Source organism: Protopterus annectens, chromosome 4.part0, assembly GCF_019279795.1.
Source record: "Protopterus annectens isolate FY-2018-M chromosome 4.part0, PAN1.0, whole genome shotgun sequence".
NCBI classification, from domain to species: domain Eukaryota; kingdom Metazoa; phylum Chordata; order Ceratodontiformes; family Protopteridae; genus Protopterus; species Protopterus annectens.
The window spans coordinates 357,928,511-358,000,599 of NC_056733.1; positions in this window are offsets into that span (position 1 = coordinate 357,928,511).

Genomic DNA, 72,089 nt, shown 5'->3' on the forward strand with positions numbered 1-72,089 from the left:
TGCTCAAACCAGAAATATCATAGAGTATGTGTTTGGGCTGCTGAATCACAGTTCTGCTGCCTAGATACATCTCAGGAAGCCCTGCAGTACAATCCATGTACATGTACTGAAATCTTCACCATGTGTGCCATGCTTCACAATATACTGAAAATTCAGTTTCAGCAAGATTAACAAGGAGAAGGGGCACACATTTCACTACCACTGGCAAGGTCACCACAGCCACACACAGGTGAGGAGTCAGAGGGGGAACCATCAGCTGCTGTGAGTGTAGACAGATGTAGGTGTGCTCAATATACCCTCAGATTAGCTATGAGGCAACACACGGCACACTCACCACCTAAGGGGCTAAAACCTTCATCCTACACACATAGATATAGTAACATTGATGTCAGGCAATGCTCACAACCTTTACCTAGCCATGTAATGGCTGTCTACTCCTACCATCAGAGAGACTCAGCTCTGAACTAAAACTGTAGCAACTTCTGGATTTATAAGGCAAGTGTTGAACCTGGAGTATTAAAATGGAATTGTGTAATATTACAAATGAATGGCATATCCTTGCATATTGTCACTTGATAATGTAAGTAAATAAAAGTTGGTTGATTTATACAGCAATGACTTTAACATGTGACAGTAGAGACTTATGTGAACACATGTCCTCTATCAAGTAATAGGCCTCAGGCATCAAAGATTCACAAATTCATACCTCACAAAGGTACTGATAGTTACCAAATAGCCTCAGTTTGACCTTATACTTTTGTATTGGAAAATCATTTAAGGGGGAAGTTAGAAAGTAATGAGACAAATTTCAGTTTCAGACTTCATAACCCTCAGAAGATTCTTAAAAATACTGATGCAGAAAACTGTTCTGATTCTATCAACTATCTAACTTTGTAAGACCAAAATATATCAGAGGTAAAGTTCGCAAAACATCACAAACACAAATATATTAAGCACTAAGTCAGTTACACACCCTGAGCATCAGACAGAAAACTTACGTATCTCTGAATCCAAAAGATAGAAAACAATGATATGGCACAATTATCATCACATCATATGAGTAAGAAAGCAAAGCAGGGAGACATTTGGATAAAGTAACAAATGGCCACTGAGACAGAATAAGCTTTAAGCCTCATGGCTGAACCATGTAACTGTTTGCGTGTGACTGTATGTGCCCTCCAGGTGAAACTCATGTGTGACTGTCTGCAAGAACACAGACCAGGTCTGTGCTAGCTGTACATCTTAATATGTTGGACAGGTGTGAGCCATGCATGGTAGAGGTGGCATTTCATTGTTGTCGTACCCGACCACGTGAACTGGCTCTGCCAGGAGTTACACTGGCATATTCATACCCATGGTCAGATGCACTGCTGCTATTTGAATGTGACTAATGTCTACTGGACAAGCTCTCCTCATGAGGATGCCCAGGACCATGACTCCATGGTCTGCCATGTCTGGGCACCTCAACCACTGACAGAGCAGTGGAAGTAGTATCACTATGGGAGCATGATCAGGCACAGCCATGTTGACTAACATCAGATGATGTGGCTGACCTACACCCACGTGGATGCCATCCCTCTCCCAGCAGACGTTCCATCACAGACACTGCCTATTCCAATGTATCATTCATCTGATCCATTGACTCAGCAACACAGTGGAGGCAGTCACACATGTCAGCTTGTGCCACATCTACAACCCTATGTATATCTCTGGAGGACCTAATGGAATGTGCCTGTGGCTCCATGATAGCCCTAAGCATAAATTGATTGACATGTGAAGAGATACCTGGATCAGGTGGAGGATGAACCGCAGGCCTCCTCCGAGCACCCCTAACAGCCCTCCAGTGTGGCACATCACCCACACCTTGGCTACAGCCAGAGACAACAGGCAATGAAGCCACAATAACCACACTACCCTGATCGAGTGTCTCACCCTCCACCTGTCCAATATCTGACGGCTCACTGGAATGGGTTGATGTAGGCCTACTGGTTGTGTCTGATGGGATTACAATGGATGTCTGAATGTCAACCTCAGTGTCAGATTCAACCTCTGCACCACCCTCCACAGCGCCTCATTTTGGCCACCATCATCATCAGAGTCTGATGATACTCTGACATCAGGTGATAGGAGCCCTACACTTCCACTGTCAGGATTACCTGTGATAATAAGCAACAAACACAGGAAATAAACTAATACCTACATTTCTATAGTCCAATATATGCTAACAAACTAACAGTGGTGCCACTATTACAGATAGTGCAGCAATACACAAAACAGTCCTGACGCCCACATCACACATATGGATAGAATAAATATTTCTTTGAACTCCTCATCAGTAGTGACATAAAAATGCTTGGCTTTACTTGTACAGATGATTGTAGGCTCCCTATGGAGGGTCTATATCACCACATCGAATAGTGATAAGTTTGAACTCCCTTTGTTCGAACCTAAAAGTCTGAAAACCCTAAACCGCAAAGTCATGGAACATCAATTTTTTTTCCTAGGGAAAAAAATCGGTGGGCCATCTTCAGGGATTTGCTATTTCCTCCACTGTAGTGCAATCTCGGAGTTGGTATATTTAAGTAAGGGGGGTGTGGGGGGTAAAGCCCCCCTCTTCGGTTTGTTTTAAAGTTGTGATTTTTTTTTTCATGGAGCAGCAACTTTTTTCCCTAGGAAAAAAAAAAATCACTGTTCCATGAGTTTGTGTTTAAGGTTTTCAGACTTTTAGGTTCGAACAAAGGATGTTTGAACTTATCACCATTCGATGTGGTGATATAGAACCCACTATGGAGGATGGTTTGGAAGAAGTTAAACAAAAGGTAAGACACCATCATCATAATTAACAGTAACACAGAGGGATTAAACATTTTTGCCATTTATATGTCCAGTAACAATACTTTTAACAAGAACTTGGATGACACATCCACCACAAGCCCAGGTGTAATCAACCAGAATGTATGGTTAACTGTATCAATCTGCAATTATTCCCCACCCCCCAAAAAAGAATTATGTTAAACAGAACTTAAGTACTGGTGTCAATATTTTACTATACAAGTAGTATTTAACAATTGAAATAGGCAAGCCTACTTGGAAGCTCCTCCTGGGACATACTTGTCCTCCCTGAAACAGCAGCACCAACATCAATGACATGCTGTTGTGTACGTTCCAGTCTGGATCCCTGACAGTGGACAGGAATTCTTCATCTGGTGTCAGTGGGAGATCTGTAGCAGTCCACCCCTCCAGTAACCATCTGTTCAGGGGCCACTGCAGCTGCTCTCCTGCAGGCTAATAAAATCATGTCAGTGGCCGTATGGCACACCAGATCATATATCCTGGTCTGGCCACCTACTGCATTCGCATCAGCCACTATCTGATACCAAATTTGCATTCTGCCAGACATCCTTTCATGTCCCTTTTCAAGCAGAAAGGCATCATGTCACCTAAATGCTTCCACTATGACTTCAATCTCAGGGTCACTGAAGGGAGGTTTGTTTGGATTGGAATGCCTGGGTGCCAAAAGAAAAAATAATACATACAAGTATCACGTAAATAAAAGTCCTGCTTAGATAACAGATAAAAGGTGCAGTATTTCAATATTACCTACTGGAGAAACATAAAACAGTCAAGATTTTCAAATATAAAAAGGGAATTATGTGGCTGTAACATATTACAATTACACACAAAGCAAGGCTGGATCCAAAACAAGATAGTAACAATAGCAATTTTTTGTGCCAACACAAAGAAGTAAAAATTGGGTCCCCCAGCCCTCAAAACAACTAGCAAATGACAAATTTGCATTATCGCTACTTATTTAAAAGTATCACATACACCTGGATTCAGACCCCATATCATCTGGGCTCCAAAAGAAATACATCAATGCACTTACACCTGCAACCATAGAGTCAGTTAAGCAGCAGCTGTGTTTCATACCCTCAGTGCTGAGAACTCTTAGAATTTAAGCAATGAGGCTCATGTTTATGCACTGCTTAAATATGTGCAAACAGGGAAAGCAGTAGAAATCTGTATCTTGCACGCATAAACAGTTTGCCAAATATTGGGCAAACCCACTGCTCAGTGTTGCCCTATGCAAAGTGGACAATAGCATGCATTACTTCTGTTTACTGTCTGTTTAATGTTCATGACATTAAACTACATATGGAAACCCAAACAAAAGTAAGGCACTTTCTAAAAAACTACCCACATGCACTGCAACCTAGGTATCTCAGTACTTGTCACAAAAATATCAACTATACTACATAAATAAATACAAAAAATTGTTTAGAATGACAATATATATTCAGATTTTCCAACACTTATAGTAATGTTGACACCTGTCTCTTAAAGTACACCTGCACATTGAAAACACAACCACCAAATACTAAACAGTGCACACTTGTCAATCTGATAACATTAAGAACTTTTATAGCTTTACAGTTGGACATGGCTAGGTATCCATTTCATGCTGCCCTCCCAACATCTTCTCTCCAACATCCACTGTTGATGTCATCCACTATAAGTTGTAGTGCAGCCGTGCAAAAGTTTTACTTGTGCTGTAGTGCTTGCATAAAATACAGAGTTCTGTAGTCTGTGTACTTAGATAGGTACTATGAAACCATGAAACAAACTAGGAAAATAACAAAAAAGTATGAACACGACCTGGATACATTCCAAAAAGAATTATTTATTCTCAAATAATGTAAGCGCTTTTGTACAGGATAGTACCTGCATTTCTTAAGACAAGACAGTACTGAATGCAAGACCTTATATACACTCTCGCAGAATGTAAATCTAATGAGCTCTATCACATGGTCAATTAAACATTAATTACATTAATTAAAAGAGCTAGCTTGGAATAATATAAGAAAATCATTAGAAAATACATTGAAAAATACATTTCAAAATACTTCAGAAGTGTACATTAGAAGTATGTTGGAAAAGTAGCAACTAACACCTGGTAAAATGTTAAATAACACTTATCAGACTGAAAAATAAATAAATATTAATAAATTATATAAGAAATATATAAAAATGGATAGAAATGACTGTTAACAATTGTATGCACCATAAGGATGTTAAAAATTCATCTATTTGAATATAAATACATTGTAAAAATTGTAAGATAGATGGATGCACAAAATAAACAATTTAAACTATCTAAAATTCTGAAAAAATATATATGTACACCAAGGAAAATGAAGGCCTTTATGTTATAAGGCTCCTCAGTTTAAGTATGCAAGCTATGGAGCACATTTCATTAATCCCTGGGTGCCTAACTGCATCACATCGTAGCTGCCACAACAATTCACATTTCTCCAATCTGAGAGAGGTAGGACCACCTCTAATATTTGTGTCAACTGTATCAATAACTCTGAATTCAAAAACATGTTCTGGTGAATTTATAATGTGTTTAGCCAATGCATTCTCCATCCTTTTGTTCCTGATAACAAAAAGGTGTTCATACATTCTGTCTCTTAGTCTTCTGTCAGATTTTCCTATGTAGAAGACAGGACACATTTTGCAGTGGGCCAGGTATGTAATGCTAAAAGTGTTGCAATTGTATCTACCCTTGCATGAAAATCTCATATTCCTGATTTCAAAAGAGGGTCCTGTGCTCACATCTTTACAGTAGGGGCAGTTTTTACATTTGAACATTCCTTTGATCCTAGGATTTTCTGTTCTCCTCTGCTCCAACATGGCTTTTAGATTAATACCCTTCTTGAATATGATTCTAGGTTTACTTGATAAACTAACTCTTAAGTTTGTATCAGCTACTATTAAGTCTCAATTCTAGTGTATTATACGTTTAATAATGTATGCTTCATTACTATATGGGGTCACATATGTGATGGAAAAATCCGTAAATGGATCTATGGAGGAATGTGCAATGAGTCTATTATTATGTATTCTGAAAGAGCTATGGTCATTCCCATTCATAAGTAAGGAATAATTTAAAATGGCTTTATAAAACTCTGTTGCTCTCTTAGATGTGACCTCCTTTATGATGTCCTCTAATAGGGGCTGTGAGTAACCACGCTTAAGAAACATCTCTTTAAGGAACTGGTATTCATTTAAAAAGGATACTTGGATATCATTCTGGCTGCTCTAACTAGCTGTCTTTTAACCACTGACTTCTAGTGGTCAGGATGAACGCTAGCATAATGTAGAAAGGAATTAGAATATGTTTCCTTTCTGAAGATAGTGGTCACGTAGCATTGATTGACATTATCTTTACTCAAATTGATATCCAAGTGAGATATGGTTTCCCTGTGGAACTCACTAGTGAATTTAAAATGTCTGTAGTGGTGTAAATGAAAATCATGAATTCTGTGAAAATAGATGCGCTGCCCTTGAAAATTATAAAAATATCATCAAAGTAATGTGTGCAGTAATGAATATATTCCTTGAAAGGGTTGCTCTTGAAAATATATTCTTTTTCCCAATACACCATGACCAGATTAGAGAAACTGGCCCCACATGGTGACCCCATGGTGACACCCTTGTTCTGCAAGTAATAAGATTTTTCAAACAAAAAGAAATTGTCATAATTAGATCTAAAAATTATTGTATTAAGCACAGATCATCATCAATGATGCCTTTCTGGACTAACAGCTGGCTAATCCAGTCAATACCTAGTTCATGAGGGATCACCGAGTATAAGTCCTTGACATCCACTGTAAAAAATAATGTAATCCTCAGTATAATCCAACCCATTGATGTTAGCCACAAAGGACCAAAAGTCCTTGTAGACTTGTATTTCATCTGTTAAAAATTCTTAAGAAAATTATCCACAAATTTGGCCATGGGGTAAGTAATTGAATTATGTCCATTAACAATAGGGTGCAATAAAGATTTTGAAGATTTTTATGAATCTTAAGTGTTCCAAATATAATTGGAATCTATGGTGCTGGGACTGTGAGGTAGTTATACATCTCAAAGGTAATATGTGTTTCTATGAATATATCATTAAGGAATGTTCTGATCTTCCTATATGCCCCATTAAGCTCATTCAAAAATACTAGTTTATAACTATCTGTTTCTAACATGCATTGCATTTTCATTTTATAGATGTCATAATCAAAAATCACAATGCAGCCACTCTTATCTGGTTGAGAGATTCTTAAACCACTTGTAGTTAAATTGGTTGTAAGGTTTCTTTTATAAGCATTCAAATTTTAACAGTTAGTTGTGCTCATGGAAGATCTAAACATTTTAATATTCCATAAATCAAACTCACAAATTTGTTCAAAAGCTGCTAAGGTGGGATTAAGAACAGGATTATAAGTACTATACACATGAAATTCATTGTTACAATTAACATTGTGTGTACCCAAAAGAAGTTTTAAATTCAGCTTTCTTACAAAAAGTTTCAAGTCAATAATGCTGTTTGGTAGATCCAAACTTCTGGAGGGTACAAAAGTCATCCCTTTAGCAAAAATGTCTGCTAAATTACTGTCCACAGGGAAGGAAGAAAAGTTAAATACTTTAAAGTCACCCATTGTATTATGAATTATGTTCATTTGTCTCTCCTCGGGGTACGTTAAAGTAAGATTATCCTCCAAGGGAGGGGAAACAGGTTCACTTATGTAAAGTAAATTGCTGTCTCTCATGCAGTCATTGGTGATGTGTACAGAATCTGATTCAAACCCCAAATTAGGAACATAGTTACTATTATACCTGGGAGAAAGAGAAATAGACTCACCAGTAGTAGATAAACTGATGTCAATTATCTCTGAAACTGTCATTTGCTCCTGCGGCTCCTTTTTCTGTTGTTTCTGTACTTCAGGTTCCCCTGTACAGAGTTCTGGTTCCCCTGAAAATTTTGATCATTAATGCTGTTATTTCACTGTAATCCATTTGTAGAATTCTGTCCATTATTGTGAATTCTTTGGTTTTGGATCCATTCACTACATCTGGGTGCTTCAGCTGGTTGTAAAGCAGCATCTTCTTCCTCTGGCATGTTAAAATGTGTGATGTCATTGTCACTCATTATTCTAGGCATCTGATTGGACGGACAATATGTCAATCCCCATTGTTGAGACTCATGGGGGCGGGGACATGCACTTCTCTTGCTGTATTCATTTTCATCCCTGTTAAGCATTTGTGCATCTATACTAGTAAAGATGTGGTTGTAATCAAACTTATATGTGTGAAAATCACTGTTATTTTTAATAGTTTCATCCAAGACACATATACTCTCTTCTAAAGATTTAATCTGTTCATTGTAGTCCCTAATAAAGCATTCCATCAACTGGATGCCTTGCTTATTGAATAACTGTATGAGCTCTAAATGAAAAGGAGAATCAGGAATTAACCCAGTAGAATAGCACCATGTTCTTAAGCCTTTCGACAAAATACCTCTACTAATGCATTCATGGAAGTATAATACTTCCAGTTGTAGTTTTTTTAATTTAAATGAATAAGTGTCCAAAGTCCTAAGGTTGGTGCTAATATCAGGTGGTGTATTAGAGACAGAAATGTTAGCTGGGTTGGTAGTGTTGAAGATGAAATGGGGCATAGGCTGCAACCATCTAGACAAACTGTCCACAGTATCAGAGTAGGAATGAGAAGCTACATTTGCGTTGGAAGTCAATGAGAGCAGGCGTGAAGCAGAAACATTATCAGTAACATTACCATTCAGGTTAGCAGTCCCATGGGTAGTAGGTACGTTGAAATGCTGTGATGTCCCTTGCATGTCGGAATTCTCCTCTCCGTGCCTAGAGATATTAGAAGTCCTGGGACCAGGCATAGAAGCAGCTGTAGGTGAGGGCAAACAACCCTCCCTGAGACTGGGAGATGTGGCTGATTTGTTAGAGTTGTTAACCACCATACTGGCCAAATCATCCACCTTCTTATTCAAGGCATGTATCAGACAGGTTAAGGCACCAATATCTTGGGTAGTATTCACCTCCATGGATTCGTCAGGAAATAAAGAAGGAGTGCCAAGTCCAAGGTCAGTATCCATTCTGAAGCACAAACTGGATACTATGGAACCATGAAACAAACTAGGAAAATAACAAAAAAGTATGAACATGACCTGGATACACTCCAAAATGAATTATTTATTCACAAATAAAGTAAGCGCTTTCGTACAGGATAGTATCTGTACTTCTTCAGACAAGACAGTACTGAATGCAAGTCCTTATTTACTCTCCCAGAATATAAATCTAATGAGCTCTATCACATGGTCAATTAAACATTAATTACATTAAATAAAAGAGCTAGTTTGGAATAATATAAGAAAATCATTAGAAAATACATTGAAAAATACATTTCAAAATACTTCAGAAGTGTACGTTAGAAGTATGGTGGAAAAGTAGCCACTAACACTTGGTAAAATGTTAAATAACGTTTATCAGACTGAAAAATAAATAAATATTAATAAATTAGATAAGAAATACATAAAAAATGGGTAAAAATTACTGTTAAAAACAATCTCATGCACCATAAGGATGTTAACAATTCATTTGTTTCAATATAAATACCTTGTAAAAATGGTAACATAGATGGATGCACAACATAAACATTTTAAACTATCTAAAATTCTGAAAAAAAAAAAAAAAAAATATATATATATATATATATATATATATATATATATATATATATATATATATATATATATACACCAAGGAAAATGAAGGCCTTTATCTTATAAGGTTCCTCAGTTTAAGTATGCAAGCTATGGAGCACATTTCATTAATCCCTGGGTGCCTAAATGCATCACATCTTATCTGCCACAACAATTCACATTTCTCCAATCTCAGAGAGGTAGGACCACCTTTAATGTTTGTGTCAACTGTATCAATAACTCTGAATTCAAAAAAATGTTCTAGTGAATTGATAATGTGTTTAGCCAATGCATTCTCCATCCTTTTGTTTCTGATAGCATAAAGGTGTTCATGCATTCCGTCTCTTAGTCTTCTGTCAGATTTTCCTATGTAGAAGACAGGACACATTTTGTACTGGACCAGGTATTTAATGCTATGAGTGTTGTATTTGTATTAATGAAATGTGCTCCATAGCTTGCATACTTAAACTGAGGAGCCTTATAACATAAAGGCCTTCATTTTCCTTGGTGTGTGTATGTATATATATATATATATATATATATATATATATATATATATATATATTTTAATATTTTTTCAGAATTTTAGATTGTTTATTTTGTGCATCCATCTATATTACCATTTTTACAAGGTATTTATATTCAAATAGATGAATTTTTAATATCCTTATGGTGCATAAGATTGTTATTAACAGTCATTTTTATCCATGTTTTATGCATTTCTTATCTAATTTATTAATATTTATTTATTTTTTGTCTGATTAAGTGCTATTTAACATTTTACCTGGTGTTAGTGGCTACTTTTCCAACATACTTCTAACGTACACTTCTGAAGTATTTTGAAATGTATTTTTCAATGTATTTTCTAATGATTTTCTTATATTCTTCCAAGCTAGCTTTTTATTTGATGTAATTGATGTTTAATTGACCATGTGATAGAGCTCATTAGATTTACATTCTGGGGGAGTATATATAAGGTCTTGCATTCAGTACTGTCTTGTCTTGTCTGAAGAAGTACAGGTACTATCCTGTACGAAAGCGCTTACTTTATTTGTGAATAAATAATTCTTTTTGGAGTATATCCAGGTCGTGTTTATACTTTTTTGATATTTATTTAGATAGGGGTTCTGCTCTCACTGCAATCAACTGAAAAGTGCGTGTGTGTCTATCTAGTCAGTAAAGCACAAGTGAGTATCCTGCAGTTACCACTCCAATTGCATGGATTGCCAGTATTTAAAAAAGAAATAGAGTGTAAGAAACTTCTTTGTGTGGAAGTTTTTTCAATTCCTGTATGTCTAGTCAATTGCTATATATTAAAAAGCAGAGAAAATTAGAAAATAGTAGAACTTATTTTGAAATATTATTAATATTATACAGAATTATTAACTCTAGTAGATATTCAGAAGTAATCCAAGCAGGGTAGACATCCTGTTTCCAGTCAAAAATCATTTATTAAGCAGAAAGACAAGTGATCCAAATAAAACAAAAATAAACAGAATGACAGTTTCATCCCAAACTTTCAGACTATATACCTGTTATCAGGTTTGGGGGCGGTTTATTTTGTTGTAACACAAAGTGTATAGGTATACATGTTAACAAATTCAAATCCATTCCCCCATCCTTATCAGTGTGATATTTAGCTGGTGCTGCCTACTTATTAAAAATCCTAATAATTTAAACCTGATGCACTTTGAATAAAATTAACAAAATTAATAATGATGTGGCGCTTCTTATTAAACAGATTATTAAACAAAGTTTGTGAATTTATCAAAGACATTATAATACATGGTTGGAAATACTATACACCATTTGTCAATTAAAAAAAAATATATATATTTTGACATCCATAAAAAATACATTATTAAAAACATAATCTATTTCCATAAATTATTGTTAACAAAGATGACTTTCATCCCTCTAGACTTTTCCTAGTCTGTGTACAAGAACTCTTAAAATGTATAACTACAAAAAAATCTTACTAAAACCAATATTTTGGCACTTGCTCATGCCTACACATCTGTTTTATGTGGGCTTCCCAACATCTTCTCTCCAACGTCCACTCCTGATGTCATCTACTTTAAGTTGTTCTACATCCTAAGAAAAGTCAGATTTGTACCATTGTGCTTGTGTAAAATACAGAGTTCTCTAGTTTGCAGCCTTATAAAAGTCAGACGTGTGCTGTGGTACTTGCATAAAATACAAAGTTCTCTAGTCTGTGTATTTAGAAAGGTAGGGGTTCTGATCTAACTGCAGTAAACTGGGAGGTGTGTTTGTGTGTGTGTGTGTGTGTGTGTGTGTGTGTGTGCGTGTGTGTGTGTGTGTGTGTGTGTGTGTGTATCTAGACAGAGGAACATAAGTGTGTATGTATCTTGCAGTTAACACTCCAATCCCATCGATTGCCAGTATATCTACAAAAAATCTTACTAAAATCAGTATTGTGACACTTGCACATGTCTACACATCCATTTCATGCAGGCTTCCCAGTATCTTCTCTTCAACATCCACTTCTGATGTCATTCACTATAAGTTATCCTGCAGTCTTATAAAAGTCAGACTTGTGCTATGGTACTTGTGTAATATGCTGAGTTTTCTAGTCTGTGTATTTAGATAGACAGGAGTTCTAATCTCACTGCAGTCAACTGATGTGTGTTTGTCTACTGGCTTGACATTAGAGAGAGCATTTTACGCGAGCATGTGGAACACCGCTATTACCATCTTCTCCTCACCAGACACTGCTGATGTCATCACCTATAAAGCATTGTCTGACACTCTCCAAGTCAGATGTGCACTGTGGCACTTGCCTTAAATACAAAGTTCTGTAGTCTGTATACTTAGGTAGGTCTGCTCTCACTGCAGTCAACTGGGGGTGTGTGTCTGTCTATTGAGCCAGAGGAGCATAAGTGTGCATCCTGCAGTTGCCACTCAAATCCCATGGGGTTGCCAATATTTTGACACTTCTACATATCTACACATCTATTTCATGCAGGCCTCCCAACATCTTCTCTCCAACATCCACTGATGATGTCATCCACTATGTTATCTTGCAGCCTTGTAAAAGTCAGACGTGCGCTGTGGAACTTGTGTAAAATACTGACTCTTCTAGTGTGTTCTTGGATAGGTAGGGGTTCTAATCTCATTGCAGTCAACTGGAGTGTGTGTGTGTGTGTGTGTGTGTGTGTGTGTGTGTGTGTGTGTGTGTTTGCGCTCTTGCATGACATTAGAGAGAGCATTTTATACTAGCAGGTGGGAAACTGCTATTACCATCTTCTCCACACCAGACACTGTTGATGTCATCACCCATAAAATGCTGTCTGACACTCTTCAAGTCAGACTTGAGCTGTGGCACTTGCTTTAAATACAGCACTCTCTAATCAGTGTACTTAGGTAGGTAAAGTTTCTGTTCTTACTGCAGTCAACTTGTGTGTTTGTGTTTCTGCATTTGCTTGACATTACAGAGAACATTTTACACCAGCATGTGAGACACTGGTATTACCATCTTCTCCTCACCAGACACTGCTGATGTCATCACCTATAAACTATTGTCTGATACTCGCCAAGCCAGTCTTGAGCTGTGGCATTTGCCTTAGATACAGTGTTCTCTAGTAGGTGTACTTAGGCAGGGGTTCTGTTTTCACTGCAGTCAGCTGCTGTGTGTGTGTGTGTGTGTGTGTGTGTGTGTGTGTGTGTGTGTGTGTGTGTGTGTGTGTGTGTGCACACACTTGCTTGACATCAGAGAAAGCATTTTACAGCAGCATGTGGGATGCTGCTATTACCATCTTCCTCTCATCAGACTCTGCTAATGTCATCAGCTATAGCTGATGTGCAATATTCCCATCAGGGCAGGGTCAGAGACTGGGCTGTAGGCCAGGCAAAAGTCACCTCAGCCTGTAAATACAGATTACAGTGACAGACCTTTCAGTCTATCCCCAAACATTATGACATGGTCTGTAGGCCTTGTGTTTTCTTGGTGAAAAAACCCTGTGGTCTCTCCAGCTGATGCAGGTGTCTGGTGAGGTAAATGCAAAAGGGAGCATTATACTCTATTAGTGTTCTGGTGAGGTTTGGGTACAGTACTGTTATATCATCCTCAGATCAGTATACAGTGTCCTGACTTATGAGGTGCACAACATAGCCTTTCCAAACCACTGTGGACACTTGGAGGTCGAAGTTCAGATTGCTATCTATATGTGTTCCCAGATCTTGCACCACTGGGTTTAATCAAAGGGGGAGTGTTGTCAATGGTATAATTAGTGGGGAATCCAACTTTTTAGAAGGCAAAAATAATGACACATTTTTGCATTTATTTGTAGACCATATGGCTTTGGCACCAATCATTTGTTTGTGTTAACTCCTCCTGTAGTATGTTAACATCATTGATGAACTCAGTGATTGCACCCAATATGCAATAATCAGCAAATTAGGTAAGCCAAAGGCCATATACTTTAGCCTGGACTGTTGAGAAATAGATTCCAATCAGTAAAGGGCCCAGCACAGATCCTTGGGGTATGCCAATGGTGACAGTTATACTGGTAGACATTGATTCATAAACTTTCACAGTATGTGTTCTGTTGGTGAGCCAGTTGGTTAACCATCTAGTGAAGTAAGGGTTAATCCCCAGCTGGGTGAGTTTCTCAATGATACCTGAGTGGGGACTGTGTCTAAACCCTAAGCCAGATAAAGACAGATAGTATGCACTGTCTTACCTTGATCCAGGCCTATCACCCAGTATCAATGGGCTGTGACATCACAGATTACCTATAGTGTGACTTAGAAAAAAAAATGACCTGACACACCCTCCAGATGGAATATATTCCCGTAGAAGGGTGTACGTCAATATGCATCCATCTGAGTGGGGGGGTGTAGCACGTGATACATGCTGTACAGACACATCCTGACTCTTCTCATCTGTGAGGTAGACCAACATGTAATCATGGACCTTTTCTAAATGGAGACAATTAATATCCCAGCTGTGTGCAACAGACGTGTGAGTTAATGCTTCATCCATGTCTGTTACATCTGTTAGATGTCCTCAAAGAGGTCATCAAGGGTATGCATGATGGCAACACTATCATTCTGTGGAACTTGACCAGGCCAAGGCATTTGTCACAAATCCACACTCAGGTATTCACTCAACACTGTCAGATGTGCCCATAAAAACTTATATTAGCAAGTGGGTAGACCACTGGATCACATATGTGGCATCTAAATATGTTGAAATATGTGAACTGACCTATATCTTCAGTCCAATGATCAGGTCCATACATTGTGGTTGTTTGCTAGGCCTTTTCCTGTCCATTATTTAAGTCACAGACATCAACAATGACATACACATCCTGTGTCCAGTTGTCTGTGGGCAATCATTCACTCCAGCTGTGATATTAGCATAATACAAACAGTATCAACACACACCAAAGATTGCTGCCACAACCATGACAACACATGAGATGAAGCAAAAACATGGGGGGGGGTTGTTACATTATGAAAACAAATGCCAAAGCACAAGAATAATGTGAGCATCACACCCTATAAGCAGACCAAGTGATATGTGACCTGTGTCCTGGGGTAGATGGTATGTGGAAGGTCCACTAGCATGTGGCCACAGTGATGACTAGTCTCTTGTATGTAACACAACTACTGAGTATGTGCAGGACATCCACAACAAAGGCCATAATACCACCATAGGTCACATCCTTCATCACACCAATAACTGAGTACAATGCACTCTTCTTCATGTACCACCCTATACATCTTCCAGTGATGTGAAACTGAAGTGTAACAGCTATGCACAGTGAGCTGTCACACAGCTTATTGGCATTACCTAGATATTCTTTTTGTTGCATAAACATTGCTGTCTGATGGTGCAGAACCCCCATCAAGGTGTTATACCAGATGCATGTGTGATACCTGTTCTGCTGATGCACACAGTACATACTTAGCTGTATGACAACAGTAATGGCATGGGTTACAGTTGTGACAGTGTGGATCCCGGCATATATTCCATGCACATCGGTCAACTAGCCTGTTTTGGTCATAATGTCACATACAGGTATAGCAGTGTCCCTCCTAACACCTCCAGCAGAAGTTACAGTGTCAGGACGGTGAGCTTGATTATCCTCATAGATTGCTGACATGTCATAATAGTTGTACAAGTGTGTTTGTGCAGAACCATCTATGATCACTCAGAATCACATATGTTTTGTCAGAGACATGGGATTGATGGTGGTAGTAGTCTGATATTGTCCATGATGACAATGTGAGGATTTACAAGAATGTTCAGTGAGTAATATCATTGTAGAGTATGTCTTCATAACAAACCAAGAATCAAACTTGCCTGCAGATTATTAAAAGGTTGTAAATAGTCTGGGCCATCCATGCCTTCAGAGATGCTGAACAATCTCATATTTTCTGTTGGATACAATTTTAATCCAACTGAGCAGAAAGCAAAATGTCCTTACTGAAATCACTTTTGCAGTATTCTAAACATATGTTTTTTTTGTCCACTAACATCAGGTCAGGGTACCAAAGCTTTACCTTCGCAAAGGGAGTATGTCCAATGTGTGACGTCAGCTTGTATGCATTGGGGTATATAGGTAGATGTACGTATGTCTTCCCCAGACTATCTCATTGTCAGCCTGAATGCAGGTCATGTATCCATCAGACTGATCTTCATTGGGTCATTGGTACCATTGCTTCTCTTGTTCATTTTTCATTTAAGTGCCTTGTGGGGATACTTCCTTTTTTGTATTTTGATCTGTGTTTAAAATTTTCCCTTACTTGGACAACCTACTGATCCAAGCTGTCTCCATGGACATCCTCCTTGAGCATGTACATTTCACAGTACATTTAACAATACTGGGCTTAACAATCAGTTTCAAAAAATTCCATCTCACACTGACTCAAGAACTACTTTTTCTGGGTTACAGACTAGACACACGCAAAATGCATGCCTTTCTTCCTCAGAACAAAGTTCACAGTCTGGTCCACTTCTTCCAACACCTCTACTCAGTGTAACAATACACAGCAGGGGAGATCCTTAGAGCACTGGGTTTTATGGCAGCTACCATCCCAGTGCTTACTTTGGCCAGACTACGCATGGCAAAAATTCAGTGGTACCGTAAATCTGTGTGGTCCCAACATTTACACCCCCTGGATACCCTGATCCCTCTCCTTTCTTTCCTCAAAAAGAAGCTGCTCTAGTAGGAGAAATAAGTCACGTTCAACTCAGGCCTTCCTTTCTTCCCATCCCCACCCAACCAAGTTCTTCACGCAGATGCAGGGGGGAATGTACAGGACTTAAGCTTTCCTCATGCTCTCAAGGGAAATTACCTTCTCCTGTCTGGAAGGGATCTCACATGAAGATTGTGACAACTCTAAACAAAACAGAGATTCTCAGGGACAACCCAACAGGCAACAACAACATACAAGGTCAGCTGTGCCATGCAAAACACAAAACAGGGAGGCATTCTACATACCCACAGAAGCACAGGAGATTGTGAGAATGACTAAACACCAGAGACCTGCAACTGTCTCAGCTAAGACATGGACCAGACATGAAGTCCCTACAGGATGATCTGACCCTGTAACAATGGAGACTTTTCCAGACAGACAGAGTGAGACCCCAGATAGGCATGTCTAAGAAGCAGATTCAAATAGATATGTTCAAGTGCCAACATTCCTTTTTGGTTGGCTACTGTCCCTCCCCTCCTATCCCCTGACATCCCTCCCTCTCGCCTCCAGGACACCTCTCTCCCCTTTCCAGTTCCTGCAGCTTACCTGTCCTCTCTTCTCCTTCCCACTTCCTGGCTAACTTCTTTCCCCAATCCTTCTTCCATTCCTTAACTGGCACTTCATAAATTCTTCTCAAGGCACAATCAGTAGACCTTTCTTTTCTACCAGTCATCAAAATACTTCCATGATCTCCTAGCCTATAGATTCTGTCTGCTTCTCCATCTCAGTCTAGCCTCTCCCATTCTCACTCTGTGGATGATAGGAGTCTGAATCCTAACTCTGGGTTCCTGCCTTCTGAATCTTCTCTCAGCCAAAGAAAGAGGTTTTACAGGAAGCCAGGAAGCCTACTTTCAGAAATGGTCAGCTTCTAAGTTTGGATGTCTACTTTTTTTGACATTTAACTTTTTCATTTGAAGAACATTTATTTAGTTTTTTTTTTTTTATTTTGTAAATAAAATGACTTATCTCATCTTTCATTACATCTGTTCATTTGCTCAAATTGCATGGCATCATAGTCATTTTCCAATTCATGGCTCTCACATCATATATACTTTACATATATGCTGTTTTTGAAGCTAAAGGAGGATATTTTACAAGGAATACCAAAAAAATGCTGTGGGGGAAATTCTATGGAGGGAAGCAGAAGGGAGATGAGATGGGGAAAGGGATAAAAGGAGCAGAGATACAAGCCAGATCTTTCATCAAGCCTCATCAATGGTAACCATCATAATTTGGCCAAACTAACAGGGTAGCAACAACAGGGTAGCAACTGATGACTGGAAAACATCTTTGTTCTTCATCTTGTATGGTTAGTGATGTAGTAGAACCAGTCCAGTTAGACAGATTACATTCACAGGGAATGTGATAGAGAGAAACTAACATGGAGATTTAAGTACTTTGTAAAGACTGTAAGCTTTAGGAAAACTTTAGGAAAACAAATCACTACGCAAAAGAATCCATCAGTCCACCCTTCACCTTCTCTTTTTCTAATTATTTATTGGGATAGCAACAGAACTTTGAAGTAATCTTGGTTTGGTTTAGTGAAAGCTTTGCAAAGGTGCATTAGTGATTGGATTTAATGCCAAGGTCAGAGAGGAGACAGGATTTTTCAAAGGCTTTCAAAAAACTACATCTACTAAAAAAAAAAAAAAAAAAAAAAAAAGAAAATAGAAATTCAAAAAAAGAAAAAACAGGAGGGAATGCCTGAGATGAGAAAAACTCAGAAGGTGGTTGTAGGCTTGCAGAGTCAAGAGAAGTAACTAATGTAACTGGGATTTGAAAGAGCTAAGTCACCACCATGGGACCCATCCTTTGAGGGTAATGAGTTTAACTTAAATTTTTTTGATGAAAAAGATGAATATAAGGGATATAAGCACTTTGTAGGAATAATAATAAGGATACATATACAAGGGCTAGGGGATGCTAAGTCTGAACACACAGTGACTTAAAAGAACCCCAGAAGTAATCATAACATTGGCCTTGGATCATCAATCAAGAACAAGAGGTGAGTTCAACAAAAATAACTAGCAGGTTGTCGGTTGTGATGCTGTATGGTGTAGAGTATATATAGGACTGCTGGGCTTACTTATTACTCTTCTGTTCACTCTGAGTTGAGCTAGAATATAGTATGCTATGCTGAATGCTGAAGATTCTGAAGAAAATGATGTATAATATATATAAAATTCAGTTTACTAGGACCAAAGTGTGAAAGTGAGGAGATAGTACTATTAGTGACCAATGGAAGTGAAGTTATATGCACTGATAATTTTGACAGTGGTTAGGAAGTATCAACTGGGTGGAATGGAGCTGATAGCAGCAGAGCAGGAAAAGAACTCCAGAACCAAAAAAGTAACATTTCCACTCTACTGGGCCATAATCTGGTCTCACGTTTGAGTGCTATGTGTACAACTGAAGATCATACAAGAAGATAGGCATGAGAATATTGGAATCAGTCCAGAGACATGACCAGTAGGGTGCATGGGAAGGAGCGATAATGATATGTTCAAAGAGTAGAAGACCTAGAGCCCTTGTCACTAGAGACTAGACAAGATAGGGAAGATGTAATACAGGTATAGACATGTTAAGAATATGTGAAGTGGTTATCCTGAAAAGAAAGGGCAGAGTGGGGAGTGCAGAGCTAGGGCAACAGACCGATGTCAAAAGTACTCATGTAGAAGATTATGAACCCAGGGAATTGACACCCATAATGGTTGGTGAAGATGGAATACACAGAGGTATTCAAGAATGCATGGGTCAGGTGAAGAAAAGGAAGGGGAGAAGGAGGGGAAGTAGAGGTAAAATGTTAAGTGCACTTTAAGGTAGACAAGATAAGCTTAGTGTCTGCATCTGACATCAAGCATACAATACTAAATGGGAAATGTGAAAAGGAAGAACTGGGGCTCAAGGATAGAAATGAGAAGAATATTGAACAAATGCAGCTGCAGGAGACTCATTTTAATCTTAACCTGATAAAGTACCTGCCTGCAAAGAGATTTATAGGCCATTGTTTCAGGTTACCTCTATGGCAGATATCTAATAGGACCTTTAAAGAGGCATGAAGAAGCTGGAAGGGGCTGGACAAATCCAGAATGGATAAAGCAGTAGCAGCATGTTTGATACCTGGACAGACTACACAGACAAACTGTCTAGATCTGATATCACATTATGTAATGTAATTCTGAAACACTGTATTTTGGCAAATCATTTTGTATTACTTTCTGGATAAAACTTGTCTGCCTGCAAATAAACAATTCCTTGCACAATTCCTTCCACAATCTCAGCATATACTGAAAAATGAAGTATGTCTCTCAGCGTAAAGTATTTCAGCCTGTTATGTATCTCCTGCAATATTACCCATTTCTATATATGAAGGCTATAACAAGTAGCAACCATGATTAGACTCAAGGCTAGGAAATTGGAACAATGGGGTTCAAATTGTGCCATGCTTTTTTGTTTGCAATGGAATCCAGAAAACTCCAAACATAAGAAAGGGCAGCTGCAGGTTTACCTCTGTTAGTTATGATACCTAGTATGATTTGTAATTCAAAAATAAAAGAGACATCATTTCGTAAAATAATTATCATGTATATTGTGTCTTTACATAGTATTTCCAATTTATCAAAAATAACAATCAGCTATTTCTACTTTCATGGTGTTAAATTTTATTGCTGAATAGCAAGAAAATAATTCCATGCTTTATTATCTTTATACTATAGTATTATGCTATATTCATTACCATCAGATATTTTGCTAGTATCACTCACATGCATTAAGAGATCTTGTGTGTGAAAGGGAAATGTTGGGAGCATTATCACTATTACTAAAGTAATAATAAGTATGTGTGGTATAGCGGTATGACAGCATTACTGCCTCATAGTTTATTTCTCATCTGGAGTGATTTCTGCACAAAGATACCATATCATCCCTGTATCTAAATGGGTTTTATTGGGTGTTGTGGTTTCTTCCCAAGTTCCTAAGAGATGCTGTAGGTGAATTGATGAGCCCTCAGATTGCCCAAAGGTGGATATACAGTTACTGGCATGCTTTTTGCTTGGTTAGATTCCAGCTCCCCTGCAACAATGATTTTGATGATGTAGGAGTCAGAGACTGAGTGAACTAATGGGTTTTATTTATTTATTTCTGTTTGCTAGTAAGGATCGTGTAATGATCTGCAAAAAAGACTGGTTAAGTAACTTCCTTAGAGTCACATGGTAGAAAAATGGAGGCTGAGGGAATTAAAACTTCAGCTACAGGATACAGCTTGTAAACATTTCATAGGCTTAATCTGCTTAACTATTTGCCTGAATGATGATAACTTCTACATTAAAGACATAAAATATAAACAAACATACATAGACATGCTGTGTGTGTGTGTGTGTGTGTGTGTGTGTGTGTGTGTGTGTGTGTGTGTGTGTGTGTGTGTGTGTGTGTGTGTATTTAACATTTATGTCACACTAAATAATGTATATAGTACACACATACTTTAATAGTTCAGTATATTGCTTTGGCTCATTTAGAATAAAATGGATATAATAAAATAATTCTGAAAACATTATAATGAACCTGGATAACGTTGTTTCTTTCAGTAACTATAAGAAGATAATATTGCTTCTTAAAAGCTTTAGAGGGAAATGTTTAATGGATCTCCTTTTGTCCATTAGCCTGTGTTAATGATATAATATCATGGCCTGCTGGTGCATATATAGTTCCTTCATGCTTTGAAATACAAACAGTAGCAGTCACTAACAAAAGAAAATCAATCTAAGTAAAATGAGGCACAACAAAAGCCTGATCTTGCGGGTATCATGCAGATGAAGAAAGCTATGTGTACACTAATCAAGGTTATGTTAAAATCATCTATGGCTCTGGGAAGTGAAGAACAGGGAAGAAATGCAGAAACATAAACTCTAGTTTCATATCTTGGGTACCTTAGAGGCATCTCTTGTTCAAAGTGATCAAAAATCGATGTGGAGAATTTCTTTGTACCTTGAAAAATGATTCATCTCTCCCAGAACCCCACAGGTGGTCAAATGCCCTGCAGTTTGAATTGCTTAAGTGTGTGATGCTAAAGAACAGAATGATATGCTCCAGTATGATGTTGACTAATATTGTCTTCTGTTTACATTTAACATCTGTCCCCATCTAGTCTATTTGTCTGTGTGTGTGTGTGTGTGTGTGTGTGTGTGTGTGTGTGTGTGTGTGTGTGTGTGTGTGTGTGTGTGTGTGTATATATATATATATATATATATATATATATATATATATATATATATTTAACTATCTCTGAAATCTGAATTAACTTTATTATATGCTTACAATTTAGTAAGTGGTACAAATCTGCAAGAAATACAAACAGAAGCATTGGCACTAATTTATGTGAGGTAGTCAGTCATTTTAAATGTATGAAATAATGATTTTTGAAACACCAGATTTGTCAGGACTCAGTTTAATTGTTAGCATTTATTTGAGAATCTGCACTACCCTTAACCTCAATTTTGTTTGAGACTGAATTTTGTTATTATATGTTCATGATTATGGATTTGCTGCCAGCAAAGCAATCTGACTCCTTAATTTAGTCTTTACTGTCTATAAAAACAAATGTACTTGTTAAGAGATGTCAATTATCTTTCACTGCAGAAAAGGCATACTTATACAGCATGCCTCAGTAGACTACATAGCATAATTAAGAACTCACAATGACTTACACTATAAATCCTTGAAAACACATCAAGTACCCTTCTGCCCCAAAAGTGGACATCCCATATAGGTTCTGGGATCGCTGGGCAGGTACTGTAACTGTTGTTTAACTCAGGTCTCATTTCTTGAGATTTCCAATTAATATATTATTGAAACTCACCTACAATGTAAGATGCTTCATAAAACTGACAGATCTATTCATTACTAGACACTAGCTACAATTATATATTATATGTGTCAGTATTTTTGGCATCTTAAAAAAATGAACAATCACAGGAATCTGTCACAAGTGTTGAAGAGAAAATCAAGAAAAAAAAAACAGAGAAACTAGTGGTCTTAAAACTTCGTTGATGAGCTCGGTCACAATAATTTCTAAAAATCATGAAACCCAGGTAGTGTTCCAAAGCAGCAAGCCTTTATTCATCACAGACAAGACAAGTGACCTCGGTAACAAAAAGTCAGAAATATTTTAACAATGTTAAACATAAAAATCAGAAATATTTTAACAATGTTAAACTTATCAGCTCTTATACACTTATAAGTAGGTGTGGAAAATACACGTATTGTTTAATTTTAAACCAGCCTATTCTTGGCAAACAATATAAACAGGGCTGTAAAAGTGCATTTTAGAAATTAGAAACAAGTACCAACCCTGACACATTACTACTGATTAGATCAAACTAAATCCTATCTATCTATTTGCAACCAATATTTCAAGATCAGGTGTTAAGAAAAGCATAACATATACATAAAAAGATACACATAAAAATACTTTTACCTAAAATCGCTTTCAGCTAACTAATGCAATAAAGCCTTCATCAGGTCTGTGACAAGAACTAAAATCCAAGAAAAAAAACACATAGCTATTTAACCATAAACATGAGCAAAACTAAAAGACTACAAATATAACAAAGACATTTTTGCTAACAAAAGGAAGATCTTTAACTAAAAGTTTTGGTGTTTTTTTTATTTTTGCATTTTTCACTTTCTCAAGATTTGTACACTGTTGTGCTTAAAATGTCACTGTTTTCACAGTTTTCATTCATAATTCAAAAATTCTTTCAGGCCTGACTTCCATTCATGGCCTGTGTTGCATTTTATATGCTTTAGCCATGTGAGACTGGGTTTTCTTTGGGTACCTGATTTCTTTCTACCCCCAAACCATATTATTTGGCTTGCTATGCAGTCCATGTATATTATATTTATCCTTCCTCTTTCAGCCTGTGTCCTGGTGTCATTTACTCTGTTGTCCTATAAATAAAATAAAAATAGATGAACCTTTTGGTGAATCACTCAAAAAGTATAGATATGGCTATTAAGAAAGTAATTCACAAGGGTGAATCACAGAATCCTGAAAATTAGCAACTAAGGCTGTATTTTCTTGAAACTGCCCCTGTAAAATAGACCCCATCCTCAGGTGCTGTACCCTTGCTATCGTTCTAATAAATGTAGTTATTAAGAGGGAGGCATCCTCATACAGGGAATTTAGTTTTAATGTCGACATATTTTTAATTTATATTTTCCTTGCTGTAGTCTCCCTCTTACATTCATTATTTCCCCAGGCTATACTACTGGCCTGTTCAATCCCTATGCATAATGAGTATGGCTAAATCATTGTCCTAGGGCAAAGGGTGACTCATTCTAGGTGAGGTACCACTACACATTCAAATGATTATGTTGTTTCCCTCTTTAGCCTTGACATTTTCCAGTGCATGGTCAGTAGTGCCTCTGTGTAGGTTAGCAGTGGGCATTATAAGGAACTATCATCCATTTCCATAGGTCATTTACTCCTGCAGCCCCTTACCCCCCACTCTTAGCTTGAGACAAATGCCTCTACTGGCTCTGTGTTCTCAACTGAGGAAGTATAGTAGATAACATATCCCTGTATGCCTGTTATTTCCCACCATTAAGAAAGGCAAGTGGGTATAGCTGCTCCATTTGTCTTATAAACCCCACCAGCTCCTCCAATGCAGAGGCTGCATCATGCGTGGCATGCGCATAGCTTTATCCAGCTATTTGATCGAGGTGAGTAAGTGAATTTTAATATTTCAAGAAAATGCAATTTCAGTTTTTTGTTTTTTCAAATATTGTAATTCAGTTCTCTGTAAGACATATACATATTTGGTAATATGAAGGCTTTCCCATTCTGACAACATATCCCTTAGCAGACTGCAGAACGTGACCATAGCTAATAAGGGCCACTGATATACGTATAATTCTAGCTGCATAATATGTGTTTCTTTCTCTGTCCATCTCACTGGTTACCATGAGGACATGTAACCTTAACTTATAATGGTACTATTCCATTTTTCTTCTGCTGTCATGAAAAACTATTTGCTTTTTATATAACATAATCCCTGGTTCTAAGATCAGTGTGTACAAGAAGGTCAGATAATAAGGCTTACATCACCTCACTCAGGCATTTAGCTAATTTGAAGTGAAATATGAAAAAAAATAACTTTCAAGCACTGGCTTGACAGTTTTTTGGAAGAAAAAAAAATAAAACTAACAAACATGTTAACACAGCCTAGTGGTTTGAGTAAACAGTAATGCATGTGCTAGATATAATGAATGTACTAGATATACACACCATAACTTGGTTTAACTCCCCACATTATCGGTTAAAACTTTAATAAGCTATTTTTGTTCATCAACAGAAACAGTTACAGGGGGCAGACTCTGATGGCCAACTGAGAGCAGTAAATTTTGAGAGCTCCATAAACTAGTATAGTAATATAGGAAAATGTTATTATTTTCAAGTTTAAATGTCAGAAATCTATAGTTAAACTACTAAACTACATAAATATCAATTTTGGTGGAGATATACAAAAATTTTACTGTCAAGTAACTTGGAAATTTATTGAGTCACTGAATATGAACAACTCAAGGAATTCTCATCCAGATGCTGCTTTGAAAAAAAGAACTGCAATTGATGATATTTACCTTACATGAACTATCTTTGCAGATGGATGGCTTTAAAAATGACTTAGAAAACCTCAGATTAAATTCTCAAAAGCAGACTTATACTCTTAAGGAACTATTACAGCAACACCGTACAAAAATAACAAATATAGAGACTTCTCTAAATGACATTGAAGGGAGACGCAAAGAGGAAGAATTCCAAAAAGAATTTGTGCTTAAAGAAAATACATGGCTGCTTAACAAAGCAGATGACTTAGAAAACAGGGAAAGGAGAAACAATGTAAGGATCTTTGGTCTGCCTGAAAACACTGAAGGTGAAGACATTATTTCATTCTCAACAACCTGCATTCCTGAATTTTTAGACTTGAAAGAGGAACTTTAATTTGGAATTGAAAGGGTGTATAGAGCACTGAGGAAACCTGCTTCTAACTCAACAAATACTCCACTTAGATTCATAGTTATAACATTTCTTTCATTTCTGGACAAGGAACTAATATTAAAATCTGCTTGGAGAAAATCTCCCTTAAGATTCAATCACAGCCTGATAAGGTTTGACACTGATTATTCTTCAAGAATACTAGAACAAAGGAAAAAAGTCTGGCCAGTAATAAAACTGTTGAAACAAAACAACATTATAGCACAGCTGGCCTTTCCAGCCAAGATAAAAATACTTTTTGCCAATGAGATGAGAACCTTTAATTACTTAGAAGAAGCTACTATATTCATCAAAAACAACATAGTGTCTAGTCTAGAAGAAATGGAGTGGATGGCCCCTACTCTTAAAAGAATAAAAGAAACAAATCCTTGTACTGATGCTAGAAAGAAGAAACAAAAAACTGATTCCAAGATAGCTGTCCCAAAAAATAACTCTTACAACTACATCTCTCAAAGTATCAACTGATATGGCACATCAATTGTCATCAGTTATTATTTATAAAAAGGAGGGTTTCTTAAACAACTGATAAATAGTAATGATTTATTCAGAATGTTCAAAAAGTCCAATAATTCTTGACAAACAAAGGTAGGTTAAAATAGGTTACTATTTACATTATATATAAGCAAGCAAAACAACATATAATAGAAACATAGAAGTTTCCATTCCCCTACTTGAACTCAATGGATACTTATCTTGTTAATTTTTAATTGATTTTACTTATAATAATTTAAGTAATTAATTAACTTATTCAACAAGGTACCGTTCATCAGAGTTCAGACTCAAATGTAACAAATTAACATCATGTATAATAGCAGTAACAGTAGAGTGTTTTGAAAAAAAAATGCTGTCATGGGGACTAATGCCTACTTCAGTTAAAGTAGGATTTAGAAATGTCATGTATAGCCTGGTTAAATAATAGTAGCAAGCTCTTAGTACAAATGTCATCATTATTCTGTCTAAATATAGTTAATATCAGTTATGGCAGGTATCACAGCTACAAGTCTTGTTTGATCAATCGTGATATGGTGTGCATGGATGCAGCTGTGTCTGGCAGCTAGTACAAATGTCATTATTATTCTGTCTAAACATAGTTAATATCAATTATGGCAAGTATCATAGATTCAAGTGCTGTTTGATTAAGCCTGACATGGTGTTTATGGATGCAACTGTGTCTGGCAGCTGTTGTATGTTGCCGTTTTCATCTCTGGGAAGCTGTGGATTGCACTTGTGATTAAAGTTTACTGATGCTTGTGTATTAGGAAGAGACATTTGGTATTTTAGCCAGGATCCAGGGGAAGAGGGTGGATAAAACTGTGATTTGGGATATTTTGGACGAGAATAGTTTGTTTTTACATCTGCTGTGTGAGAGGTGGGAAGGCTGGAATAATGTGTTATCTCTTGTTGTGGTGGCTTGTTGGGAGGTTTTTTTTTATCTGTTTGCTCTCCATTCTTTTTCTAGCTGCTGCCTCACTGAAAGGGAGGGAATTTAGGCTTGAAGTTGCAGTGAAGTGAAGCTTTGCTTCAGGTGCATTGCGAGCCTCTGGTATGCAGTACACAGACACATTAACAGAAACAGATGTTCCCAGGTTTCTATAGTAATGGATACAGAGTGACAATAATGCTTAAAGGCTCTGAGGAGCCTTGGAGATGATACTCAGCAATGAAGTTTGTAGTTTTAAAAACAAAAAATATATAAAAAGGGCTGTTTTAAACCACATGTACACATATTGATGGTCTCCAAACACTTCATTTAGCTCATTAAGTTAATTCTTGATTAAAATAAAAATAATAATAATAATAATAAGCGCAATTTTATATTTAAAATGTATTTTGGTCCAAACACATTAAGAACTTACATAAGAATAGAAGTCTGAGTTATTGCGAAAGGCTAAGAGCACTTGGTCTTATGCAGTACCCTTTGCAGTGGTCTGGGAGGTGAGCTTGCTCAGATGTGTTGGGCATATGGGGATAGCTGATTCTAGGGGTGTTTGGGGTTGCCGCAAAGTGCTAGAGAGTCATCAGATTTCCTTCATGGAAATATCTGTGGAAATGGAAGGTGTGTTGAGTAGTTCACTGGCAGAGTGGCCACTGCATGGAACAGGCTGGCAAAATGGAACAGGACAAATATTAGTTTGGATATTTTAAGAACAGCCTGGAAACACACCAGATGAACTAGTTAATTATATTATGTCAAAACTGGATGGGCATTGTTGCCGTGTTTGAAGTACTGGTATGTATGTATGTATGTAAGGATGGAAATATACTTATAACAAATAAGAAACGAGAAGGGTCTCATAATTCAAAGTCTATGGACTGTATAAAATTGTTTGGAAGGAGATAATAATAAGAATAAGCATTACAGCTTGTGGTCTCTCAAATGACTAAGCAACAGCCAAAAAAAAAAAAAAAAAAAAAAAAAAACACACACACAATAGTTATGTAATGCATGATTTTAGTAAATCTAGACATAAAATATATAATATTCATATAAGATGAAGCACTCTGCTGAATTTAGATATTAAAGGCAGGGTTTAATAACATGGGCTTATGTATAATAACACTACTGTCTTAACTTGTCATAAATGACATACACTACACTGAGCATTAAGGGGAAGCATGATGATTTTCTTATATAAGTAAATATGCATAACAAGTCATGTAATTCCTTTAAATTGAATTGTAGTTTTTGGAACCCGTTTTGACCATATATAATACTTAAGCAGTTACCAAGGTAACTAATGCTTTATACATGACATCAAACTGACACCTGAACCTGAAATGCTACAGAATGTAACAATCATATCCTGAACAAATAGTATTAAATTGTCAATAAACACTCAGTTTAATAACATGGGCTTGTGTATAATAACACTACTGTTTTAACTTGTTATAAATGGCATACACTATATTAAATCAAGGGTAAGCATAATGATTTTCTCATATAAGTAAATGTGCATAACAAGTCATATAATTGCTTTAACATGAACTGTGGTTTTGAAATCCATCTTGACCATACATAATACTTAAGCTGTTACCAAGATAACTAATGTTTTATACATGACATCAAACTGACAAAGTTGTTCAAGGGAAACAATAGAATTCTGAACTAGGAATGTCACATAATGTAACAATCACATTCTGAACAAATAGTATTAAATTGACAATAATCACTCAGTTTAACCTTTGCTGATTATACAAAATAGAATGTTGCCATTTAAATCGAAAAACTTTCAGTATATGCCATAAAACGGCAATTTATCAATATGGAAAGGGAATTTGTAATCATTAATCACAATAAGTGACTTTTTTGTTTTTAACCAATAATTTCACTCATTTTATAATAAGAAATGACAAATATGAAAATCCTTAAGTATAGGAAATGGGGGGAAGAGGGATGCACTGATAATTAAAATGCACTAACTTTCATCAATGTTCACATAAAACAAACTTGATGCTTTAAGTGAGTTAAAAACAAACAAAGTGATTACTTAAGTGCTGGCAAACAATGAACTATAACTTCTGATAAATACAATAAGATACATTGTATTATAAACATTAGGTATAAATATTATTACCATCTATTTATATTAAGTATTACGTTTTGAAAGACTTCATTAATAAGGGTGAATATGTTAAATAACTGTGTGCTACAATCTTTTACTGAGGTTTTATATATGATACATCCTACTTTACTATGATTGAATTGCTTGTCATCTATCTTTCATGTAAATATTAATTGCTTATATGATAAGTAGACATTTATATTGTATTAGAATTTTGTCTAATCTACAATAGTACAATATATGTTCAAAATAATATAAATATTGCTTATTCCTATTACAAATATTCTCCACATGATAATTCAATTTATAGAGCTCAGATGATCTGGATTGTCAAGGTATGAGTGATAATCTGATGGACTTAGTTTTATCCATCAGATTAGGAAAGATTTTCATTCCATGGCTAATGTGGTTCTTAGTTTTTTAACATTTATTAATTTAAATTTATTTCACAAACACATTTTAGTATGCCTGACCAAAACATTACTTTACTGCTAAACACTAAATTATAAAATGGATAGTTTTCTTTAAAAGCTCAAACATATACTTCATGGTTATCAGAGGAAATATTGAATAGTCACAATAAAACAAAAAAATGCATAGTCTAAATAACCTAAGATGGATTTAACTTTATTATCTTTAAATACCCATGGCTTAAACAATCTTAGCAAGAGATCAAATCTACTGAAATATTTAAAACTGAACAAAGCACAAATTGTCTTCCTTCAAGAAACTCATTTCAAAACAAATGACAATAACAAATAGAATCCTAAGGAATATATGGTATTGGAGCAATCCACTTCTAAGACAAAGACAAAATGGGTAACAATTTTATGGAAAGCAAATGTGATTAACCTAGAAATCATTTATAAGTATGAAGATAAAGAAGGCCTTATGGCATTAATAATAGTTAAACATAATAACAGAATATGGAACCTAGCCAATATATACTGGTTCCCAGGCATTGGAACAGGAACTTTAAAAAAAACAGTTTGATTTCATTTCCAATAATTATAAAGGCAACTTAATATTAGGAGGAGATTTTAACAGTATATTTGATATTTCTGAAACTACAAATAAAAGACTGCTGCATACAAATGCTGTATCAAAAGCTTTAAACAAGTGGGTAGGATCATGTCATCTTGTAGATACTTTCAAATTTAAAGAAGAAAAATCTTTGTTGTTTCCCCATCAAGATTACAGATTTGGTACCCAAACTAGAAGAGATAAAATATTTGCTTCCCATGACTTACACTCTAAAATCATGAATTTCTCAGTCACTCCCTTCCCCTTTTCAGACCACAATTCATTGATACTAAAACTTCAAAATGGGTACAAACCATTAATCTTCAACTCCAGAATTCCAACATATATAACCAAAATTAAAGAGTTCAAGCCCTGGTTATTATCTGAATTACAGTTTTTCTTAGATATTAATTACACCACAGGGATAAATAAAATAATGATATGGGACAGATTAAAAGCTTACATATAAAAAAAAACAGAGAATGGGATTCTGAATTATTAGATCTACAATCCAAACTTTTGTCAGTAAAAGCTGAAAAAAATTTGGAGAGGAAAAAGAAAGTAGAAGTATTAAAAAATAAATACAATGAAATTCTAATACATAAAACTAATTTAGCTTTCGAAAAACTAAAAATTAATACATTGGTCACTTCTCTACAATATCTACAAAATTTATCCACAAGAATTAAAATACAATCAAAAGCTAATAACATTAAAAGTATCTTCCATGAAAAGAAAGGGAGAAATATTTTGGATATAGATGACATTCTTGATGCCTCTAGAAATCACTATATGGAACATTTCCAAGAAGAACATATACATATTGATCAATTAAATCTCGATGAAAAATGTTCTAATATAAAAATGCCAGAAAAATTAAAACTAGATCTGTACGCACCCATATCCTGCAAGGAAATTACAGATACAATAAAAGAGGGTAAAAATAATAAAGCTCCAGATATAGATGGCATACTTATGGAAATATATAAACTTTTTCCTTTAAAGATACTATTCCTCTTCCATAAAACAATATTAGAAATTCAGTCACAAGCTTTAATACCACCCTCTTGGAGATATTCCTTAATCACAACAATCCTAAAGGAAAAAAATCCCCGAACCTATATCATTATTAAATAATGACTATAAGATATTTATGACAATATTAACTAACAGAATGAAAATACCACTATCCAAAACAATAAATAATGATCAAACTGGATTTATATATCATAGACACACACACATGACAATATTAAAAGGATAATTTCTCTTATAGATTATGTTAAGAAAGAAAATAAACACTCATAATTGGCTTAGATATAGAAAAAACATTGATTCCCTAAATTGGAACTATTTAGTCAAAATCCTAATGCTATTTGAATTTTCTGCATCCTTTGTTCATTTCCTAAAGAATATATATATATATATATATATATATATATATATATATATATATATATATATATACAAATAATTTAGCGTATGTCAAGTTAGGTTCTTTTACCTCTGAATCTATACATATAACAAAAGGCACTAAACAAGGATGTCCCATGTCACTGAATCTATTTGATCTGGCTATTGAAATATTGGCAGATTAAATTCGTAACAACATAAAAATCAAAGGAATAGATGTTTATGAACAATAGAATTCTAAAGTAATGCTATTTGCTGTTGACATATTGCTAACATTATCTAATACAAAAGAGACATTAGAAGAATTAGATATATTACTTGACAAATTTCACATGACTTCAGGACTCCATTTCAATAAATCAAAATAAAATTTTTTATTTTTAATAATAAAAAAAAGAACTGCAGACTAAGGGGGATCACATCATAGGGAACAAGAATCTACCTACAAATATCTAGGAATTGAGTTATGCAAGGATAATAATGAATTAGTCTAAAAAACTATAATAATATCATCAACACAATTAAAATCTCTGTGGAAAAATGGAATAAAATAATATTAACATTTGAAGATAGACTACAGTTAATAAAAAATGGTTTTACTGTCCATAAAAGGGTTCTCATCCAGGAAAAAGGAGGTCATTGTTTCCATCTACTTGTCACTCATTAGACCCATTATAGAGTACAACACCCCTATTGGAATGTACCTCACAAGACATCTGCAGCAGCTGGAAAGGCCATAGAAGTACCTCACAAAGAGGATTACTGGCCTCAAACAAATGCCCTACACTGACCGCCTCAAAAAACTCCAGATTTACTCCGTAGCATATTGCCTACTCTGAGGTGATCTCTGTCTAACATATAAAGCTATGTCAAAGCCAGAGCTGCTGGACAAGCTACACCTAAAGAAATCCCAATCCCTCCAAGCTACATGCTCTAGGGACCTAAACATTGTCACCACAATAAACAGGACATGGAGGGATAGATTCCTGCCCCAGAGACTTCCTATACTCTGGAACAAGCTACCTATCTATGTCAAACAAAGTTCTTCATTAGCACTCTTCAAGAAAAATCTTGATGAGTGGATGGGAAATAGGAAATACACCCTGGGGATCATTTCAGTGTCTCTGCTGGACAGTGGCACAGGAAAATAACTTTCTTGGGTGGCGTAAGCTATGGAACTTTGCTGGCTAGGCTTACGTAGGCCCTTGGGCCGATAACCTAGTACCTATCTATGAACCTATAAAATCCTATATATAGCCTTGGCAATACAACTGTTACCAGAAAAGAGTATACTTAAAGAAATAAATTCATGCCTAAATAAATTTTTATGGTTTCCCAAAAGAAATAGAATAGCTTTAATACATCATATCTGACCATGGAAACAGGGAGGATAAAACTTTCCTGATATAGAAACATATACAAAAGCATCAATATCTAAAACAATCTCAGATTGGATACTTACAAATTGCTCTGCAAATTGGAAAGAATTACTAACTGTAATATCAATATATTAATTTGATTTACAAAAAAATTTTCAAATAACACATAAAAACAATTTGCCATGACACATTATGTATTAGTATGCAATATAACATAACTAAACCCACTAAAACTTATATGATTGATTATAGTGACTCATTTAGGAAAATTATTAATGCAAATATAGATTTAAAAATCTGGTTTAGTCTTTTAACACCATTTATTGTCACAAAGATCTTTCTACATAAAATATATAGAGACATTATTAATTCCTGGGAACAGAAAAGATTTGTTTGTTGGCTCCAATGTATCAACGAACTAAACATTTTAGGTATGCAAGTAATAAAAACAACATACAAAATTCCACAAAAGGACTTGCTAACTTTACAGAGTATTCTGTCATATTTGTAAGATTTAAGTAGAGTAATTAACAATTCTTCATTTAAAGAAATATCTACATTTACAAAATACATAGATGAAATCATATATAATGACATTGACATGGGAAACAGTATTTCAAAATTTTACAAAATATTGATAAACTATAAAACAGCACCCAAAACCTCATACTGGAAATATATAACAAAAGGACACTCAATACAGTTAACTGAAGATACAGGTTCATAGGTAGGTTCATAGGTAGGTACTAGGCTATTTGCCCTAGGGGCTATATAAGCCTAGCCAAAAAGATACACTGGATTTTGCCACCCAAGAAAATTATTTTTCTGTGCCCCTGTTGAGCAGAGCCACAGAAGTGATCCCTGGGGTGATTTTCCTATTTTCCATCCAATCATCAAGATTTTTCTTACAGAGTGCTAATGAGGAGCTTTGTTTGATAAAGATAGGTAGTTTGTTCCAGAGTACAGGAAGTCTCTGGGACAGGAATCTATCCCTCCAGCATGTTCTGTTTATTGTGGTGATAAGGTTTAGGTCCCTAGAGTATGTGGCTCAGAGGGATTGTGATTTCTTTAAGTGGAGCATGTCCAACAGCTTTGGGTTTGACATAGCTTTGTATGTTAGGCAGAGATCATCTCTGAGTAGGCAATATGCAAAGAGTAAAGCTGGAATTTTTTGACACAGTCTGCATAGGGCATCTGTTTGAGGCCAGTAATCCTCTTTGTGAGGTATTTCTGTGGCCTTTCCAGTTGTTGTAGATGTCTTGTGAAGTACATACTAAAAGGGGTGTTGTACTCTATAATGGGGCTAATGAGTGAGGAGTAGAGGGGAACAATGACCTCTTTTTTCCTCAATGAGAAACCTTTTGTGATGAGGTGTGCCACGTAGAAGGATTTCCTGACTACTGTGGTGATGTGATTATCAAAGGAGAGACTACTGTCTACCTGTGTCCCAAGGTCTCTTATCACACTTTTGGTGTTAAGTAGACTATTGCCTATGTGGTAGTTCATGGGTGCAGAGTTTTTACCAAAGGGGATGACAATACACTTTTTGGCATTGAGCTTGAGGCCATGGCTTTGACACCAGGCATCTGTCTCAGTGAGGCCCTTTTGTAAGATGTCCACATCATTAGGAGTTTCGATTATGGCTCCTAGCTTGCAGTCATTTGGTAACTTCATTAGCCAAAGACCTTCTGTGTTAGCCTGTACTTCAGTGAAGTAGATACCAAACAGGAGAGGACCCAGAACTGAGCTCTGTGGTACTCCACTTGTCACTGGTCTATCAGATTTGGAGTCTAATACTTTCACAGTGTGGGCTCTGTCAGTGAGCCAGTTGGCAACCCATCTTGTGACATAGGGGTTCATACCTAGTTTAGTGAGTTTATCTATAATTCCAGAGTGGGGGATGGTGTCAAAAGCCTTGGAGAGCTCTAAATAGGCTGTGTGAACCACCATACCCACATCTATGGCTTTGATGACTGCTTCAAAGAAGTCTATCAGGTTTAGGAGACATGATCTGCCTTTTACAAACTCAAAATGGGTGGGGTCCAGAGTTTGGAGATTACCAATGTCTTTGTTTATAGCTTCCATGATGATACGTTCCATGGCTTTACAGACCAGGCTCGTCAGGCTAACGGGGCGGTAGTTCCCAGGGTCCATGGTGGCTCCCCCTTTGTGGAGTGGGACAACAATCGCTGTGTGCCATTCAGTGGGCACAAAGCCTGAGGTGAGGCTATGATTAAACATGGTACTTAGGTGGGGTGCCAGTTCATTCTGTAGTTCATGTAGAACACAGGCTGGGATGTTGTCAGGTCCCATGGATGCTGTATTCTTGGCTTTGGAGAGTGTGGTTTTTACCTGTGCAGCTGTGATTACAGGAAATTTGCATATTTCTGGTATAGAGATGGGCCCTTTAGGGGGTGAGATGGAGGTAAAGTTAGCACTGAGCCTATCTGCCAGGATGTTGGCAATATCAGTTGGTTCTGTATATTTAGTGTCATTATGCTATAACTCTGAGCAGATCTGAGTGTTGTCATTGAGATTCTTGACATAGCTAGAGAATGCTTTGTGGTTGTCTTTAGAATCAGTGGCAAATTTGTTTTCGTAACTAGCTTTGGAGGATTTTATGAGGGATCTCAGATTCCTAATGAGGCTGACCAGGAAGTTCCTCCAATCATGGGATTTTACTCTTTTTTGCAACAGTTTCTTTCTTCTGTTGTAGAGTTTGTTTATGGCAGGGGACCACCAGATTGGCTTCCTTTTTTTGGAGGATAGCATATTGGTTCTGTTAGGGATAGCACGATCCATGCACTCATGTAAGTGCTTATAAAGTACATTTGTGTAGGATTCAGCAGTCATACCTCTATTTCCCATTTGCATGGGTGTCATGAAGTTTGCCACTTCTGTCTTAAGAAGCATGAAGTTGGCTTTGCAAAAAATGTTTACGGTGGTTTCCCTAATGGGAGGGTGGGGGCAGGATGTGGATGTCTAGGGTGATTAACTTGTGGTTGGATCTGACCAACAAGGAATTGGCCTCTGGTGTGGAACACTGGTTGCCCATGTTGGTAATGACCAAGCCTAGGATATGGCTGCCCCTGGTGGGAGTGTGGATATGTTGATCCAAGGCATTGGAATTTATGAATTCCAGAAAACATTGAGCAAAAGAGTTGGTACATGAGTAGTTTTCCCAGTTAATGGTGGGGAAGTTGAAATCACCCATTATTAGGATGTTGGGTTGTACCCTAATATTTTCCAGTGTATCAAGAAATAAGGAGTGGGAATCCTGGGACATGGTGGGGGATCTGTAGCAAGCTACAATTTGGATTGTGGTCTTGCCCAAAGTTAGTTGCACTTGGAAAATCTTGGATGCATTATGCTGAGCAACTAGACTGGAGGTGTGGATATCCTTAATAAATATGGACATGCCTCCGCCTTTAGTGTTTCAGTCCATGTTAGGTGGCCAAAAGGTGTGGTATGAATTATAGCCTGGCAATGCAGGAGTGCTCTCTGGAGCCTTGAACCAGGTCTCTTTCACTGCACAGATGTCCATGTTCTCCATTTTAAGGAGTGCATCGAGTGAGTGCATTTTGAAGTTTAGGCTTCTAGCATTAAGTAGCACTACCCTCAGAGTTTGCTTGCTTATACCTGTTATGGTGGTGAATTTGTCATTTGAACCTTGCCTAAAAAAGGCAATATAGGGGTGGCAAGAGCCTTAGCCAGTATCTGCAATCCTAAGGGCAACAGGTGCAGGCCATCTCTGGCAAAGCATCATGGTCTGTCAATCATGTCACCATAGGCAGACAGATACTGGATCCCCTTAGAATGACACCAGAAGCTTAGCCAATTCTTGAAGCCAATCATTTTGTCCTTGTACTGTGGTATCATTCTGGGTGATGGTAGGATGCTGCTCAGGGCTAGGGTCATACCTGCCTGGGCTCCTCCATGTCTCTTTTCATGTAGTCCAGGGAGGTACATCTCAGGTCATTCACAAGAACATGGACAATGACAGAGTCATATTTGTACTTGTCATGGAGTGAACTGAGTGCATGCATTATGTGGCAGATCCTGTCACCCAACAGGCAGCTGACAGTAACTTTCTCCTTGTTTAGCCTGGTGAGTGGAACATCAGTGTGCTTGACTATAGAGTCACCTATGACTAGAGTGTTGAGTACGTTGTTATGCCTTATGGTCTATGGTTGAGTGGCACACTGAGTTTGTGGTCTATGTGTCATTTGGGTTGTGTTGGGGGTGGAGGTTGCTTGTGTTTCTGCTTTGGAGGTCTCTGTTGCTTGGGCAGATTTTTATTGAGAGCCTCCGTGAATGTAGGTGTGTGTTTTGTGTTTCTATGTGTGTGCTTTGGTGGTGTAGGTTTTGAGGGACTATGTGATGAGTGTGGTGTGTTGCAAGTGTTTACCTTCCCCTCTTGACTGTCTAGTCCAGTCTTGGGTGAAGAGAGCTTTGCTTCCAGTTTGGCTATATAAGTGCATCTCTCACAGGTTGTAGTGTTGGGTGGTAGGAGGAGAGGGGTGTCTGTGTACATGAGGCAATTGCTGCATTGCCCCAAGATGCCCAGATTCATCAGGTAGACAGGAGACAACACCAGGAGCTGACCCTTAGACATGCCTGGATAGATGCTTATTTATTAAGTACTAAAAACAGTTTTCCTTTAGACAAGTGAGGAAAGTTGAATGCTGTAGTAATTTGTAGCTTATTTAGTGCTTACAACGAGTTCTGATCAAGTGCTGAGCTGTAAAGAAAAAACAGATTTGAGTGTTAAAACTAAAAACTGGCTATTTCCAAGGGAAAATTTGAAGAGCAGACTTTATGGTGCCAGGAATAGTTTAACCCTAGCTAAGTGACAATGCATAAAGTGTATTTTTTTAATATAACAGTAGCAAATGAGCAAACTGACAAACAAATTAACCAATTAGCCAATAAAATGCTAAAAACTGAGCCCCATTCCAGCAGTCTTCGATCAGACAAGTTCTAACTGCACATTCCTGCCACTAGGGTGCAGGGGAACCTTCTCCAAAAAGATGGCATGGATTAGTGCTCAAGTTATACAAACAAAGCTAGATTCAGTAGGTCTGAATCTAGTCTATGCTACAGCAAACAAGGCATACCAATTTCAAAACAAAACAGTTCAAATAAGCAGGCACAATAAGCCTTTAACCAGAAACTCCCAGCTCAGAAGGGCAGAATCTACCCTCTCCTCTCACAAGAGTGCAGACCATACCTTCTTAATGTAAAATAACTGGCCCAAAGCCCAAGTGCTTAAGCCAGAACTAATACACTTTTAGAATAACATTGAGTAAGCCTTCAATCAGCAACTCCCAACTTAGAAGGATGTAAGCTACCTATCCTTCCACAACAGTGCAGACCACAAACCTTCTTAATGTAAAACAAATGGTCTGAAGCCCAAGTGCTTAAATCAAATGCTTAGATTAATAGTTACAATTTAATCAGGCTACTAACAAGCAGTAATAAATGGAGCAGAATAAATGCAATTAAGTACTTTTAAGAACAGGCAGCAAAAGCAAAATAAAGTAATGTAGTAGGAAGAAACACAAATACGTAAAAGCAGATGAATAAAGTTAATTTTTTTAATATTAAAACAAATATCTTATCATCAATAAAATATACATCCTTTGCCCAATACTGGAATGTTTTTTAATTGGAAATGCTTGCACAGAGCATTCTTAACCCCAGACAGAATCAGTAAAATTAGTTCTCCCACAAAAGGAATATATTGGAGATGTGAGCAAGTACACAATGCAGATTGGAACCACATTTTTTTGATTATGTTAAAATTAAGCCATTTTTGAATTGTATTAATAACTTTCTACAAGCTTTATTTAATTAATCATTTTATTTAACTAAAGCTCTTGTATTATTAAATGTGAACGAAGGTCCTCATTTGAATAGGTCAAACATATATCTAGTATGGACTATACTTGCAATTTCAAGGAAGTGTATAACAAGAAGCTGGAATACAAACACAATACCAGTTTTGGAAGACTTCTACAGCCTACTGAAGACCATAGAATTATTGGAAATAAAAATGAAAGAACTAAGAATTTATCCAAATCCATTTGTCAACAACCCTTGGGGAAAAGTCTTATCATTGATTGACACTATACAATAATTGATCAGACACTCTGATAATGGATTGGGCATACTTATAAAGTAACTGTATACATTAAGATCTGTTATAGTGTCAAGCTAATGTAAATAGTGTACTTAGTTATTTAAGATTATGTATAAATACTATGGAATTCATTCAAATGTATTTGAAAAATAAAAAAAAAAATTTGAGGGAAAAAAAGAGAAACAGTTACAATAGACCTTATATGGTAAAAATAGTTAATTCACAGATGTATGGTAGAAGCCATTTACTTTAATTTAATGGGGTACAATGAAACCTTGGACAACATTTTACTGGCTAATAATATTTTTTCCAACATTACAATTTGAATTCAACAGATGAATATGCTTCAGAATTGATAGTATCTTGTCACTTGGCATGTCAGAAATAATTCAAAATGTCATACTCCATTTTAAAAGTCATATCAGTGCCCCTTCCCAGGAAAAATCTGAGAACATGCTCAGATTACATTGTTACCTGTGGCAGGCACATGGTAGATGTACATTCGGCAATAGCAGTCATTGTACAGGAATAGGTCTCTAGACTTTGCAACTATAGTTATGTCATTTAGAATAAAGTGAAGATGATCCATGCCATTAGTGATAAAATAACTGCATTTTAATGTACTGCTGTGATAGCCTTAGAGTGTAGAGACATTAGAGCAGTGCAATAAAATAATGTGACATGCCAATCTCAAATGCTAGACAAATCCTACAGAGGCCTGTAATCTTAAGGAAAATCGATACTACTATAAAATAAGATTTATGCCATTAAATATACTAATTATAGAACAAGTAAAAACAGAATAACCTGGAAAAAATTCCTCCACATTATGACTACACTTTTAAATTTTATAGCCTTTAAATTGGTTATTTGTTGATAAAAGTATAAATATTTTGCAAGATTTAGATTTTAGGTAAGGCCTGTTCAGACTATCCCAAAACATCTCAAATGTCTGCTACCTTGTAATAAAATTATCATAGAAAGGTTGGTATACAATTGTTTTAATTATGTTAAACTTGGGTGCGTGCCCGAGAGAAGATCATTGGGCAACAACAGAAAGAGAGAGAGAGAGAGAAACCTGAAAAATAATAAAAATAATAATTCTCAGTTTATTTAATAAAGAGATGTACTCTTTAACATTTTTTAATAGGTTAGAATGATATTTAACTTCTGTTATACTGGCTGATAAAATGTAATGATTATTTATATGTCCAGTAATTCTTGGAAGGTTGACAACATCCACTTTAAAACCACTGGCAAGTTTAATCTAGCTGGGTTTTCCTTGTATAAAGACAGCAAAGACAATAATGATGTTCTAGTCTGTTTTTGAAAGGCTTTATAGATTGGAATGAGAGAAGAATTTAGAAAATATAAACGTCTAGTAAAATAAACAGTTGTTAAGGATAAAAACTTTTGAGAACAATGAGGAATTCTTGTTATTATAACATTAAAAAAAAAAACAGAAATACAAGCAGATAACAGTCCAAACACAAAAGAACATAATCCAAAAAAGATGGGTAGTATTCCATGTCTTAGACAAAAACAAGCAAACAAACAAAAAAAAAACAAAAACAAAACAAAACAAAAAAAATATTATCAGAGTTTGCTGTATGCTTTCTTGGTTCAGACCTTTCAGTTTAAATTTCTCGTGCAAGGGTAACCCTCTGTCCACATTGTTTGTAAGTTGGCTAAATTACTGAGAGGAGGAATAATTTATTGAACCAAATTAGTGATGAGTCAAAGAAGAAATGTTGGGTACATAAATCATGTTGTGGAATAGATGGGCTAAGTGAGATAAAGGTGCACTAGCATGCATATAAAAAATATTTGAACCTACAATGAAGACATTTTGCATTGCCATCCAATCCGAGAGAAGTGCACTGATACAGAATGGTAGAACACACAAATTACATATAGTAACAATACTGTGAAAGCTGACGAGGTAGTATAAATTAAACATAGTGCACAGCTACAGTATGACAAAGTATGCAGCTATTGTAGAAAGAGAATAACACTAGGTCTAAAGACTTAAACCTTGCCTGTGGATATAAATAGGACCTGCTGGAGAGACAAGTATGCATTCCAGAGACTATCCTTTCTTTGGAACAGGTTTCCCATCCATGTGAAGCACAGTTTTTTCTCTAACTCAGTTTGTGTAACTTGGACAACTGGATGGGAAACAGAAAATTCATCCCTGGTTCTGCGTCTCTAATGGACACAGGTGGCCTGTAAATGGCTCATCTCCCAGGCTCCTGCTTTTAAGTAATGTTTCATCTCCCTAGTCCCTGTTTATACTTATCAAGGGTACCAGAACTTGTCAGAGATTTAGGATGCATGGCTAGGCTTAAAACAAAAACAGTGGTTATTAGCCTAGTATACACCTATGAATGTATGAACCTATACAAGTAACATTAGATAAGTGCTCTCATGCTTCAAGCTGTTTCATCAAGCAACACATCCAAAAACCTAAGCACTTTAATAAGACAAAAATCACATGACAATTAATGATTAAGAAAATGTATCTTAAGAGCGGGTTTTAAATTAACAACCCCATTTAAACCAGTATATGAAACAGAATGTAATGTTGCAATCCATTCATAGTCTGCCTTGTCAGTATGCTTGATAATATCACTACTTCTTAAAGTAACAACAACTTGCAAAACTAGAAACTTAAAAATGCTTTGTATTACTGTATTTAGCATGTTTAGCTTTGTGCAATAGTGGACTTTTGTTTCCTGATATCATAAATATGTTCACTTATTGTTTCTTTAAAAGTTCTAATCATTTTTTCATAAAAACAGTGATATTTCTGGCAACTAGCTAACTAAACCTGATTAGAAATGTTTCAGTCTAAGGTACTGGGTGGAGTTTTTGTTCTAAATCTTGTAGTCTGCATAGGTATTTACATTGTAGCTATTTCTGGTAATAGGACATTTAAAAATAGAATCCTTCGTTTTATTAAAAAAAAAAAAAATTGCAGGCTTGATACTCTTGTCATATTCTTATCTCCTTTATCATTATTTCTATATCAAAATTGCTTCTTTAATGACATCTTATTCTTGAATGAAAAATGTGGATATCCCCCACCTCTTTCTTAATCTCATTGATCAATGTCAAAATAGATCAGTTCCATTTCATAATTTCCCAAATCACATTTCTTGAACAGGTTAATGGTAACCTTATATAAGTCTGGCCGCAATTGTATGTATAATTTATACTGCCCCTTCATTTAAAATATAATTCACCATTAGATGCTTTGAGTTGCACAACATTATTAGAAATAATTTTAACATTCTTCTTAGAATAACCCCTATCTAAGCAGTCATTTGTTAGATTACCAAAAACATCCAGTGGGCTATAATCACTCATGACAAGTCTAGAAGCTCCCAAAAATTGACTTTTCATAGCATTGTTATAAACAAAACTGAGATGCATACAATTCCTATGCAAATAGATTTTACATTCTTTCCAAAGTAAATCAGTTTTCAACATTTCTGCTGCATAACGCGGCTTTTCAACGCTTCTGTGGATCCCTAGTGACATCTGCATTGCTTACTGTACTTATTTCCTTGTTTCACTTGAAAGAAAGTTACTGTTTGTCATTTTTGCATTTAAGTTACCTGTAACACATTGCATTTAAGTTACCTGGCACTTGCTCACTAAAGCGATTATATAAGTCAGCACTAAAAAATTAAAAGCACTACACCCTCACAAACTCCCCTTGAGTACCTTGTTCCCCATTGGCCCTTTTTTTTTTTCAGTTATAGAGGAATTCCCAATACTATTCTAGCATGTCCAAAGGTCAGTTGTCAATCTCCACTCCAGTCCAGCTGGTGAATCTAGGAATCTTGAGGCAATGTTACAACTGCCTCGTGTACACAGACAACCCTCTCCTCCTCCCAACAAATTCCAATACATGTGAGAGATGCAACCATATAGCCAAGCTGGAGGCTAAGCTCTCTCAACTCAGTACTGGCGAAACCTGGGATGAGAAGGAAACCACACTCACTACAATTCCAGTCTCACATAGACCTACCACGACAGCAAACCAAACACATAAACACACAAAAACATACTTGGAGGCTCTAAATAAAAATCTGCGTAAGCAGCAGAGACCTCCAAAGCAGACACCCAAGCAACTGCTACCCCAAAACAAAACATGTGCAACACATAGCTCACAAAGCCAGTGTGCCGAACAGTCACAGCCCTTAAGGCTAAACAACACACCTGATACACTTGTAATAGGTGACTCTATCGTCAGGCACACTGACGTCCTGCTCACCAGGCTGAACAAGGAGAAGGTCATGGTGAGCTGCCTGTCGGGTGCTAGGATCCGCCACATAACACAAGCACTCAGGTCACTCCAAGGCAAGTACAAATATGACTCAGTCATTGTCCATGTTGGAGTGAATGACCTGAGACGTACCTCCCTGGACTACATGAAAAGAGATATAGAGGAGCTCTCTGAGCATGTGGCCCAGGCCGATATGACCCTGACCTTGAGTAGCATCTTACCCTCACCAAGAATGATGCCACAATATGAAGACAAGATGATCAATTTCAACAATTGGCTTAAGTATTGGTGTCATTAAAAGGGGATCCAATGCCTGTCAGCCTGGGATGACATGCTCGACAGGCCATGATGCTTCGCTAGGGATGGCTTGCACCTGTCACCCCTGGGTTTTCGGATATTGGCAAAGGCTCTTGCTACCCCCATAGTGCCTTTTTTAGGCAAGGCTCAAAAGACAAACCCACCTCCATAGGTATCACAAGGGATAAGAAACTAAGAGTAATGCTACTCAATGCCAGAAGTCTAAACCTCAAGATGCATGCACTCAAAACTCTTCTTAGCATGGAGAACATCGATATCTGTGCAGTAACAGAAACCTGGTTCAAGGCTCCCAAGAGCACCCCAGCACTACCAGGTTATACCTCATACCATGCTTTTCGGCCCCAAAACTTGGACCGAACCAGAAAAGGAGGGGGAGTATCAATATTCATCAAAGATACCCACACCTCCAGGTTGGTGGCACAGCACGAAGCATCAGAGACTATCCATGTGCAACTAACAGTGGGTAAAACTGCCTTCCAGTTTATAGCCTGCTACAGACCACCCTCCCAAACCCAGGAACCCCACTCGGCCTTCCTGAGAACACTGGAAAATATGATGGTCTCTCCAAACACCATTATATTGGGTGACTTCAACTACCCAAACAGACTGGGAGCATTACTCTAGCTCCAATACCCTAGCTCAAAGGTTCCTAGAATTTATAAACTCAGATGCTATGGAACAACTTGTTACCACTCCCACAAGAGGGGAAAACATACTGGACCTGATCATCACCAACATGGGGACTCTATGCTCCAGACCAGAAGTGTATCCCTCACTGGTAAGATCAGACCATAAACTAATCTCACTGGATATTCACATCCCGACCCCACCCCATGCCCAGAAAACCACAGTGAAAAACTTCTCTAAAGCAAATTTCACACTCCTCAAAACTGAGGTGGAATCCTTCAAAGCCCTGGGTCTGTGGAAAATACGGTCCAGACCGCAGAATCCTTTATAAACACATTCTATGAACACCTTCAGGAATGCATGGATCATGCAATCCCAAATAAAACCAAGACCCAATCCTCCAAAGGCAGATGTCCTGTCTAGTGGACCCCAGCCATAAACAAACTATACAATAGAAGGAGGAAGCTACTACATGATAGAGCAAAATCCCAAAAAGGGAAGGCATCTCTGATCAGTGTTAGCAAAAAACTACGGGCACTCATAAAATCGTCTAAGGCTAGCTATGAGAGACAAATTGCACAGGACACTAAGGATAATCACAAGGTTTTCTTTAGTTATGTTAGGAACCTGGGTGGGAATTCCCAGATATGCTCAGAATTAGTCCAAAATGACAAAAAATACACCGAACCCACAGACATTGCCAACATCCTAGCTGACAGGTTCAGCGCAAACTTCTTCCCCCCTCCCCACCAAAAGGGCAAATATCTATCCCAGCAGAGTGCTGCCCCCCTGACATCTCAGATGCTCAGGTAAGAGCCGCCTTCTCCAAAGCAAAAAACACAGCATCAATGGGACCAGACGGTGTCCCGGGCTGCATCCTACATGAACTCCAAGAAGAGCTAAACCCAAACATAAAACTACTGTTCAGTCTCAGCCTTACCACAGGATATGTACCCAAAGAGTGGCGTACAGCAACAGTGGTCCCTCTCCACAAAGGTGGTGCCTCAACGGACCCTGGAAACTATTGCCCCATAAGCCTGACTAGCCTGGTCTGCAAAGCTATGGAAAGGATCATCATGGACTTCATAAAAAAAGATATTGGGGACCTACAGACACTGGATCCTACCCAGTTCAGCTTTGTTAAGGGCAGATCCTGCCTCTTAAACCTGGTCGATTTCTTTGAAACAGTCACCAAGGCTATTGACGTGGTGAAGGTGGTCCACACAGCCTACCTGGACCTCGCAAAACCTTCGATACAATACCCCATTCAGGCATTACAGATAAGTTCACCAGCTTAAATATAAACCCCTATGTCACTAGATGGGTTGCAAACTGGCTCAAGGACAGAACCCACATGGTTAGAATTGCTGGAGCCATGTCAGACTCCAAACCAGTTACAAGTGGCGTCCCACAAGGCTCAGTCCTGGGACCTCTCCTGTTCGGTATATATTTCTTGGAGGTACAGGCCAACACAGAAGGACTGTGGCTGACCAAGTTCACAGATGACTGCAAACTGGGCGCTATAATCAACTCTCCAGCTGACACAAGCATCCTCCAAAAGGGCCTCACAGAAACAGACAACTGGTGCCAGAGCCATAGCCTCAAGCTAAATGCCAAAAAGTGTATATTCATCCACTTTGGCAAAAACAAAGTGCCCACAAATTACCACATAGGTGGTAATCCATTAAGTATGGAAGAAGTAATTAGGGACCTGGGGATCCAAGTTGATAGCAATCTCTCATTTGACAACCACGTGGCCAAAGTGGTTAGAAAAACATTTTATATAGCCCACCTAATCATGAAGGGATTCACATCTAGATCAGGGGAGATCATTGTGCCTCTTTACCCATCCCTCATCAGGCCCATAATTGAGTACAATTCCCCTTTTGGGATGTACCTTACCAGACACCTGCAACAACTGGAAAGATCCCAAAAGTACCTCACCAAGAGGATCAAAGGGCTCAAACAGATGCCATATGTTGCCCGGTTAAAGAAACTCCAGCTCTACTCAGTGGCATACCGCCTGCTCAGAGGCGATCTGTGCCTGATGTATAAAGCCATGTCCAACCCAGAATTAATGGACATGCTGCACCTCAGAAAATCCAAATCCCATCGAGCTATGCACTTGACAGACTTGAACCTCAGCACTGAAATAAATAGGACATGCTGGAGGGACAGATTCATAACCCAGAGGCTTCCTTTACTCTGGAATAAAATCCCAGTCCAGGTTAGGCAGAGTCCCTCATTGACTCTCTACAAGAGGAATCTTGATGAGTGGATGGGGGATCATAGGTTTACCCCGGGTATCACTTCTGTGTCACTGTTAGACAGAGGCACAGTATACTAACCTCAAAAAACGGCATAGCAAAATTAATTTAAAATGGGTGGTGAAAGCCAAACACACTCTGGCTAGGCTTATAAATGCCCTAGGGCAGATAGCCTAGTATGAACCTATGAACCTATTAACAGTGACATCTAAAAACTTAAAGCATTTAAGATCATTGTCTTAATGAGTCATGTGATATTTACTTTATAATAGTGCTTTGTTTTCTTTTTGAATATGTTGTGTAATGAAGTGTCCAGGAGCATGAAAGTGTTTACCTGTGTCAGTTATAATAAAGTTGTTTTTTTACTCTGGCACATGGACAGCTGTCCATCTTTTTGGATTATATTCATGGTATTATACCTTTCAATATCTCACTTAATTGCAAGGTCTTCTAGAGAGTGAAATATTAGTCTGTAAATATTTTAAGTGTATGACTAGATTGACTGAAGAAAAACCTAGGAAAGTAACAAAAAAATTATTGTTATATAGTACAAAAAGAAGAGATTTTGTAGCTATATTCTATAATTAGAAACCACACAAATTGTCAGTAGCTGAAAGAATGCAAAAAATATTAGTTTTCAATCAGGAAGTGTAAATGTCAGCTCATCCACAAAGTTGCAAACTAGATGAAAAGTAAAACCTGATAATAATTAAGTTATTATTATTTTTTTATCACAAATACATAAATACAGTTATTTTAAATAACGTCTCCATGTATAACTTAAAAATATGGGAAAGTATACACTGTTGTCTGAAAATAGCCTTAATAGGAGTAGGTTTCAAAAAGGAATTATTTATCCATAAAAATGTTTGTATAAAAACTGTAATATAAATGTACAGAAATTGAAACATCACAATCATGTCTGAAACAATGGGAATTTTACTAAATAAATAAATAAATAAATACTTATTTGAGTTGAATAATTGATGCATTCACTGTTGTTTCATTTTTTTTAGTTTGAATTTACTATGGCCACGGGTTAATAGGTTCATATGTGATTACTAGGGGAATGAACCTGGGGGAGCTTCTTAAGGCTAGCCATGCTTCCCAAATGTACAGGCAAGTTTTGATACCTTCCAGTTATTTTAAGCAGTATATGGAGACTGGGGCATGGGTGGTCAAGAATTTACAGGCTGACTCTCTCTAAAAGAGACATAGGTGCCGGGCCAGGAGTACATTTCTGATTCCCCATCCATTAGTCCAAGTTACATTTAAATTGGGTTATGGAAGAACTCTGCTTAGCATAGATTGGGAAACCTGTTCCAGATAAGGGGTAGTGTCTGAGACAAATATCTCTCCCTTCAACATGTCCTATTTATATTGCAGTTGAGATTCAGCTGTCTGTTTTGTGGATGTGCAACAGGTCCATTCTAGTGGAATCAGTGATTGCTTTGTAGGCCAGGCATAGATAGAAGTCCAAGTACAGGGATATGGCTTTGAGGTGGTCTGCATAGGACATGTTCATTGCCTTTTATTCTTTTTCTGGGGAACCTCTGTGTATGCTCCAGTTGTTGCATCAGTCTGGACAGGTATATACTGAAGAGGGCATTATACTCAATGTTTGGTCTGATGAGGGCCTAGTACAGTAGAACAATGACATCCTTGAATCTAGATTTCTTACTCTTGCTTAAAAATTGAACAACATACAATGATTATTTACTTACTACAGCAGTCATATGATGGTCAAAGACCAGGTTACTGTCTCTATTTAATCCCAAAACATTGATCACTGGATCTACTCTTAGGGGTGTATTATCATGTGGTAGCTTCCAGGGGTAGCCATATACACAAAGCATGCTATTATGAATTTCTTGGCACTGAGTTTTAGACAGTGACATCTGGCACAAATTATTGGTCTGTGTCAGACCTTCTTGGAAGGTATTTGTGTTTTAGACAGATTATATGACTACATCTATTTTGCAATTGTTTGTAAAATTGGTGAGTCAGAGTCCCTTGATGTTGACTTTGACTTCAGAAAAGTAGATGCTAGAAAGGAGTGACCCCAGCACTAAACCTTGAGGAACTCCACTTTTGACTGGCCTTTTTGTGTAGATAGGCCTCCCCTATTCTAAATTATTGAGTACTATCTTTGAGCCAGCTAGCTGTCCTCTAGGTGACATAGAGGTTTATACCTAATTTCATGAGTTTGTCTATAATGCCTGATAGGGGTATTGTGACAAATGTTTTGGCCAGGTCAAGGTAGGTATTATGCACCATTTTGCCCTCATCTTGCTTTGTGACCTTCTCAAAGAAGTCCACCAGGATGAGTAGGCATGTCCTGCCCTTGCTGAAACTAAATTGGGTTGGATCCAGTGTCTGAAGGTTTCCTATGGCATTGTTTATCATTTATATGAACTTTTTTCCTTTTCTTTGCTTGTGAGACTAGTCAAATTTATGTGTGTGTAGTTACTTGGGTCTATAGATGACCTGCCTTCTGTGGAGGGATGACAGTTGCAGTCTTCCATTCACTTTGCATGGAGCCTGTCTGGGGCTCTGGTTTAACAGTAATTCTCATGCTCCTGATAGGTTGTGTTTTATGCTACTAAAGAAGCATCCAGGAAAACTACTGGGGCACATTGATGCAGTGTTCTTGGCCTTGATGACAGCATTGAAGACCTGTTCCCTAGTGATTGCTGTCGGAGTTATGACTGAGGATATTTCCTGAGAGGTGTCTGAGGGGGGAGGAAATTTAAAAATGGAGATATTTTTTTGGCTGGTAGGGTTGCTATATCTTCTGGCTTATTATGTGTGACTCAATTTACAACTGGTTTGGCACTTTGTTGTATATCGCTTTTGAGACTGTGGACAGAGCTGAAGAATGCCTTATGGCTGTCCTCAGCCTGGGAGGCTACTTCTTTCTCAAATTTTGCATTAGTAGACTTGATTAGCCTAGTGAGTTACTTGTTTAGCTTAATGAGGGAGTATTTACCTTGCTGCATGCACTTCCTAATTTTTGCTATGATTTTCTTCCTTTTGTTATACAACCCATTGATGATGAGATTCCACAAAGGTGGCTCTTTTGAGTTTGTTCTGTGCTTTTCTGGGTAGGTATATCTGTCTCTATGCAGCATTAACATGATTGTATAGTTTGCATTCTGAATAGGTAGTGATGTTCTCAAGGTTTGGGTAATGACTTGAAACTTTGCAAGGGTGTCAATATTAGAAAATTTGTCTTAGAATAATTCTTAAGAGTTCCAGAGTTAGCTGGGGTCCTTGGTTTTATTTTATTTAAAATAAGGCAGCTTTTTGGTCCAACATGATCAGTGGGACTATTGCATTAGTGGGGTGCAACATTCTCCCACATTTGTGAGGACCAGGTCAACGATATTAGCATCCCTAAGGAGGGGATTTAAAATGAAGATAATTTTTCTGTGCATAAGGACTAACTGGTTATTTTATGTTTACAAAGTCCAGGAATCACATGTCCTGCCTGTCTGGGGCTATGTATGAGTCCAAATTTATAGTGAAGTAGTTAATGTCACCGATGAATATGATGTTGGATTTATGTGCTTAAGTACATGTAATGGGTTTGCTGGGTCATAAACGCTGACCTGTAGCTTGTAAGAAACTGGTATGCAACTTTCTTTGTCTTTGGTAATTTGGACATGGAGAAGCTCAAGCTTCATACTGTATGACCAGCCTTGAGGTGTGTTTGTTTATATATAAATTGAGACACCTGCACCTTTTGTCCCGTTCTATTGTGTGTTGAAGGCATTATAGCAGGGGTGTGCTCTAAGGCTTTAAACTATGTATTCATAACTACACAGATGTCTACATTCTCCAGGGTGAGGAAAGTGTGCAGGAAGGGGGGTTTCCTTGTTTAGACTTCTAGCAGCGAGCAGTACCATCTTCAGATTTTCTTGGGTTGGCTTTGTTTTGTAGGAAGGTTTATCAGGTTGGCAATGCCTAAAAATGCACTGTGGGAGTAAAAATGGTTTTAGCCAATATTCAAAAACCTAGAGGAGACAGGTGCAGTCTATCCCTAGCAAAGCATCATGGTCTGTTAACCATATCCTTCCAGGCAGACAGATATTGTACCCCCTTTGAATGACACCAAAAACTAAGCAAATTATTAAAGTCAGTTAACTTCTGCTAGCATTGTGTCATCATTCTGGGAGAAGGTAGAATGCTGCTCAGTACTAGACTGATACTAGCCTGGGATCCATACCCAGAGTATTATCTAATCCAGGGAGGTCCATCTCAGGTTGTTTAACCCACATGCATAATGACGGAGTATTACAGGTACTTGTGGTTCAATGACCTGAGTGTGCACATAATCTGGTGGATCATGGCTAGTGATAGGCAGCTAACAGTGATGCTCTCCTTAGTCAGCCTGATGAGACGGACACCAGTGTGTCTCCCAATGGAGTGCCCTATGACCAATATATTGTGTTTTGTTGTGGTATGCTTTATGGGCTTAGAAGTTGAGATGTTGTTAAATGTGGTTGTGTCATGGTGGGTGTTGTTTTGGTAAAGGGCTTTTGAGGTTGCTAAGGATACTTATTGAAAGTACAACATCTGAGAAGCCTTTGGGTTTCAGGAATATTGCATTTAAGAGGCTTGGTATATCTAGGTCTATGTGTCTGATCCAGACAATGTACAGTGGGTGAAGTGTGTCTGTTTCTGACAACCTGTTTGGTATTATAAGTACTTGTATGTGAGAACATTTTTTTAAGAATTAGGTGGTTGTCAAACATGAGACAATCACTACATTGCCTCAGGATATCCATATCCACCATATATGCTGCAGAGGTAGTAGGAAAGTGCAGATTGTTACATATCCTTATTACATGCTCTACAAGGACATGGTAAAGGTGGGTTTGCAAACAATAAGATTAAACTCATGGGTCAATGCTCCTCAACATACAAACTAGTTACTCTTTGTGCAACTAAGTATTAAATACATTTCAGTGGTAGTTTATAGGAAAATGTTAATTCTAAGTGCTTGCTTCAATACAGGGCACTATAATCACCTCTGCATGATAATAAGCCTTGCACAAATGTAATGCCTTTTTAATTAGTCTATGTCATAGTTCTATATGTGTTTTCATTGGTTGAACCATATTTTAAATACCAATTTTTTAACTGTTTTTATGAGTCTGAAGAAGCGATCAGCTGACTTAGATCGCGAAAGCGCTTACTCTTGTTTAATAAAGTGGTGTGAAACTGCAAGTGAACCGTTTCCTACCTTGACTACTACATCTCAGTTACAACTTTTGGTTTTATAAAGGGCACTACTGTGAAGCTGCAAGTGATTTATTTCCTGATGTGGATTATTCCATTTTTATCTTCAGCTGTGGTCTAACCATTGGTCTTTTCATTTTTATCATTTAATGTCATGCCTACTTTTTTAGGCTTTAGACTGATTTGTAAGCTATAAGAATGCTAGAAAATAATGCCACTTTGCTGTCCTCATTGTCTAAACCTCACTGTTTTAATGTTAATACAATTTATAAAAGAATAAGGAAAGTTAAGTGCTTTCTTTACTTTGAATGTCTTCATTGCTTTGAATAATAATAACACCTGACCTATTGTACAAAATCTTTTATAGGATCTATGTAAAATTTCAGAAAGGTGAACATCACTGATATATGGCTTATTTCATTGCATAGCTAACTCCTGAAAAAACAAGTTTATTTTATTATGTTTTCTCCCAGTCTGTTCATCATACAAAAAAACTAAATGCTTGCCTTCTGCATATGTTTTAGCTCTGTCCACCTGTTTCTAACCTATGGTCACACACCAATTAAAAATTGTGTCTTTCAAGCTCATGGTTGATAATTTATTCTGACAAGACATTCTAACTTATACTTGGGCAACGTAGGTTAGGATAAATATTTCATAGTCATAAATTTCCATCCTTAAATATGCTTTAGTTCATTTTTATATCACCACACAATCTCTTTACTTAACATTAATGTGTAACTTTATCTACAGTATTTGCTTCTGTTCAGATGTAGCAAAACACTTATGAAACTTCATCTTAATTCTAAAAGAAATTAACAAAGTGTAGAAGAGGCTGGAAAATCATTATATAAAATGATATCTTCATGAATGTTTTTATGTTATTTGCATTTTTTTCTTTTTTATTAAGGAAGTACTGCTAATTTTGAACCCTTTCACTGAACACATAATATGAATTTGAGACTTTATTGCTTGGTTACAGTTATGATTACTGTACATATACTCTTGACGCTTATTATGTGTGTAAATTTTAATTCCTCACAGTGTTGTACTATTTTTAGTTACCCATTATTGCATTTTAGTATCTTTTTATATGTTTTAACATTGAAAATGATGTGCCATTTTTTACTATGTTTTATGTTGTTCAAAAATGTAATAAAGTTTATATCAAAAAGTGGGAGCATTCTTTCTTTCTTTGGTTCCAAAGTAAGAGACTGCTCTAAATGTTCTCTGCATACTGTAAGCCTTAGCTAAAAGGATACAATAATTTCATACATACATGTGTTAAATATGTTAGAAAAAATTATAGCTAGTCATTTAGTGTCCATATTGTTAAAGACTATGACCTATATTGTTTATGTTTCAGAAAACTCAAAGCAGGGTTTAGGAGAGAAAACAGTTTAAGTCTGAGTAAGCTTAGCCTCTGAGAAATTGTGTTCCAAGAGGCAACAATCAATTATTAACACTGTTTTTCACTCATAGTGATAACAATTTTGCAAAACACACCTAGAAGCCTATTTGATTCTAGTGATTTATTTAATTTAAGATGAGGAATCAACAGCAATACATCATCTAAACAGTGACTAGACCCAAGCTTCACATGCTTTTTAGAACAAAACTTTATAGTTTAGATCTGATTTAAAAAAGTATTAGTAAAACTATCCTCAAAATAATGTATTTGCAAATGGTATAGTTCCTGGTAAATATCATCTAGAATATCAATATGCCATATATGGTAGTTTAATCAGTGCTATTATTAGAGATATGCAAAATAAAATGACATTTAACAATCCTTTAACAATATGAGTAAGAGACTATACCAGTTTACAATACCTTACAAAATAGTTTTCAGTCAAACAATATGCATGCTTATAGAAAATATAATACATTTTAAATATCATTACAATAACTTTTAAAACTGTACACTTCCAGTATATATAAATAGCACAATACAACTTGGATTACAAGTTTAAATTGGACTTTTAACTAAAAATAAGGCTTCTTAAGGAAGTAGCCCTTAATCTATACTTTGAAAAAGTCCATATTTTCCTTTTGAAATGGTAAGTAATTTAAGAATGGTAACAAAAAATTTAAGTGGTCATTTATAATGATAGGCATTCTGATTCTGATAATAAAGGGTTTAGTCTTCAGTTTAGAAAATGTAAAACCTGTGTTTGGAATTCACGCTGTCAAATAATGAATGGTCAGAAAACAGCAAAGATCAAAACAAAGTGCCTTTAAGTAGTGCGATGAGTAAGCATGACTGAAAAAAAATAAAAAAAAAGAATTCAATTCTGTACCAATGTTTATGTACAGTATAAAAAGAAGACAGCATTGTCATAATAATATACATAGTGAGCAATGAAATCATTAGTTTTCACTATATCTGTTTCCCCCTGAGCCACAATTTCTATCAAATAAGGCATTGATGTTTGCATTCCATTCACCCATCAGATCTAACCAAAATTTGGAAAGAGATGTTATCTAACTATTTCGTAAGAGAAAATTAACATTACCTGTATATAGGGAATATATATTGAAAATTAACAGTGGTTAATTAAGGCACTACCTTCCAATTAATAATGGAATATTAAAAAGTTTTCTTCACCAGAAGAGCCACACCAGTACTCAAGTTAGAAATACCAAAAGAAATGCAGAAATTAGTGTTTTTTTTTCTTATGAACACCTGTATAAAATGTTTTATTGAATAAAATAAAGCCATGATACTGATTAAAGCCATAACAACATAAGCAAGCCAGACATTTTTTTGACTGGTAAAAGAGTTCAACGAGTACACACAGATGCAGAATGGAGTGGATTGCTGATAATCAATACCCTAATCAAAAAGTTGCTAAAATACAAACGGGTCACAGCAATGCTTTGTTGACCGAACATTGACATTTTACATTCTAAAATAAGACCAATATAATTGTGGCAGGCTGTACCAGAGAACTGAAAGTTTTTGGAATGATTATAAATGGTTGTGTCAGATAGCTCCATTACATTTTGGTAAATCTGTCTCCAGTCAAGAAATTTTCATTTAAACTGGTAAGAAAGTTTATATTAAGTATTTTGTTACATAGGAAAATACATTTGAAAGATAAAACTCCTGCACATCTGTCTACTATGTTGTAATATACAATTTTGCTAAAGCAGATAATGAATAACCAAGAAGAAATTGTATTCTTACTATACTGAATAATTAAGAAGACATTGTATTCTTACTATAAAGTTCACTATTTGAAATGGCAAGCTACAATGCTAAATAAGTATGTTTTCTATATGTAAAAGACCAAATCCTTTAAAAAGATAACAATAGCAAAATATCTGCATTTTAACTTTTGCCTTCTGAGCAGGAAGGGGCATGTTTTTGATATACAAAAACAATGACAAAAAAACCCCCCAAAAAACAAAAAAAATCTTTTGGCCCATGGGATAATAACTATAAATATAAATAATGACCCATGTATAAAATAGCTTAGTAAATGTAGTTTGTGCATATTTAATAATGTTTTATCTTTTGCAAAAGTGCAGACTCATTTGGTTTGACTAAATGCTCTAGAAATCAAAATATGTAATTAGAAGTTTGAGTATTTAACACCATTACAGGTTTAAGAAGATGAGACCTTATAATAAGAAATTATTACTGTTTAGGACTCCAAATAGAAGTTAGTTGAGCTTGGCAGAATGCAATGATAAATGAAGAGCAGGGAAAAGGCATTCATTTGATTTGTGTTATCCATCTTAACACATCTTGCTGAATTACTTGACAGTACGTACTGAACTATTTGAATTGCCATTTAGATTATTGTGGGAAAAGTAGTTTAAAACTATTTTAATTTTTTTGAAAGGATAATTCCAGAAAAATGTTATGGATTAATGTGACAGCAATCTTAAAGTTATGGAAATAGGACTGTTTTATTTAAATTTAAAGAATTATAAAAGTATGGTAGGAATGTATCAATAACTCAAATGTCCTTTGGTATGTTACTATTAAGATCCCACTGTGAGCAATTATGCCTGGCTGACCTATATGCTTGTTTAAAAGCTTTTAATGCATGTATGTTTAAACTTGTGAGTAAGGTATTAATTATTTTATGTGACACAAAGAAGGAACTTTTCACCAAAAGTGTGCACGTTTTCTTCAATATTTTTACACTTTTGTCCTTGTTATTATATTTACTTAGTCTTTGCATTTTATTTTATTATGGATAAGAATGTAAAATGTGCAGCTTTTCATAGCTGACTTGTGTTTGCTTTAAATGCTTATCCTGCTCTCAAAACTCTACCCAGTTATAAAATATAACAGTAGGTGCTGCACATGTTTAATTATTTAGCTTTAACTATAATAAAACAGGATCTGTAAGCTGTAACAACTGGAAATTGAAACATTTAAGAGAAATATGCCCTTATAAGAATTCAATTAAAATATAACTTATGTTACACTAGTTGCTAATAAAGTTACTTACAGACCAAAAATGATAAGGAAAAGAAAAAGAAAACTCTTTTAAGTTTTAATTCAGTGAGAAATAATTCATTTAAATAAATTCAAAGTAATAATAGGAACTATATAAGCTCTGAAAATCACAATGAATCTTGATGAACTGTGCAAATAATTTATCTGGATTAATAAAAACAATTATTTTACATAAAATAAGTATTAAAGATGTCTTGCATTAACCATGCTTATTCATCAGAAAAATAAAGCAACATTTTTAACTTCACAATCTATTTATGTGAGAACCTCTCCTTAAGTCAATCAATCAAAAAAGCAAAATGATATATATATTTTAATGATTAGTTTTCCAAGCCACTCTAACAGTAAACTTCCAAACAGAAAATGACCAAAAGAAAAATACAGGATTTGGTATTCTCAAGGAACCATTAACTAGGTACTTCCTTTCTAAAGTATTAAAAGTCCATCGGATTTCTTAAGTAAAGGTTATTTATCTGACATCAAAAGGAAAAGGAATTCAAGTGAGTCAAGCAAAAATATGAATTGTATATTTTATTGTTAAAAATGCAGCATATGTTTACTTATAAACATTCCCCCGAATTCACGAATCCTCCGTGTAAGACTTAATAAGTCTTACTCGGAGGCTGCAGTTAAACGGTATGATGTCAGTGTGCCATGAATATGCATGAGGACATGCTGACTCAACCATAAGTCTTACATGGACCGTGTAAGAAAGCAGGGGGGGTGTCCGACTGCCGAGCAGTCTAAATGTCCATGCCCCTGCAAGTGTTTAAAATAAAAGCAAATAAACAAGAGCAAGTCCGCTCAAATGTCCCTGCACCCAACACGTCACTGTCTGATATTGTAAACCCTCATCACAGTTCTAAAACGCATAACATTAAAAATGTTTTTAAATTCCCAAAATAGCTGCCTGTATTTGCGCGGGTGTGCGTGGGTGTGCCCATTGCTTAGCTACACTTAGCAATTCTGACATGGAAGAGCATAAGAAAGAATGTTTATGCAAATCACACCAAATAGCAATAGCGTAATGGTAGAGCATTCGCACAAAGAAGAGGCATGCACGGTTCGAGTCCCACCACTCCCTTTTGTATTTATTTTTTAAATCAGTATATGGAATAATACCTAACATATATGTTTAAACATAACTAAAAAGCAGTGAAACAGCCAATGTATCAGTGAACAAAATAAATATTTTAAAGGATCCCAATATAAAATTGCCTGCAGTTAAGCAGAGCTTCACCCAGCGCAATAGAGTTGCCCATAGTTCAGTAGTGCTTTACCCAGAATAATAGAGTTGCCCATAGTTTAACAGCACTTTACCCAGCACAATGTGTTTGCGTGGACGTGTGCACCTTGCCAACCAGGGCACCATAGGGTACCGAGGAGCAACGTAGAGCAAAGTTGCTTAAATGCAGCCACACCCCCTAGCCTGTCTGGACAGTATGAAAATAAAATGAATGACAAGGTTCGAACCCAGGACTCTGTGCATCAGAAGCAAAGTACAGAACTACTAAGCCATGACAACATAGGGGAAGCAGCCACTGTTAACATTCATATACTTAGTAATGATAGTTTAACCATTACTAAGCAGGTCTGCAGTCAGCCGAGAATTTTACAAAGCGGCCAATCACAAAAAAGTGTGGGAAATGCGGCATATTTAAGCCCCACAGGCAGGAATACACTCCATAACTGATTGTAGCTCACATCTGCAGTTAGAATGTCTGGTGTCAGAGAGGGAACATGCTTCCAAGCGCAACGTTGGGGCATCGAGGTGTCGAAATACATGGTTTGGCTCCTTGTCCACCGTCATGAGTCAAGACTCATGCAGGGCCAGTTCCAAGGGACGGAGTACAAGGCACAGGCTTGGAAACGGTTAGCTCATGACCTCACCAGTGCCACAGGCATTCCTCGGACTGGTGAGCAGGTCCGTCACCACCATGCTGACCTGAAGAGATGAAAGCAGGACCACCTGAACCAATGGATACAGGAGGCCCATGGGATGCGGGATGCCCCACAACTGAGTATGTAGCCATGGAATGCAGTATGTAAGAATTGATAATGGAGTATGTATAATGGATAGGTATGTCTCAATATCCCTTCATTTACTTTACAGCTGCAGGTGACCATGCTGAGAATCAGCAAGCCTATGCTGATAGGCTGCTAAGGCTGCACCACCAGGCAGGTTACTGATTATTCTGCATGTATTGTTATACAAAATATGGGAGAGAGCATGAAAGAAAGTGTTGTAGTCCAATAATACAGCCATAAAATTGCCTGAATAAGTCCTCTGCATGTACTGTCAGATAAAAACATCAGAGAGGCAGAAAAAGAGTGTAGTAACCCATTATGAAAGGTAACATATGTCTGGAATAATATCTCTGCAGGCACTGTCATATAAAATAAGTGAGTGAGCCTGAAAAAAGAGTGTTCTAACACATTAATAAAGGTATAATATGTCTTGAACATGTCTGCCATATACACCGTTAAAACAAATAAAGGAGTGAGCCTGTGGAAAAGTGTGTAATGTCATTAATAAAGGTCTAAAACCCAGAGTGTGTCTGTGTCACAGAGTTTGAAATGTTGTACCCTTGCATTATACAAACAGTACTGTTTGAAAAGGTGCTGTCAAGCCAGAGTTGTGCAGTCCCATATAAAGTGGGTGAAGGAAGTGCTAGTAACTGTGAAACATATATACAGTCCATAACAGTCAGTTACTGGCTGGCATGAATAAGTAAATCTGGCAGATGTGTAGCATGTTATTTTTCCCCAGAAATGTGAGTGTGTGCCAAGAAATGCAGGGTTCTGTACAAATCGAAGTGAAAATGTCATGTGAAAACATCCCAGATATGTAGATAAAGAAATATAAATGCAATCAAGAAATACGTAGCAGTAACATCTGCATCCTGGACAGTTAGTATGTCAGATATAGGTCTGGCATATATTGAACTAGCCAAACCCATTACAAAACCTAATGTATGGTGGCAAGTGTAATAATTCATGTAGGGGATATACACTTGCAGTCACTAGGAATGTAGTGTAGACGAAAAGGTAATTATAAGATGTTAACCAAGGTTTTTTCTACACCATACTGCATGTGCATAAACCATGCAATTCCACACCTCAATGGGTATGTGTAATCTTAAATATTTGTTGGGACATATGTCCTATTGTTCTATAAATATTTGCATTCACATTGATGCATGTGCCCTGTTTAAACACCACAATCATGGTGACCTGTTGCTACCAAACATCCCTGCATGCTGTTGGAATATCCACTGTGGTTCAATATATGCATGTGTTATGCTTGCTGTTCAACTGTTGTAACCTTGGTGTGTTGGGTTAATGGGAATATTACTGCATGCTGTTACAACTAATCTGGAATGCTGTTTTGCTTATGTTGTAATTAAACACACCTAATCACAGAATGTATGGGAAGGCCGGTCCCAGCAGACCCACCTGTCCCTCCTCAGCTGATGAGTGCACCTGGCACCAGCAGGTCCGGTGCCCAGCCCGGGCTCCCCTCCTCCATTGGTCCTGTGCCACCTTCGGATGGAAGCACTGCAGGGGATGGGGCTCGTCCCCCCCATGCAAGCGTGGGTGGAGAAGGGCCACCTGTCACCCTTCGAAGGGTCCGGGTTGTGGTGTGTAGGGAGATCCAGTGTTCAGATGCTGATTTCCTACACTAGCTCGAGGCAAGAGTGGCGCATCTCATGAGTGAGCCTGTCTATCCTATGCAGCCCCCAGCACAGCCACCCTCGGGGCTGTGAAGGTTCAGTGGTGACTGCCAATGGGTGGGGATCTCAGTTCCACTGTTACCATCTGTGGGCTCATGGGCTTGCAATTTCCAAACATCCGACCCCATCAATTGTGTTCACCCACCCCATGTGTCATACACCGCCCCTGTATGCGTCTTGTCTGTCTTGTCTGTTTACCTTCCCAACCTACCTCCCTGGACATACCTACTTCATCTAGCTCACTTCCCACTCTCACCTGAAAAAAAAGAAAAAAAAAAACAGGGCAGTCTGTACCCACAAAAAAATTACGCCCCATACATAGCTGCCCATTTCACACACATGTCCATTGGACATGTAAGCTGATAATTAGAATTGGCAGTACAACATACTTTGTTGTCCTCACACCTCTCCCAGGGGTGGAAGGTTTCAAATTTCACTCCAAATTCATTGCATATGCACAGCTGTTGCTGTTAAAGAAATGGGCAGCTATGGACCTTCCCTACACCTGTCCTGCACATCCCGAGCTTGTTTACCTACTGTCTGTCCCTCTTTGTGCCCCGTTTTTCACCGCTTTCATATCTCCCCATTTTCTTTTCTTTTCTTTAAAAGAAATTAGCGAGGGGGTTAGCAGGAGTAAGCACTTTTAAGCAGTAATAAGTGGGTTTAAGCGAGTGTGCGCATGTGTGTGCTTAGCTAAGCATCACTAAGCATTATGCAAACCCACACAAACCCGCTTACAACTGTTTAAAAGTGCCTTAGTCACTCTATGGCAGGGCTCTTGTTCTGCTGAGCAGCAAAAGAAAAAAAACCTCTGCCAGTCTCGAACCCAAGACCATTGACACAATAGACTGCATGAATTACCACTAAGCCACAGCAGATATACAAATAAATTGGTTCTGAAATAGATATATCAGGCATTACAATGAGGGAATGTAAATGGAAATTAGGAATGGTATAACACAAATCCTTTTCTGTGGGTCTTTAGCAGCAGTGTTTGTGGAATTGCATGACATGACTGTGAAAGGAGAACCAGCCATCCTAGCAGGGAATAATGTTACAGTAGCACCTTACAAACATCACACGGTATCAGACCAGGATAAATACTGGCCACAGGAATACAGTGCAATAACCACATTTGTATGGCAGTTAATTGTGTAAGTGAGAAAAAAGTACATACTCCTTTGTATCCTGTGTTAGCATTTGGAGGGGTGCATACATGTCTACACTGAGATGTGTGTACTGGAAGCAGCAACATTCAGGTTTGAGTACAACATGCATATAACTGGCTACAACCCTAGCATCAGATAAGAGAAATATACCAACCTTCAGACTGACACAACGGTGTCCAGAGCAAACAAGCATGGCCCCCACCTTGGAAATCTGAAAGGGCTACGCCTACCTAATCTAGCATTTTATAGCAGTGGGCTGCAATCACAGTGAGTAATGCAATCACCAAACAGCAGGCTGCATGCAATTACTGAATGGTGGGCAGCAATTGGTGCAGAGGCTGTCACATGCACAAGTACAGATACCTAGAAAAGCAGGCTGTACCAGCAGTCCACACAAGCAATTATATCATTGCAGGTGCTGTGAGATAGAGAGTGAGAGAGAGACACGGACACAGACACAGACTGAGACAGAGACAGAACAGAGTGAGAAACTGAGACAGAAAGTTAAATAGAGGGCAAAAACCCAAAACAAACCACCAATAAAAAAAAACTACAAAACCGTAACACATGGAGCAGGGAAATACAAAGGTAAGGTATGTAACTCACATGTATGTGTTGGCATGTTGTAGATGTTCCTGAAGAGTACTCTACACACGGCAAATCATCTATATGTGGCAGCAGTATGTATCTATCTGTATCTGCACATGTGCATAGGGCAAGGGACATACTGCAACTGTTAGTGAAGGGTGGACAGATATCTGTCAGTGAAGGTTTATATGTGCATATATCCATGTAGGTCATAGTGTGTGGCCTAGAAAACAGCATGCAGTGCACAGGAGCGGCCTTAGGTCAACTGGTGCCCTAGGCAAAAGGGCTCCATAGCGCCCCCTACCACACTTCCTGGTGCCCCCATCCTTGTCTTACTATACCACATAAATAGTGGAAAAGCACCCCTGCTAGAGCGACGCCCTAGGCGGCCGCCCAGTTGGCCTATGCCTAAGGCCAGCTATGATAGTGTTGATATATGTCATGTGGTGGTTAAATGCTGTGGGGCAGATTTGTCAGATCTGCTGTGTTACAGCCAGTGAGGCCTGCTAATGCTACAAGGGCTGAGGACACCCACATGCATTCTGCACAACACTGTGCAATTTAATCACATACCTGTACATCCCACAACTGTCGCATAAGGGATATCCCCATAATGAAAGGTGGACTGTACATGTGCCTATATGTACATCCATGTGTACAGCAATGGATGTGTACATGTATGTGTATAGATATGCATATATATATACATATATATATATATATATATATATATATATATATATATATATATATATATATATATATATATATATATATATATATATAGTGTGAGAGAGAGACAGAGAGACACGGGGTCATATGTACCTCAACAGGTGTGTGGTGACCATAGACAAGTGTTAATACTGCAGTGCCATTCCACCTTTCCAAAACAGTGTACCCATTAACTACCACATAGGTAGAGATCTACCTAACAGTGAAGGTGTGATAAGGGAACATGGGACATAGGTGGACAGTAGCCTCCACTTTGATGAAGACAGTACCACACTACACCTGTAATCTGTCTGTGTGGTATGTGTCATGACAACAGGTGTGTCATCTATGGAAGTATAGGGTAGAGTTCCCCTCTGCTCATCACAATGCCCTGTGTGGTATGTACTTCACATAACAACTACACCAGGTGAACATGCCACAGACAGACCTCCCAAAGGGTAATACTGGCCACAAACAGATGCCCTATGCAGACTGACTCACAAAACCACAACTGGCCACACAGAGGTGACCTCTGCCGGACATACAGAGGTATGTCACACCCATAGCTGGGTGACAACCACCATGGCAACATATCACAATCCCTCCAGGATACATGCCCTAGGGCCCTAAGCCTTGTCAGCTCACTAAACAGCACATGCTGGAGGGATAGGTTCCCATCTCAGAGATATGCCATACACTGGAATAGACCACATAGCAATAGCAAACAAGGCTCCTCCTTAGCAGTTGTTATAAATACCCCTGATGATTGTGTGGGAGATTGGTAATACACCCCAGGAAACACCTCTGTGGTTCAGGTTGGCAGGGTCAAGTGAAATCAAAGTACATGTGTGTCAAAGGCCAGGATAGCATATGGCTAGGCTGCTGTAGGCCCTAGGGCCAATAGCATATTACCTACCTATGACACTGTGCACTCACACATGTACTTAATGCAATAGCTGCTATGTGAGGTTGAATAAGTCTAACGCTGAATGTGTGCAAGGTCTGTAAAGGTGTGATAGCTTAGTGTGATGTTGTATCTGATATGGTAGTGCCTATCCTAGCTGTGAGGACAGCAACTGATGTGTAATGTACTGTTAGGCAGACATAGTAATACGGCATATGATGTGACGTAGTTCTCCATTGGTGAATGTGGTGTCTCATTGTAGGCTAAAGCAATACATGTATGCTTAGTGAGTGGTACTGCTGGTGAATCCATCATCAGTATGAACTGTAGTACTACCTGAAGCTGTAGGCCTAAACAGCACAGTATGGTGTGTGTTCACATTGCTTGGAAACACTGGCATGTGTGTTTCCTGTAGTCTGCACAGAGGACAGAATGCAGGCATAAGGGTGTGTAAGTAGTGGCACACAGTACCGTATGGTACACAGGTAATGCTCATCTGTATTGGCATACAGTGGTGCGTTGTATGTTTGCCTGATGTGTGAGTGATTATGCCTGTACAATGGCTGCAATCATATGTGTGTTACAGGGTAAATGTGTGAATCCAGATAGTCTGTTACAGCAGTATGCCACCTATAGTAACAACTGGGCACATCTGTTAGGCAGGGCTATGGCATCAATGACTAGGGTAGTTGATTGGTACTACTGTACCTGTACTTTACATCCATTGCAATGGAAGACATCTCTCTTCGTGCACTGGTGTGATATACACCCCTGTCTTGAGGTTGTGCAATGTGTTACAAACAGTATGTCGGGTACTGTTGTATAGTGGTGTGATATATAGAGGCTGCCAGGCAGTGTTACTTAGTTGTGGCCTGAGAACCAATAAGTGGTATTGAACATGTGTAACCTCTGACAGACAATAGGATGGTATATATGTCAGAAAAGTGATATTTGTGGGTAATGGTGTAAAGTGTGCCACAGGACACTCTCACACATATTGTTCATATCTTTTTCAGCCAGATGGCCCAGCAGCGCAACCCAGAGTACACAGCGGATGAGGAAGAGGTGATACTCAACAGCCTATTGCAGCGGTACACAATGCTGTTCTCCAGAAGCAGCCAACACCAGCAGGAGTGGACTGCACTGTGGCAGGAACTTGTTCGTCGGGTAAATGACATAGGCATGCATAACCTGACATATGAGCAGGTACGCCATCACTGCAGTGATTTAATTAGACAAGTCCGGCGGTGTGCGTCTGATATCCAAAGACAGCAGCTTGCCACAGGTGGTGGGGTGGCCATTCATCCCCCCCTCACCAGAGTGGAGGAGCTGCTCCTAAGCATGGTGGCTCCTGGACAACAGCTACATCAACCTCTGACATGTGTTGTAATGGAAGCCGGAGCCACCCAGCACATCCACCTGGAGCAAGCAGGTAACATGCCTTATCTGTAGACTCCAGTTAACTGTATTGTTAGATTATGTCTACGTGAGATGTGTACTGTGTGTTTAGCAGTTCCACTGCCTAGTGTTGTGCAATACGGATAGTGTGAATAATATCCCTACACCTGTGATGGTTGACTGTGGTTGTACTGCAGTTTAACATACCCACTGTAGCAATGCCACAGTTGTGGCCACTGACGAACCCTCTCATATTCTCGTAGGTCCCTCTGGTGTGACAGCAGGGCAGCCTATCCATGCTGGTGAGTGTGTTATACCTGCAATGTTGGTAATGACATATGCATGTCATAGGTGAGGTGTAGGCCATGTACATGTAACACACCTACGCATAATGCATGCCGTGCATGTTTGCTGTGAGATGTTGCACAGCTCAGTAATGTCAATAGCTGCCTCAATGACATGCAATACACAGAGCATGACACACAGTTGTGGCAACCCCGTACTGCACATCGGATAGGCATAGTTGCAACACCTGTATACAACATAACACATTTATCACATGCTGTATACAAAGTCATGCTACATATGGCGTAACCACACACCTGCTGTAAGGTCACACTTCAGTATCCCACATGTCATCCACACACACATGATGTACCTCAGGGGTAGAGGCCTATCATGGGGCTGTGCAACACTCTTCAACACATAACACAGTCATGTTAGGTAATGCTCCCTACTGGGCACCTCATACACCCATGTACAAAGTAGCTGTGTAATAGTGAACGTATCCATGGCACTGCAGTTCAGGTACAGCATGCTAGGCAGTCATCTGTCATACAGTAGTAGCCATGAGTGACCACAAGATGCATGATGATGATGATGATGGCACATGGTACTACACCCCATCCGGTTACAGTGACCACAGTACTACACATAGCAGTCTTTGCTGTGCACCTCATTGTTCTGTGTGTGCAAACATGTGCACCTATACACACCATGCATAGCATGTTGTGTGTGTGCTTACATATGCTAGTATACACATTTTGCACAACAGTCGCCATCTGTACAAAGAGTCACATATATGTTCTGGAATGCTATTGGGTGTATAGGTCACATGACACACATTGGGTATGTTTGGTGTTTAATGTTGCAGTCATGTAGCATGCCATGTCATGGCTGACACTGACATATCTGCAATATGTCCCACACTCACCATAACCACTGTACAATGTCCATGTCATGCATTGGGATTCTTTCACGTCTACATGCACCACTCATCCCATGTATGTACATTGCACGCATTTGCTACACCTGTGCCCACTAGTATCTGCTATGGACACAGTCACTGTCATCAGACATGGCAATCTATGTGTCACACAGATAACACACACTGCCATGGTATGTATACCATTGAGTGATGGTGCACATGACATTGCAGAGCAGATAATACTTGCACAGCAATGTTGTGTCCATGTACACATTGTGTTCCAGGGTGTAGACAATCTCTGAACAACTACACACATGCATCAAAGCCATGTATAATGTCATTAGATAGGGCTGTCTACACTTGCACTGCATGGTGTTGAGCAACACATGGTCTGCATGCTGACACGTGTGTGGTGACTGTTTGCCTTGTGATACTGTCACCCACCATCACCCACTATTGATTATGTGTTGGATTGCTGGTGTGTTTGTGTGTATGGGATGTGGTGAGCTGTGTATTTCTGTGCATGTATGCATGTGTGCATGTGTGCATGTGTTCATGTGTGCATGTGTGCATGTGTGCATGTGTACTAACATCATGTACAGATTGTAAAGTGTGTTTCCTGTCTTCCTTCCACAGGTGCTGAGTTAGGGGTGGCTGAATGCAGCAGGGAACCTGATGTCACCGCCACTAATAGTGGAGATGATGAGACATGTATTGTGGCACAGGAAGGTCTGACAGGGTCTGTCGTTGGTCCACCAATCGACAGTACACAGCGGCCAACGCCATCTATGCACACATTCATACTGCCAATACATCCCTCATCACCAATGGCCGAAGCTGAGGGATAGCATACAGTTGGCATTGACCAGGAAAGTGTGGTACCTATGGCACGTGCATCCCCTCACAGCAGCCATAGCCGGATTACCGGAATGGTACCACATAAGCGGATGTCCAGGGGTTCTCAGGGGAGCACCACTGGTCGTATTGCCCCTGGCAGACATGCCCCCAGAGGTATTACAACCTCCAGTATGTTCCAGGCTGTAATGCAGGCACAGGCATGTATGGAACGGTACACCCGACAGGGACTAAGGGCGCAGGGGGCCCATTACACTGCTATCAATGACAGCATCCGTGACCTTGCCGGTGCCATCTGGAATTACACCGAGGTCATTGATAGCCATTGGAGGGAGACATTAGATGTCATCCACAATGTGTTAGCCATGAGCCAGGACCATGCGGGACAGATGAGAAGCTGATGCTGACGCATGCCAGCAACAGCATCAGCTGGCAGTCGTCACGGATGGACCACCGATCATAGCCTCTCCCGTAGTGGCAGTACCAGCCCCAGCAATGCTGGGGCTGGCCTGCCCATTGACCGTCCTACTAGACCATGTGCACATGGTGCTGGCCAGTCCCAGCAGGGACATGGGTCCAGTCATCATACCTCTGCCTCTGATGATAGCACCCAGTCAGGGTTGGTACCCAATACTGCCCGTAGCACCCCTGCTATGTGCAGGTACTGTGTCCATGGCCGGAGACAGTGATCTGTATGGCCTAGCAGGTACAGTCTGTGGCTGTCCCACAACCGCCCACATATGGCAGCCATGTGGTGGAGTTGTGTGCATGCACACACACACACACATTTACCATACAACTAGGGCTCACACATACACATACTCATTACATCAACATTGGCCCATGCAGTACTGTTGTTCCTCATACACACACACACACACACACACACACACACACACACACACACACACACACACACACACACAGACATGCCGATTGGATGGGTTAATGTCGGGCTCTGGCAAACCTACAACACACCCTGTGCATATGATGACACCTGTGTCACCTCCTGTCATCTGTCACATTGATGCAGGAATAGGCTAACATGGTTCTGATGCACAGGGTGACATTATAGCAGTGTAGCAATAGTAGCAAGTTGCCAACAGGAAAGTGTACTGATATCCTTGTAGGTATATCTGAGCAGGCATTATGCATCACAGCTCTGATAGTCATTGTAGCATTGTTTACACCAGTGTTAGGTCTGAGTATGTATTGTCCACCCATGTGCCACTTGGCTGAAGTGTACAGTGTTGCCAGCATGTGTTAGTGAGTGGACAGTACGTGTGTGATGTGTGCATTACAAATTAGCAGGTGTACATCTGTGAACATGGTGTGTGTGCACTGTCTGCATGTACGTGCATAGTGGACACGTGGGATGAGTGAGATACCCTGTTCTCCACATTGTTAACATCTCATGGTATCTTTCGATGGCCAGTATGCATTCTACTACAGATATGTACTAACATGGGTACACGTGTGTGTATGACATGGGTTGGCACTATGCTGTGGGTGATACCGTTGATATCTGTCATTGATCTGCAGTCTGGTAGTATACACCACCTCAACCGCATGACTATTACCAATCATTAGATGATGTCCTGACAAATGACTCACAGTTATAGGGAACTCAGTAACAGTTGGATCCTTCCAGTACTATATTATACATAACCAGTGGTATTGACCGCCACACGTTCCTGGGACCACACCTGTGTGACATATAGCCCTCTTAGGTACATGCAAACACACTAGGGATATGTCCATCCACATCTGGAAATGCATGCATTGGCCTACATTGCATTCCCTGGATGGGATGCATATCCTACACAAGGGTATCATACAGACAGATACCTGTTGTCCAATACATGCTGTATAGCAGTGCACCATCTATGGCATAGTCATCCACATTTACTATACATGCTATCCCGACAGTACCACATAGGTGGTAGCCCTGAACATGTATGTTGGGTACCAATGTGTACAGACAGACACATGGTATGTCATCTGTCCCTTGGTATCCACATATCCATAGGTATTGTGGGGTCCCTCGGTGTTTCACATAACACATTACGGGCCTGCATGCATATCCACAGGGCTGGTGCACACCTATAATGACTGTCCATTATTGCCAGTCGTTGTTGTCTATGAACATGTCTGACATATACCCTGGCAATTACCCTCACTCACAGTACTCTATAGTACGTGTCATGGGTGTGTGTGGCAGGGATGTCCTTGGCCATGGATCACTACATTGGCCGGGCTTGATGCATACATACATATGTGACATATAATCTGAGAATCAGCGGCACAATCTGTCGAAGGTTACAAATGTATTCATGTAGTATTCAGGCTTCACACCTATGTACTGATTGAGGTCATATGTACACAAATTTATTTGACACGCAGATACCCGATGTGTGCAATGCATATACTGGTTGAAACATATGTCATACCATAGTAAAAGCAAAACACACACTACATTGACCACTTGTGGTGCACACACACCCACACACACACACACACACACACACACACACACACACACACACACACACACACACACACACACACACACAGCATTTGCAGGACTCAAACCCCTACCTAATTATCTTATGAGACTTGAGAGATACACATTAACATGACGCTCTATATGCAATAGTGGGTGGTTTCTGTTCTCCTTTTACATTTGTAGGATGCCGACATCATCAAACTTTCCAAAGAGGGATGTACCTCTCTTAATGTGTTTTCCCAGTCTCCAAAAAGGCTACTCCTCTCAAAGGAAATCACACACACTTGGCATTTGCAGCACTCAAACTCCTACCTAACTATGTTATGATGCTAGAGAGATACGCATTAACACAGTGCGCTATATGCATTACTGGGTGGTTGCAGTCCTCCTTGAATATTTGTAGCATGCTGACATCATCAAACTTTCCAAAGAAGGATGTACCTCTTTTAATGTGTTTTCTCAGTCTCCAGAAAGGCTACTCCTCTCAAAGGAAATCACACCCCCCCCACACACACTTGGTGTTTGCAGGACTCAAACCCCTACCTAACTATGTTATGATACTAGAGAGATACGCATTAACATGGTGCGATATATGCATTACTCAGTGATTTCTGTTCTCCTTGAATATTTGTAGGATGCTGACATCATCAGACTTTCCAAAGTGGGATGTACCTCTTTTAATGTGTTTTCCCAGTCTCCAAAAAGGCTACTCCTCTCAAAGGAAATCACACACATATACCCCCCCCCACACACACACACACTTGGCGTTTGCAATACTCAAACCCCTACCTAACTATGTTATGATACTAGAGAGATATGCATTAACACGGCACGCTATATGCTTTATTTGGTGGTTTCTGTTCTCCTGGTATATTTGTATGATGATGACATCATCAGACTGGACATGGTAATGTGTGTACACATTTTTATGCAATCCCAGGAATGATCCATGTAGGTCGGCAGGTATCAACAGTTTGTACAAGACCCTGTGAGTCTCACCTTGTGTGATCTATCTGTAGACACATTGCCATCCCTTCATATGTCAACACATATCTATGCACATATTATTGGTTTTGTGGATACGACATGTGTCTGTGATGTTGATGAAGAGCTGTTCAAAGTCTATGTGGGACATGTGTAGCTCTGTTCCGTGATGTATATCCTGGGTGGCTGCCTTGCAGACGGTGTAGCATGCTTGGGAACCATGATCTGCAGATGAACATACCACATTTGGTAGGGTTGTGTGTTTGTCAGTTTCCAATAGCTCTGTTTATGACTTCTGCCATGATGCACTCCATGGCCTTGCAGATCAGACTTTATAGGCTTACTGGACTATACTTCCCATGGTGTGTTGTGCACCCACACATGTGGGGAGTGCCATATGTTGCTGTAACACATTCGACGGTTCCAGGTCCTGTGGAGTGGGTGAGGCTCAACAGACTGTTCAGGTGCAGGGTCTGTTTGTTCTGTAGTGCATGCATGACACATATTGGGAAACAATGTAATCCAATTGCTGCCATGCTTTTGGCTTTGGGGGGAGATGTTCATCCATTCTATACATGATATCTCCCGGTATGATGTCAGGGACTATCGTCAGCGGGGGGTGGGTATGTATACATGGGCCTGTCTGACAGGATGTCAGCAATGTCAGTAAGGTACAGTTGTCCCTGACTCAGCAAATATATGCGTGTATATTACTATTTATTACATAGCTGAAGGACACGTCATGATTATCAGTCTGGAATCCTTCTCAGCTACTCTTTACAAAACACTGACAAACCTGAGCACTAATCCCGGTTATACTCTTTTACACACTTAACACCCTACTGATCCTTTGTGATCAGGCTACAGAGTATGTCATCATAATATAACAACCGAAAACTTTTCGTAGAGGCAAGCGGGTCGAATATGAAGAGATAGATAGATATAGAGGGAATGACTCCACAATGGAAAATGGACAGAGACAATACTCAGAAGCCCAAACATCTTCTCACAGGAACAAACGAGTTAGAAAGAGCTGACTAAATTAATTCCGATAAAGAAATAAATAGACATGCCCCGGGATTCATGAAGCTCAGCACAAGACCGGCGTAAGGCCTGCGCTGGCCGTGCTGCGTATATATGGTGTAGTAGTGCCATATGCATATTAATGAAGGTGTGCTGCCACCACATCCACGTGCATAGGAAATGTGCGCGAGTGCATGGGGCATTACTAAGCTGCGCCCGGAGGCGTGCCAATGTCAGCTGTCGATGAGCAACCTAAACTGCTGAATATTATAGTCTACCTGCAATAGTAATTGCACCTATCAGTGTCCGTGGATAATGAAACATATGCAAAGCATGCAAGACAGTTCCCGGCCACACAAAATTGAGAACCAAACAGAAATGCATGCAACACAATATGAGTTTCCGTCCATGGA